This window comes from Agelaius tricolor, unplaced genomic scaffold, assembly GCF_023055355.1.
Source record: "Agelaius tricolor isolate 1412-34295 unplaced genomic scaffold, bAgeTri1.0.p SCAF_38, whole genome shotgun sequence".
Classification (NCBI taxonomy): Eukaryota; Metazoa; Chordata; class Aves; order Passeriformes; family Icteridae; genus Agelaius; species Agelaius tricolor.
In genome coordinates this window covers 2,384,653-2,453,118 of record NW_027269298.1, presented here as the reverse complement: position 1 = coordinate 2,453,118, position 68,466 = coordinate 2,384,653, and the positions used below count along the sequence as shown (strand labels likewise).

Here is a 68,466-nt window from a genome sequence, read left to right as displayed (position 1 = left end):
CAGGGGCAGATCCGCCTCCCCCAGCCCTGGCTAAGGAGAGGAAATGGATTCAGCTCGGCGTTCTAATGAGTCATCAATGCGAGCATCTCCACGTTAAACCCGAGGAGGTTTCACTGTCCTAAGACACAACCATTACTCAGGAATGCGTCAATTGATCCCGGCCGTCTCTCTCTCCTTGCCGGGTGACCTGCTGCTCGCAGGGTTTGCTCTCTCGGTCAGCCCCACCGGGCAAAAGGCCAAGCACAGGGAGGGATGGAGAGCTGAGCTGTCCCAGAGGAGCGCCCCTCAGCCCCATCCCTCCTCCAGTGCACAGCCCAGTCCCCACCGGCCCTCCCACTGCTGCTAAAAAACCTTAAAAGCACGCCTGGATAGCGGGAGGAGCTGCCTGGGGATGCTCCCAGCGTGGCATCCCTGGGGTTCTGCTCACTGGAGCTGCTCCTGGATCTGCACCTCACCCCAACCACAGCTCTCTTAAACCTTCCTGAAGGAGGATGCAGCATTTTCCCCTTTTCCTGAGGCTGCTGGACACACTGAAGGCATCAGATGGATGTCCCTCATCCTCCAGCCCTGGTGCTCAAGCGTTACACAAGCCTGGCTGCCTCACAAAAGCCCCATAGAACAGATTTCTGTCCTTGCCTATCCCTGATCTCCTCCAAGCAGATTCACCCACTTGTCCTCATCTCTTGGCTCCGTTTCCTCATTGTAAAGAGAAGATGCTGAGCTGCCAAGCACGGCAGGAAGGCAAAGTGATCCTCACCGGGGGCAGGAGGGGGTCCTCAGCTAACAAGTTCTGCCTCCCTCCATCAGAGATGAAACCCCAGGTTGCTGGCGTGTGCAAGTGGAGCTCCTGAGCTCTCCTGTACAGGAGGAATTTGCAGTGGAACAGCAGAACACGGGCAGGTCAGCTTGAAAACAGCTGAACTTTGCAGATAAGCGCTGAGAATTTATTTGAAGACAGAAAAAAAAAATTATGTACATCTCTCTCTCTGCCCCCCTCCTTCAGTTTCTCCTGAGTCGTGGCTCATAAATCCAGGCGAGGAGTGAGGATCCAGCTTTCCACTCATTGCTGGGAGTGTTTATTTTAAGACTTCAAGGAGATGTAGAAACGCCAGAGTTCCCTGACTGGGAAACTCATTTGGGAGCAGCGTCCCACGGGAGGGCTGTGGGGTGGGAGCCGTGGGTCCTGCCCTGTCCTCCAGGGCAGAGCAGCCACTTTGTGCCCGTGTGGGAGCTCCTGAGGAAGGGAATGCCGGCAGGACTGTGCTGGAGATGGGACTGGGGTGTCCCCACACCCCTCATGCCCCTCTCCAGGCAGAAAAGCAGAAAAGATGCCCAGGAACACCTGGAGCGGGCTGTGAGCCCCAGGGCAGGGCTGGATGCTGAACCCGCACCGGGAGTCGCTGAGCCCACACCCAAACCCTCCTGGTGACAAAAATCCGCGGTTTTCCCTCCCCACTCAGCAGCCTGGTGGCCAGCGGTGGCTTCCAGAGCCCGGCAGTGCCGAGGAGCAGCGGAGCTGCCCGCCTGGAACAAAGGCTGCTCACAGGTACAGCTTTAAACACAATTGATGCTCTGAATTAGGGGCTGGAGCCGGCAGAGCCCCCCGAGCTATAATCCATTGCCTCGCTAACAGAAATGGAAATTCGATTTGGGCAAGGGCAGGGAGGGGAGGGGAAGGGATGGGAGGGAAGCTCTCTGTCTGCTCCCACTCTCCGTGCCTCGGGGCTCTGCTCTCCACAGCCCTGCCCAGCCCCAGGATGGAATTTTTCTGGGTGCTGATGAGGTTTGGCAGTGCCTGACTCAGGCTGGAGCCGTGTGTGAGCAGGGCAAAGCTGGGCTGGCACACGGGGGGGATGCTCACACCTTGGTGACCTGCAGGGGCCAATGTGGGCCGTTCCTCTGGCCAAATCCAGCCCTCAGCCAGCAGATCAGAGCTGTGGAGCAGCCCCATGGCCCACAGGATCTGTTCCATCACACCCCAAGGTGAGGAGGATTGTTTATCATCCTTCCCAAAGGATCTCTTTCCCCAGTCCTGTTGCCATAAGGAATCAGAAGGGATCTGCAGGCTGCTCATGGGGTTTTTTTGTGCCCTGCCAGTCTGAGTTTCAATTGCCCAGCAGGGATACAGGTGAGTGTCTGCCCTCTCTAAAGCAGCTTAGTGTCCCTGTGTCACCTGGGCCACAGCGAGCTCTGAGGTTTTGCAGGGAACTCCCACATGTGCCAGCAGCCTGGGCTGGTTTAACTCACAGATGTGCCTTGTGCCAGCCAGGACAGGACCCTTGGAGGTGACTGATCCAGCAGGGATGGGTGGGAATGGCCCTGGACACTTGGAGGTGACTGTGATCCAGGGATGATGGGATGTGGATCATCCCTGATCCAACAGGGATGGGTGGGAAGAGCCATTCCTCCCTTCTTGCACTGAGTTTGTGCCTTACAGCCCAAATGCTGTAACATCCCCCTTGCCAAGCCTCTGCTTGTTCCAGTTTCTTGCTTTCTCCTAACCTGGTTTGCCTTCCTCAGGACCAGGTTGTTTTTTTGTTGTTTTACACCATGGAAAAAATTTTTTGCCTCACATCCAAAGGGGAACTAGACCCAGACCTCCCCACTGAGTCACTTGCCCCAAATTAGGGACAGAACTGGACCTGAGCTGCTCTTTACAGCTCAGACTCTGCTCCTGCTCTGGCACTGAAGGTGAGGACAGCACTGCCCTGAGAAGCTTCATCCCTTCTGCCTCTCCCTCTGCTCCAGCCATGCACCCACAGATCTGCAGAGCCAAAGGTGAGTGTCTGGGCTAAGCCACGGTGAGCTGGTGATGGGACAGCAGGAGAATGGCCAAAATTACCCAAAAACTTCCATTATTTGCTCTTTGGGAAGTGATACTGCCCAGCCAGGTGCTCCAGGCTGGGTGAGCAGCCAGGCCCCTTCCCAGCAGAGCATCCCAGAGAAATTCCCTCCCCAGTGCTGCCGCAGCTGAGGCACCTAATGAGATCTCCTCGCCTGTGCATGCTATATTAGGGTTTCCATGGATATGGTGTCACAAACACTGGGCTGTGGCTTTGTTATATAAACAGGAGAGATTGCCACAAATACCCAAAATATCTGAAAAGGACAGGAAGAGACAAAAGCGTTCTCTGGGTGTGTTTATGAAGCGTTGTGTGATCCAGGGGATCACACCAGTGCCAGTGGGAGGTGGGAGAGGTCTGAGAGAGCTTTGGGAAGTGGAGTTTATCTGAGGGGTGGGCTCCGACTCAGCAGCTCTGGACACTCACCCTGATCTTCAGTGGGATGGTTTTAAATGAACAAAAAGGTGCTGCTGGCTGGGCTGCTCCTGCTCTGCTCGTGCCTGAGGGCTGGGCTGGGCTCCTGGTGTGACTGGAATCCTTCTCCAGGAGCAAGTTCATCCTCACTGAGCCTCACACAGATCTTGGTCATCCCCTGTTCCTGCCATATGCAAGGAAATCCTGCTTCCTGCTGGGACCAGGAGTGCTGATGGTGGTGGGGACATACAGCCATCAACTCTCTCAGGACTGCCCACTCCTGACCCTGCTCTGCAGGACCAGCTCATTTTTTACCATTTCAGGTGCAAAAAAGTCCCTTTTGTACAGTCGAAAGGATCGTGTAATGTGAGGAAAAAGCTGCTCTAGAATGGAGGTGGGATGTAAGGGACACAGAGACATCAGGGTGGCTAAAATTGTATTGCACTCCCACTCCCCTGCCAATAACAACACCAGAAATAAAGTGGCTTTGCAATAACCATCTCCACGCATTGGAACACAGATTCACGTGTCCCCGCAAAAGATGCTCCAGGCAGGATCAACTCGGCTCCAGCCTCGCTCTGCAGGAGAGCCATGGGAAGCTTGGCCCAGTCCTCCCAGTGGTGATGACTCTTCCCCCAGCAGGTGCAACCCCAAGCTCTCAGTATCCACCAATGCCTCCCTTTTCCCACCCTCCATGCTCACCTTTGGTGACATTCCCAGCCTGTGGCTCTGTCAGCTCATTCCTGGACTTCCAGATGCCTTCCACCATGGGAAGAGCATCCATCCATCCATCCATCCATCCATCCATCCATCCATCCATCATCCCTCCATCCATCCATCATCCATCCATCCATCCATCCATCCATCCATCATCCATCCATCCATCATCCATCCATCCATCCATCCATCCATCCATCCATCATCCATCCATCCATCCATCCGTCCATCCATCATCCATCCATCCATCCATCCATCCGTCCATCTATCCATCCATTCATGATCCATCCATCCATGATCCATCCATCATCCATCCATCCATCCGTCCATCCATCCATCATCCCTCCATCCATCCATCCATCATCCATCCATCCATCCATCCATCCGTCCATCTATCCATCCATTCATGATCCATCCATCCATGATCCATCCATGATCCATCCATCCATCCATTTGTTTTCTCTCCTCTCGCTCTCCCTGTGAATCCAAGCTGACACCTTTCCAAGCTTCATCACCTGGCCTGTGGTGAAGAATCCCAAATTCCATGAGGAAAGATCTGTTTTATCCTTTAAAAACCACACCAAACCCTGTTTTTCCCTCTTCAGACACAGAACACCCTGCACTCCTCCATTACCAGCCATCCCTGATTTTACAGGATCACTCTTAATTTCCCTGAAGAGTTCTCTCCCACCTCTGCAGTGGCAGGGGAGAATTTTTCTCCACTTTGGTTGGGGACACCAAGCAAGGTCCCAGTTTGGAGCAGTTGTTGGGGCTGTGTTAAAAACCAGGTGGTTCTGACATCGTGGGGGGGCTAAAACAGATGCAGAGATGTGGCTGTGGAAGAGCACAAAGCTGAGAATCACTGCTGTTCTCAGCAATATAAAATTCTGCAATTAAATCCAGTGAAGGTGACTGAGGTGCTGCAGACAAGAGGAAGAGGCAGTGGGGACTTTTCAGGCTGCTGCCATGAATATTTGGGATCAGCTTGGAGACCATCCAAGAGAGGGAACCTCCATGATCGTGGGGAAGAGGCAGAGAAAAGCAGAATTGGATTAGAGAGCCCTAACTCTGTGTTTCCCCCGTGGAACAGAGCCCTGCACAAGCAGTGGGATCCTTTAGCAATATCAAGAGCCCTTTTGCTGCTGTATCTCAGGTGAGTGTGTATTTTACTGCATCTCTGCAAGGCCACATGCTTGGTGTGTGTCACATCCACCCAAGTGCAGTTGCCAAAGGAGTTTTGAGGATAAAAACATCACCAGCATCCCCCAGGCTGGTGTGTTCCCCTGGGAATACACACAGGGAGCTGGGCAGAGCTCCAGCAGTGCTCCCAGCAGTGCCCAGGTTTGGCTGTGGGTTGTGCTCACAGATCAGCCTCAGGTGGAAGATTCCTCCAGAGTTGGGAAAACCAAAGGGAAACCTGCCCTGGGGATGGAGCAAGCTGGAGGTAAGGGGAAAAAAAAACCAAAAAAACAAACCTAGAGAGCAGCCTTGGATGCTGAATGATGGGAAGATCATAAAATATTCCTGGTTAGTCTGATGCCAAGTTGTGAGTCAAAGGAGAAAACCAAGAATTTGGGGTTGGAGGAGTGGGAGGGCACAAAATCACTGAAGTATTGATACTGGGAATAACCCAGGGGTGGAGGTGGAGGGAAGAGGTGAGCACAACCTGAGCACTGCACTTCAAACCCACAGATGATTTGGCTCCTGGCTGCTGCTGGGTCTGTTTATCCCACAGACTTGGCAGGCACAGGACACTTCCCAAATGTTGGGGTTGATGAAAGTTGTGGCTGGCCAGCTGCCAGGTCTCGAGGCTATCAACTGGCTCCCAAACTGTGGATGCTAATTAGCACTTCCCTTCTGTAAAAATTTCTGTTGCAAAGTCTAGGGAATCTGTGTTTGTACAGCCCAGACCGTGCTCACCATGGAGGTTTTGTACATCAGTGCAAGAAATACATTATAAAAACCATTTTTCTCTTTCACAGAATTCTGATTTCCCAGAATTGCTCTTAGGGTAAGCAAACCTCATGTTAAAGTCCAAAAAAACAAGCTCTGTGCTCTCTCAAGGCAGCCCAAGCATTTGCTAAGTCCTTGTTATAACATTGCTTTTCCTTGCTTCTTATCCTGGGCTCAGCTCCGTGAGAATTGCTTTGACATCTCCCTGGGAAGCAAGGAGGATGTTTACTGCAGTACCTGAGGCCAGGCATTGAAACCAAAATGAATGGGCCAAGCAGAGAAGCTCCATAGTTCATATTTCTGAGCAAGGATACAGTGACAAATTGCCAGACGGTGACGTTTGACCTGCACAAGTAATAAAAAGCTAAAATTGGTTGGGTTTTTTTTTTAAAGCTCAGCCCTTCAATGTCTTCTGCACGTGGTTCAAGCAACCTTGAAGAAAAACTCAACAGCAACCACAACACAGTTCAGTATTAAGTGATTTGATAGAATAATTAAATAATAATTGTCTTAAGTAGACTCTTTAAAGACAAATTGTGTTTTTTTTCCTTCACCTTCATTTCTTGTCATCACAATGAGTGCTTTTCCTTTCAGATCTCTGCACAGGCTTTTGAACTGCGTGTAAAGTGTGCTGGAATTGCTGGAGGTGATCAGTTTATTTGGGGAGCAATTAATTAAATACAACTGTTTCCCTCTGTATAGATTAAAGGAGTGCTACGAGCGATACCATCTCAAAAAGAGCAGATGTGCTATAAAACCACTGATTATTCTCATCAGCTGAGAGGGACAGAAAAGTATCGATGGGCTGGAACTGCTGATGAGAAAAATTGAGTTAGTTCTTGGGAATGAGTTTCACTGCCAGGGAAATGAATGCTGCAGGACAGAAGTCACACATCCCGATGGACAGAGACCATCCAGGGGCCTGCAGAAGGGTCCCTGCTGCACCAGGAGTTTGACAGCTTGGGTGGCAAGAGCCAAGGGTGGTGGCAGAGCCTCCTGAGACACACTGAGCATCCCCTGTGCCCAGGGGAGCTCTGCAGGGAGCTCAGGGACCAGGGACTGCAGAGCTCAGGGAGAGCTGGGGCAGTCTGTGCTCCCCTGTCACACCAGCTTGGGGCTGGGGACAACCCCCACACCTCCTGTGGTGGTGCTTCTGCAGGTTGCCCACCTGCTAGAGGGGTAATGCACCTCTAGGATTCAGGTTTTGTCCTAAATTTTGCTTTTTACAGCTCTGAAGAGTCATCACTACCCCAAGCATTAAGGAAACCTTGTGAATCACCGCTGCTGAAAATCACCACTTTGGGAAAAAGCTGTGGATGTGGGCTCTAAGCTGAGGTTGTGCTGGAATGGGCATGGATCTGGGGAGAGGAGAAACATTCCCTATTCTATTCATGAAGCCAAAACCAGCTGAAACCTCAGCACAGCCCCTGAAAAACAGAGCAGGGAACAAACTCACACCACCTAGAAAGTGCCCTGGGGGCCGTGTGGGATCAAACAGGGGGTGCTGCAGGGTTTGCCTTGGCTTTGTCCCTGCCCTGGGGAGGGGGATTCTTTTCCTGTGCCAGCACTGGGGGTGAAGCTCTCTGGTCCAAACCAGCATCCCCTGGCTCCGTGGTGGGTGACACAGCTCTGTAAGGGGGTGATGCAGATACAGACAGGGTGACCCCATTCTGTTGAGGGGTGATCCGGGTGTAAAGGGAGTGACCCCACTCTGCTGGGGGGTGGTTGGGTTATACAGGGGCTGACCCGGCTCTGTAGGGGGGTGGTCCGGGTCCATAGCAGGAGGCCCCGTGTCTCTTTGGGGCTAACCCAGCTCTGGGGTGAGTCCCCCATCTCCCAGCACTGCTCTGCCCCTCCTGCACACCCAGCACATCCCCGCATGCCGGGGCTGGGACCCTGCGGCCGCACCCCGGGCTGGGAATGGGGAGAACAGCCCCGCATCCTGGGATGGGAATGGGGAGAACAGCCCCGCACCCCAGGCTGGGAATGGGGAGCATCCCCACAGCCCTGCACCCTGGGATGGGAATGGGGAGCATTCCCGCACCCCGGGCTGGGAACTGGGAGCATCCCCGCACCCCGAGATGGGAATGGGGAGCATCCCCACAGCCCGGGCTGGGAATGGGGAGCATCCCCGCACCCTGGGCTGGGAATGGGGAGCATCCCCGCATCCTGGGATGGGAATGGGGAGCATCCCCGCACCCCGAGATGGGAATGGGGAGCATCCCCGCACCCCGGGATGGGAATAAGGAGCATCCCCACAGCCCGGGCTGGGAATGGGGAGCATCCCCACAGCCCGGGATGGGAATGGGGAGCATCCCCGCACCCCGAGATGGGAATGGGGAGCATCCCCGCACCCCGGGCTGGGAATGGGGAGCATCCCTGCATCCTGGGCTGGGAATGGGGAGCAGCCCCGCAGCCCGGGCTGGGGCGGGGGGCGGCGGGCGCGGCGCTGCCCGTGCGGGGCCGCTGCGGGGCTCGGCGGGCGCCGCTCGGTTCGGCCCCGCTCCCGGGCCGTCATTGGCGGCCCCGCGGCGCTGGGAGCGGGGAGGGGAGGCGGGAGCGGCCCCCGCAGAGCCGCCGGCCCGGCCATGTGCCGACAGGGGTGGCTGCTGCCGGCTGCCTGCTCCGCTGCCGCCCGCCTCCTCCTCAGCCTCCTTCCTGACGCTTATTTTTAATATATAGATTTTTTTAAATCGTTATTTCATTTTTAAGATTTTTTTTTAATTTTTTTTTTTTTTTTTAGAAACGTTTATTTTGGTATTGATGCTCTCCGAGCGGGAGACTTCGGGAGACGCGGTCCTCACCTGAGCGAGCCGGCCCCATTCATTCCCCCGTGTGAAGGTAAGCGGAGCGGGAGAAGGCACCGGCGCGGGGGCTCCGCGGGACCCCCCCGGCTCTGCCGGGCTCTGCCGGGCCCCTTCTCCCCGCATCTCCCGGCGCTGGGGTCTCTCGCGGTGTTTTTTCCCTGTTCGCTTCGCTCCCGCCCCCGCCGCCCGCTTGCCGGTGCATCCGAAACTGCCTGGGATGGCTGCTCCGGGGAAGCGGCAGCGAACCCCGCAGCCCGGGCACGCCTGCGAGGAGGGCAGCGGGCACAGGATAGCCCCGCTGCCGGGAGCGGGCTGGGAAGGGATCTGGAGGGGGAGACGGTGAGGAGGGACATGGAGAACAGCGCGGCATCGGCTCCCGCACAGCCCGGGAATGGGGCAGGTCCCGCCGCCTCAGACCTGCCTGGAAACCCTGCGGTGCTCCAGGCTCGGCTTTCCCTCATCCTGCAGCAGCCCCAGCTCCAAAGCCTCTGAGGGATGTCATAAAAGCACCTTTCAGGGATGAAGTGGGAAAGCTGCCCCCATGCCATGGCTGTCCTGGGTGTGCAGGTCGTGTCCTCCTCTGCCCCAGGGACACCTCGGTCCCCTCTGCACGCTCAGGGTGGGACTGGAACTGGCCTCTCTTCATTGGCTGGACATGCCACCTGGAGCCATGTGATTCACTTTGTTTCCATCTCATGTGCTGGCCCCAAAGGACATCAGAACCCCCCTCTCCACCCCAATGAGTTTGTAGGACACCCCAGTACTGGGGTGGGTAGGAGATCATCCCATCAGCTCACACTCAGCGATGGAGAGGGATCCAGGGCAGGATGAGAGGAAGGTGATGGCACTGTCACCTGTGCATTGTTTTTTGTCACTCTGCATCCAGCAGCCATCAAGGTCTGTGCTCTCAGAGCCACATGGATGCTGCTCAGCACATTAAAGGTAGCCTGAGGGCTCAGGGGGGCTGTGGGAGGGAGAGAGAAATCCCCCAAGGGAAGATGGCTTTTCATTTCCCCATATCGACCGCTTTCAGACAGGATTATTTATATTTGACATAACAGATCACCAAACTTGGGAGGTAGTGGGGGTGTGCTCATACTCATTAAGGTAGACAGTTCCCTGGCAGAATAAATTCAAGGTAAGAGAAGACAGCACTTTGAGGTTCAACAGATTGTATTCCAGCCTGAAACGAGCAGCGGAATCAGCATAAAACCTAGAAGGGAAAACTCTGCACTTGACTCTGTCGTGATGTATGGCTGTCATTTTTGGGAACCTGGCGGGTTATCCCGATTTTTAGAGTGCAGATGGTGCTCCTGGGTGACTTCATTTGAGCAAAAGTACCCAGTAGGATGGGATTTTTAGTCATCACATCTTGTCTTCGCTGAGGAAGCATCTAAATTACAGCGCTGTGAGGGAAAGCAGTTGACATGAATTGTGCATGAAGTGAGTGCCTCAACTATCCCACACCTGTGCTGAGGCTCCTGTCCCACTGCAATGGCTTGTGAATAACTGGAGTTGTTTGCAGTCTCTGTGGTTGATTTTCTTCTTGCCTGAAACGAGCAGAAAGGTGCATTAGGGGCTGTCAGTTGGTGAAAAGAGATTTTAAACACCTTAAAGACTGTGCAGCTGTAATTAGAAGTGTAACCTCCTTCCCTCTGCATGTCAGGATTTCTGTGCAGAGTGATGACAGGACCTCTTAAGGAATGGTGCTGGTGCTGAGGAGAGATAAAGAACTTCAACCAAATCCCCTGCAAAGCTACTGATGTTGATTTATCACCCCGCAGTACATTGGTTCTCGTTCAGAAAGGATGTGGGGATTTGAGGGGAAGGAAGGAAACAGCATTTGTTCCTTTCTGGTTTATTGCCAGTGGGCACAGGTTTCAAACACTGAAATACCTGTGCCTACCTGGGCACAAGGAGTGGCAGAACATCAGCAGTGGCTCCTGGTTGTGTCCAAGCTGTGTTCCAGCAGAGCCTGGCAGAGGGTCTGCCTCTCACATCTCCTCACCCTTTTCCACTGAATCTCTGGCAGTCCCTAAACCCTTGTGGAGGTGACACGAGAGTCAAGCCTGAGCCCTTTTCTCTCTGAGTTCAGCAGTGGGTAAGGGACAGACTCACTGCCCATGGTTTATTGACCCAAACCTTTCTAATGTCTGACCCTACAGCCATTCCTCAGCACCCCTTTAGGATCTTTAAAAGTTTTGCTGGGTGCCAGATTCAAAGAGATAAAGGTGCTCAGTTCCCTCAGGCATTTAAGTGCAGCCCAGAGAGCTTTGCTGCACGCTCACAGCCTGGCACAGTCTGTGCCACTGACCTCTGGGATGGCAGGATGTGTCCTCAGCGCCCAGCACGTGGGGCAAGGAGGGGTTTTGCAGCTGGCCAAGCTCCAAGGGATTTGCCTGACTCAGACTTTTCCCTCTGGCTGTGCAGTGCTGGTGGAAGCAGCAGGGATGGCTGGTCCCTTGTCACTCGGGCTGTTCCTGTACCTGGCTGTGGTGTTGTCATGGATATGGAGAAGGACATGGCCAGGAAAGAGGTGCTGCATGCTGGCAGGGCTCCTGCAGCCACGGCTGGTGGTGCAGCTTGTGACATTGAAGAGGTGCAGGGAAGGATGGAGCAGAGGTGGCAGCTGTTGGGGTTGAACTTGCAGCTCCTTCCCTGTCTAAATGCGTTTTCTCCCAGGTCATTGTGTGTTGTCTCCTTCTCTCCTTGTGATCTCTTCTGGTAGGATTGGTTCCCCCTTGGCCTGAGCAAACAGCCTTTATCCCAGCAGTGCAGATGGGCAGAGGGGTGACAGACAGGTGGGTGGTGGACTCTGACCCTCTCCAGACCTTTCAGCCACATTCAGCTCACAGCCAGCACCAGCCCAGACAGGGCTGGGACCTCAGGAACCTGCTGGAGCAGCCCTGGGCAGAGGGCAGCTGGAAAGGTTGGGGAGCAAAATCAAAGGTCAGAATCATATTTGGAAATATCCCTGGACCTCTTTGTCCTGGAAAGGTTAATAACAGCCCTGACCCTCTAACAGCAGTGCAGGGCAGCAGCAGGAGGAGCAGGCTCCATGGAGATGTGATTCTCAGAGGCATCACTGAGGGGGGGACAGGACTGGATTTAGGCCAGAACCACCACAATGATGATTTTACCCCATCCTCTGTGTCCAAGAGTGCAGATTTCTCTCTGGAGAAATCTCAGCAGGGACAATGTTGGGTGCAGCACCTCCCTCAGCGTGAGCTCCCCTTGGCAGGACGAGGAGTGGAGACAGGACAGGAGCCAGGGGCTGCCCAGCTCTGCCACCCTCTCACTTCACACAGAGTTTTCTCCTGCTCATTGAACAGCTCAGAGCTGGCATTTAACTCATTTAACTCCACTGCCAACAATGGCACAAGAGGAGCTGAGGCATCACCAGGGCAGCTCAGCCCCTGCTCACCATCCAGTGCTTCACCCCATCTCCCTCTTGCTGGACAAAAGCCACCTGCAGCCCCAGCCATGGATGTTGTGAGTGTGCTGAGCTTCTCTGGACAGCAACACTGATGTTTTCCTGAGCTGGAAGCTGGAAAACACGTGCCAGGTTCCACCTGCCCATGAGCTGAAGGAGGAGGGGATGCAGCTCCTCCACGGGGCTGAGTGGAAGGTACACACGGCTCTGCTGCCCTGGGAAATAACTCTCTGCTCCACAGCTTTTATCAAGGAGATGGAAACTTGTCATATTCTTTTTGCAACCATATCTGACATTATCCAAGCAATTTGCCTTTGGTGTGTTTCCAGAAATAGTTAGGCCTACGGTAGGCAGGGGTGACATCTGGATGCATTACTGTTGAGTTCAGGAACATTCAGTAAACAAGACAGGATCTATTGTTTAAAGGTTATTTCAAAAAGCTCCCAGCGACTTATCAGGCTGTGCAGTGGGGAAAGCTTTAATGGCACTGTGGTAATTGCCTTTTCTGAAGGATGCTTTAGAGGGAACTTCCCAAAAACCCAAAAGTAAGGCTCAGTCTGTCCCAGCCAGGTGGGGGACCTGGTCCAGGCTGAAAATGTAAGGGGGTTTGCTCTTTGCTTCAGTGCTGGTGGGATCAAAGCTGGGAAATGAAGGAAGAGCAGGCTGGGGGGTACAGATGGGGGATGCAGGGGAGCTCACCAGCACTTCAACAGCAAAAAAAGGTCTCAGATCAGCATAATAGGGCAGCAGGATTCACATCAGCAGGGAGGGCGAGAGAAAGAGCCCTCCCCGAGGCACTGAGGAGAAAATAAATGTCATTATCCAGGGATAAAGCAGCTGCTCTGAGCACCTGAGCCGAGGGTAGGAGGCTCTGCAGGGAGAGGGGGCTGGGGGGCCACAGCAGGAGCCACTTGGAGCCCACCCCTCCATTCAGCCCATTCCAGAGCACTGAATTAATCCCTATTAAAAAAAGGAAAAGTGAATTCCTGGCAGGAGCGAGGGGCCAGCTGCCCTCCCTCCCCTGGCCCAGGTGTCAGGGATGCTGCTCACAGGGAGGGAGGGAGGGATGAGCCTCACTGCACTCACACTGCAGGAGCCACTGCTGCCTGCTCTGCTCGACCCCAGGGCAGGCAGAATTCCTGCTCACTGATGATTTCCTGCCCCTCAGGGAGGAAACCGTGTCGTGGGCTCACATATCTTCCTGTTTCACCAGTGTTTTGTTCTGAGGGGCAGTGGGGTTGAGTGAGTTCCGCTCAGTGGAGCCCTGGGGCTGGGCAGAGGGCTCTGCCTGCAGCAGGGCCGTGCTGTCCCACTGCCTCCAGCTCTGCTCTGCCTCACCTGCTGCTGCTCTGAGGCTCTGAGAGTGCTGGGGGAGCCCTTGGGAGCTGCTCAGATCCCACACACCCAGCCCATCCCTCCCTTCTCCCTTCTCTTCACCCACTGCTGCTCCAGCCCTGCCCTCCTGCTCCACAGCCCCATCCTCTTCCTCTTCCTCCCTTTCCAAGATAAAAACCACAAAACCCTTAGGTGGTGAGACAACCATGGAAAACTGGCTTTGGTGAAAAAAAACCATTTTTTTCCATTTTTTTTTCCCCTCTGAATTGCTGCTGAAGTCCAGCTGAGGCTCTGTCAAGGCTGAGCTGGCTGGCCTCTCCTGGGGAGGGGATAAAGGAGATGATCTTGCTCAGCAGGGGACAGAGCCCTGGGCACCACCAGCTTTAGGTCTGGCTCTGAGGCTTTGCTCTAGGAACGAGTTCATGTGAGCTGCAGAAGCTCATAAGCTCATTACACTGGGGGAGTTGCAAGTGCTGAGCAGGCCACACATCTGGGATTTCCTCCCCTTCCTTCCCTTCTCAGCAAACCAGCAGGAAAAGTCCTGTGTGGTTGTATTTTTTCCCAGTGCAGAGCTGGTCCCTGGACCACAATGGACCAGGGTGGCCTCTGGTAGCAGCACTGCCTGGTCCCCACAGAGCTGGCACCAGGCAAAGCCTGCTCCTCTCTTTACTCACAGAGTATTTGAGATTAAAGGGGGAAATCCATCACTATAAATGCCAGAAAAGTGGCTGCCAGGGCGAGAGAGAAACCCCCAGATTGCTGGGTGATGTGGCTGCTTTGAAATCCCCCGGGGATCTCCTCATCCCTGTGATGGATTCCTCCTCTCCCAACCTCTCCCCAGCTGGGTTCACTTCGGATGAACGGGATCAAAATGCCTGGAGGTTCAAAGATTCGCCGACCGGCACTGATCCCAGCAGAGAGATGTGGACTTTGATGTAAAAGATGCCACAGAGGCTGCGTTGGGGCTGGAATTTGCTGCGATGCTGCGGGAGCGTGCCGGGAGCGGGGGGGATTTCACAGGGAAGCGTCAGACGCGTCCCCGGAGCGGCTGCAAAAATCACAGTTCAGCTGAAGCATCACTGCCAGGCACGGCTCCCTGCGAGAAAAATCACTCACCTACAGAGAGCTTTGCTCGCTTCTCTTCCAAATATTCCACCTTCGCTTCTCTCTGGGGTGTTTGGGTGTTTCTGCCGGGGAGATGCTGTGGTATTTCCGAGGGGACCGGCAGGGACAGCGCGATCCCGGCACAGAGCTCCTGTTTGGAAACCCGTGTCTGCTGCTGGTGCAGGCAGAGGGTGCTGCTCGGGCTCTGCCATGCCACTTACAGCTGCATTCCCTGCTCTCCCTGCCTGGTCTTGGGGTTTCCATCTGCATTCCCTGCTCTCCCTGCCTGAATTTGAGGTTTCCATCTGGATTCCCTGCTCTCCCTGCCTGAATTTGAGGTTTCCATCTGGATTCCCTGCTCTCCCTGCCTGCATTTGGGATTTGCATCTGCTCTCTCTGCCTGCATTTGTGGTTTCCATCTGCATTCCCTGACTGCATCTGGGGTTTGCATCTGGATTCCCTGCTCTCCCTGAATTTGGGTTTAGATCCATCATGGATCTTCCTGCCTGAGCTTTGGCAAACCATCAACTCTCTCCTTTACCTGCTTTTGGGGTGTGCATCTGGAGTCCCTGCTCTCTCTGCTTGTGTCTGGGGTTTGCATCTGGATTCCCTGCTCTCCCTCTCTGAATTTGGGGTTTCCATCTGAATTCCCTGTGCTCCCTCCCTGAATCTGGGTTTAGATCCATCCTAGATCTTCCTGCCTGAGCTTTGGCCGACCATTAACTCTCCTCTTTACCTTAACCTGCATTTGGGGTTTCCATCTGGATTCCCTGCTCTCCCTGCCTGAATTTGGGTTTCGATCCATCCTGGATCTTCCTGCCTGAGCTTTAGCAAGCCATTAACTCTCTCCTTTACCTGCTGCCTGCCTTCCCGGCGAGGTGCCAGCGTGTGCAGGGAGGCTCTCCCTGCCGGACAGTCCCTGCATCACCCCTGCGGGCAGGGATGCTCCCCCTGCCACCACTCCACACACTTAACACACCGTGGAGTGACAGAGGAAAACTGAGTTTTCCTCTAAATAGGAGGCATTTTGTGGCAAAAGGAATTCGAGCTCGGTTTGGGGGTGTCCCAGCTGTGAGAGGGTGGCTGAGGAGATGCTGGTGGGGATCTGTGCCCATCTTCTCCAGGAGTGCAAGCAGGGATTTGCAGGGATGCAGGCTCTCCTGTGGAGGGGAAGGAGGTGTCTTGGTCTGATTGGTGTTGCCTGCTGGGGAGCTAAGCCCTGGGAAGATTAGCAGTGGGATCTGGGGGAAAATAGCTCTGCTGAGAGAGTGGGAGTGGAGCTGGGAGGGGAAGGATAATGAGCGCTGATTTGCGTTTGTTGTTAGGAAAATTTAGTGGGTTTATTGTTATGTTACACAAAGGAGCAACTGGGGTAATAATTCCAACTTATGGCTGTCCCATGGGCTTCTTGTGTGGCTTTTTCCTTGTGCAAACAGTGACAGGCACCAAGCTGCCACTGCCTGTGCCAGCAGAGCAGAGCCAGCCCCGCTTCCACATCCAAATGCATAAAAATGCTTGAACGGTGTTTCTCAAAGCCCCCCAGGTGATGTCTCCCACCCAGCTGTCACCAAAGCCATTTTCTGAGTGACTGTGCCAGAGTTAAGGCCCACCCAGAGCAGGGAATGTGCTCCTGGCTGGGGCCTGGGCTTGGTGCCCTTTGAAGGCCCCAAACCCGTCTGTGATGCCCAGGGCAGCTCCGGTCTCCAGCACTGGCATCCCTGAGCTTTCAGGTCTCTCCTCTTTGCAGGGCAGACCTGGTGGGCACCAGAGAGCCCCTGCATCCCTGGAAGGGCCCAAGGCCAGGCTGGACAGGGCTTGGAGCACCCTGGGATGGTGGAAGGTGTCCCTGCCCATGGCAGGGGGTGGACTGAGAGGGGCTTTAGAATCCCTCCCAACCCAGACCAGTCTGAGATTCTGGGATTCTGTGATCCCAGCACTGGATGTGAAATCCCATGGGCAGGCCCAGCCCCCTGAGATAAAGACAAGCACAATGAATATTAGACAGTTCTAGATGATTTTTTTTCTGATTTGCAACACTTCAGCTTTGCTGTTTTTCTCGAGAGTTATTCCTGATTCTCACAGAAGCTCGTGGGAGCAGATTCAGCCCACAGAAAGTGGAGTTTTCTTAGTTGCACCTATTTTCCCTTGTGTTTCTGGCACCACATTTTTGTTTATGTTGTATTTTCAAAGAAAACAATGCAGGTTACAGAAAACACAAAACAGTGGCACCAGTTTCTGAGAAAACAAGCACTGATCTTACCTGGTTTCTAGGTACCATTATAAATACAATATACAGTTGAATGTTCAGATTGGCAGGCAAAGGGTTAGTCTGTAAAACACTGTCTGACTTGATGGGTAGTAAATATAAAGTGTGAAGATTGCTGGGCTGTGGCAGAACTGTTGACTGCAGAGGATTAGAGCTGCTCAGCCCCAGGGATGCATAAAACTGACACATGCTGCTGCTGGAGTTTTGCTCAAAAAGAGAAGGGTCCCAAAAATTCATTTCAGGTTTTCAGGACTTGGAATGAAAAAGGTTTTGTTTGATTGGGCTGTTAGCATCACCCTGTAACCCAAATATCAGGCTTGTGTGATTCCATGATAATCCAAATTAAACCAACCAGAAGCAGCAGTGAAGCATCCTGGGCTCCCAGCAGAAATTCCTGGGCTCCCACACTCCCCATTCTCTGCTCTGTCAAGCCCAGGAGCAGTGGCAGCCAGGTTGGAAGGTGTTTTTTACCCAGGCCATCAGCAGTGAATGTATTCCTGATTCCCAGAGGAGATTTCTGTTCTGTTGCACTTTCCTAAGGGGCATCTCAGGGGCTCTTCTGTGCCAAGGGGCACTCCCAGGCACTGGGCACTGGGAGGATGCTCACATTTTCATATCTCTGGGTTTTCTCAAACTCAGACTTCAGCTCTCTGTCTGGTTCACACTGAGGCAGAATGGTAATGAAGGGCTCCACCAGGGAGGTGGTGTCTGCAGAGCTCAGAGAATCAGTGAAGGTTTTGCTGATTTGGTTCTGGGCTCCCAGTCCGTCCTAGTCCATCCCAGCTCAGCTCAGACAATCAGCAGCTTTGCTGATTTGGTTCTGGGCTCCTAAAACTGACACATGCTGCTGCTGGAGTCTTGCTCAAAAAGAGAAGGATCCCAAAAATTAATACAGGTTTTCCAGGAGCTGAAATGACAAAGGTTTTGTTTGATTGGGCTGCTAACACCACCTCGTAACCCACTTCCCAAGGAGTCCCAACAAGTGTGCTCACACAAAGAGAGCTCCCAGTGCAAGGGAGGACAGCTGGAATCCAGCTGGGATTTGGGGGTGCTGGCTGAGCCCCCCCTGCTTCCCAGGATGGATGAAACCATTTCTGTGAGCGCATCCTTGAGGGGTTCAGGGCTCTGACCCCTGCCAGGGCTGCTGTGGGTGCCTCAAGGTGGGATTCAGAGCCCTGCTCTGAGGCTTGGCTGGCTCAGAGAAGACCCCTGGCACTTTCTGCTCCTCAGCCAAGCAGGGCAGGGAGGAGCTGCAGCCTGCTCAGGATGTGCCAGCATCCCCAGGAGCAGGAGGCAGCCCCAGCTCCCAGCCAGGGCTGTCACCAGCTGGGAGCTCACCTGGGGGCTCTGTGTGAGTGTTTGCCATCCCCATGGGCCAGCAGCCCTGTCTGAGCCATGAAACCTCGTCCTTGAGGCATTTCCTGGGAGATGGGGCAGCAGGAATGCTGGAGTGAGCCATTGGTGTCAGACAGCAGCTCCCACAGAGCTCTTGGAGCTCCTGGTGTTCTGGGGAGGAGCTTTCAAAACCCAGGTGGAAAAAAATCCTTTCAAAGTCCAGGTGGATGGAGCAATTCTGGAAAGAGTCACTCCTTCAGAAGAACAAATTCTGAGCAGAACCTTCTGATGCCATCCATCCTTCTCCCTCAGCTGCCTCAGTTTCCCACCTTTGGGTGCCTGTGGCAGCATTTCTGTGGCTGGGCACAGCAAGGGGGTGGCAGAGGAGGATCAGGAGCCACTGCCTCACTCTCAGGGCCTCTCCAGCTCCAAGGAGTCATTTCAAAGGCAGGGCTGGTGTCATCCCCATGCTGACAAGAGGCAAGAAGATCCCTCACACGTGTTCTGCTTTTGGAAAGATGCTGTCCCTGGGAACTGTCAATATCTCAAACATTTGATCCTGGCAGTTCCCAGCCCACGTGGGCTTGAGCAGAGCAATTTTTGTGAAGGTTTTTCTCTGTTTCTTTATTCTTCTAATGAGGGTTTTCAGCTGAGCTGTGAGAGCTCCTTTATGTTTTTCACTCTTTCACTTACGGTTCTGTTGTTGTGGGGTTGTCATTTTGGGTTTTTTTTCCCTCTGAGTTAAATCTTTCCCTCTCTCATCTCCCAGGAAAAGCTGTAACAAAATTAAGGTGAGGAAAAAAGGGAAAATTTACTGGAACTGGTTCATGGTAAGTTGCCAAGAATCTGAAAATTACCCTCTCAGACGGTCTGTATTAATTCCCTAATGCAGCAATGATAAATCCTTATTAAAGAGGATAACATAAGGAGATTTTACTGCCTATAGGAAAACTCCAGGGTGCAAACAATGAGGAAACCCATCTCCCTCTTCTCCATGATCCCTGGAAGTGTCCAAGGGGAGGTTGGACAGGGCTTGGAGCAACCTGGGATAGTGAAAGGTGCTCCCCCCATGGGAGGGGCTGGAATGAGATGAAATTTTAGGTCCCTCCAACCCAAACCAGTCTGGAATTCTGTGATTCTGTGATCACTTTGTGATGCACGTGTGACAGTGCTGACACCAGCCCTGAGGGGTGACATTGTATTGATGAGAGGACATGGAGGGGAAGCCAGGCAAGGCCCAGAGTCTCTGCCCTAAACCTCTGCACTCCCCTGCTTGCAGCAGGCACACAGGAGCTGAAATGCAGCAGTTTTTGCCCTGTGGAGCAGCCTGAAGGTTCCTGTCCCTCACTCAGTGAGGGGCTCCTTCCCTCCCACCCCAGGTGCAGCACCAGGGCAGGGAACATGTGCCAAACTCCAGTCCTTTAGCATTTCTGTGTGATTTCCAAGATCCCTGAGCTCCCCCTCTCTTCTGCTCTCCTTTATTCATGCACCACGCTGCCTTGCTGGGCTGGAGTGGGGAAAAAACCACTCTGCTTGTGCCTCATTACAGGGCTTGAGCCAGAGCCATGGAAAGCTGTAGCTATGGAAACTCCCAACCCTTTTTCCTGGTGGTTTTGTTTTTTTGGGTTTTTTTTTGTGTGTGTCTCTTTGGAGATCCCAGGCAGGGCTGGCTGCAGCACCCAGGGAGTCCCCTGGTGTCACACAGGAGCTGCAAGCACAGAGCCAGCTCTGTGTCCCCAGGGCAGAGGAGCAGGGAAAAGTGGGTTCCATGGAAAGCCAGAGCCCAGGAGAGCTCAGGAGATGTCACCAGCTGCCACAGAGCCACCCACAGCTGGCAGGGGTGGGCAGGGACAGAGGGTGCTGTCTGAGCAGAGGTGGGATGAGCACAGCCCTGGGGGATGCAAGTGGGAATTTGGGATCTCTGAGCCATCTCCAGCACCCAGGAGGACCCATCTGCTGTGGATGAGCCTGGGAATTTGTGAGTAGCACTCTCCCAACAGGGCACAGCAGAGAGCCAAGTGCCCTCTGCTCATAAAATATGACAGGGTTGGTGGAGGGTGTCCCTGCACCCCCCAGGTTGGATTTTATTTTAAAAGAGCTCCCTGGTTGCCAGCCTGGATCTGTGACTCCTGAGCAAAGGGAAGCAGGATGTGCAGCTCACAAAGACTTTAATCTGCTCAGGATCTTCCCATCCCACAGAGATGTGCTCACAGCCCCTGGAAGTGCAGAGCTGTTGGATTTAGTGCTGACTAAATGGAAATGGGCTGGAATTTGGTGGATTTCAGGCAATTTGGCTTCAAAAGCAGAGCTGTGATTTATCAGACAACTTCCCTGTCTGAAAAATGGGTGTTGGAGTAGCAGCACTTTCCCTGCCAGGCATGGCACTGCCAGAGCCAGAGAGGGAGAACTGCTGGGCTGAATCAGAACTGCTGGGCTGAACCAGAACTGCTGGGATGAGCCAGAGGTGTGCAGGGATGAGCCAGAGGTGTGCAGGGATGAACCAGAGGTGTGCAGGGATGAACCAGAGGTGCTGGGATGAGCCAGAGGTGCTGGGATGAGCCAGAGCTCCTGGGATGAGCCAGAGCTCCTGGGATGAACCAGAGGTGCTGGGATGAGCCAGAGGTGCTGGGATGAGCCAGATGTGCTGGGATGGACCAGAGGTGCTGGGATGAGCCAGAGTTCCTGGGATAAACCAGGGCTATGTCCCAGCTGTGCAGGGAGGCTGAAGCTGCAGCTGGGGCAGTGTGGCCAGGCCGGGTTTTGTGTGACTGGGCCTGCCTGAAGCAGAAGCTAAAAAGTGCAAGCAGGAGCTCTGAAGCACTCAGGGCTCTTCCATAGGCACAGCTGGATGGCAGCAGAGGTGCCTCAGTCCATGATTCCCATAGGGATGATTCTCCATGCAGAGGCTGTGGCATGTGCAGAGCCACAAATCCCAGGGGCTAAAGCAGCCACAGGGAGAGTTTCTGCTTCTGCTGCTCTGTGTGGCCATCAGAGGGTACCAGGACCTTGCTGTCCCTCTGTGCAGTGTCCCTGGCCTGTAAGTCCTTGTTCCCAGGGTCATTTTGGATGGCAGTGCTGCTCCCATCCCATCCCAGAGCTGATGCCCAGGAGCAGGAGGCAGCTCCAGCTCCCAGCCAGGGCTGTCACCAGCTGGGAGCTCACCTGGGGGCTCTGTGTGAGTGTTTGCCATCCCCATGGGCCAGCAGCCCTGTCTGAAACCTCGTTCTTGAGGCATTTCCTGGGAGATGGGGCAGCAGGAATGCTGGAGTGAGCCACTGGTGTCAGACAGCCTGGAGATGGGGTTTCATCCCCCAGTTGGAGAGATCCCAGGGGAATGCCCCATGGCCTCTCCCTTTATTGGAATAAAGCCAGAAAGGACTCCTCTGCCTCCTTTTTGGACATAAATTTGTAGATAAATTTTCCCAACACTCTCGATGTCACCCAATGCCCCTGTGGATGCTTTCAGGAGATGTGGCCGTTCATTTTCACAGAGGGACAGAGCAGGGTGGGCACTTCACCGGTGCAGAAATGTCCACAGTCACCTTCCCCAGTCCCTTTGGAGTGGGGACAGCAGCACCTCCAGAAGGGGACATTCCCAAGGGCAGCATCCAGGTGATTCAGCGATTCCCCCAGCAGCGCAGCCTCTCCCCACGGAGCATCTGCAGTCATTGAAATTCCTGCCTGCCGTGGTGCTTAGTAAGCCTTCACGGCACTTTGATGAGCTGTGCAAATATTGTTTCTGTGAGGCTGATTTGCTTCTGCTCAGAGCCATTAGTGCCTCATTAGTGCCGAGCACACATTGCCGGGATGGGCAACCCCTGCATCCAAGGAAACCTTCTGAAGAGCGCTGGAAACTCAGCCTGAGAGCGAATCTCTGCTGTAAAACCCGTGTGAGAGGATCCCTGACTCTGCCGCCAACTTCTGCTTTTTTTAAAAGCAGGAAACCCCACGGCTGGAGTGGCTCTTGCTGTAGGATGTGTCTCTGCATCAGCCCAAGCCTCCTCTGCTGGGTTTTGTTGTCAGTGCTGTCAAACAGGTTGTGGGGGTCACACCTGATGACCTTTAAAGGTCGCTTTAACCCAAAAATTCAGTTCTGTGACAGGGACCCCTGCAGGTGCATGCACAGAATGTCCCTGGTATTTGGAAAAAGCTTATACAACAAGGAGTTGTTGGACTGACACGTGATATTTAACAAAACACTTTTCATTATAAAATCCGGGGGGTTAATTATGTGTAATGTGGTTTTTATAAGCGGTTATATTGAATTATAACAGGAGCAGGCAGAAGGAGCAGCTCAGTGTGACCCATTCCCCACCTCAGCACTGCTCTGGGAGCACTGGGGGAGATTTGCTGGCTGCAAAGGGCTGAGCTGAGAATGGGCAGAGAGGAGAGGAACAGTCCCTGCTCCTTCCAGCCCTCTGGAGGAGTTTATTGTGTGTTCTGATAGATGCAGACATGGGGGATACATCCCTAAATCACCTGTGTGATCCTGCTGTACCTCCAGCCTTGGTTTGCAGTGCCAGGGCAGTAAAACCTTTCCTGAGCAGGGTTTGTCCTGCCCTCAACCATCCCCAGGTGTCCCCTGAGCCCTGCCCGAGCCTGGGGGTGGCCGGGATCCTGTTCTGCAGAGCTGAGCACTATTCCAGCAAGGTCCTGGCTGATAAATAATCGATCAGGGGAGAATTTCCCTTTCCAATGTGTGGTTTGTGCTCTGGACATCGACGGGAGCTGAAACATCCCAGCTGCAGGAGGGCTGGGGGACTCTCCCAGGGGTCTGGGCTGTGGGCTACCCCTGTGACAGTGACAGTGACCTCTGTAGCTGGTTTTAGGTCTCCAAGGCCACCAGAAGGGGACAGGTGGATGTGGAATGTTCTGTTCTCTGTTGTGTTTGCAGTTAAAAGCCCAGGAGAGTGTTACAGGCATCTCCCAGCTGGTGGAGCCCTCTCTGATGTGCCACGGGCTCACAGGATTCCTCTCATTCCAGGGATCATCAATGGTGGGACCCTTCAGGGTGGGGAAAGCCCCTCCTGAGTGCAGGAGCTGCTCTGCCAAGGGTGGTGTCTGAGCAGAGATGGGCTGAGCACAGTCCTGGGGGATGCAGGTGGGAAATTTGGGATCTCTGCTGGCATCTCTGAGCCATCTCCAGCACCCAGGAGGACCCATCTGCTGTGGATGAGCCTGGGAATTTGTGAGTAGCACTCTCCCAAAAGGGAACAGCAGAGAGCCAAGTGCCCTCTGCTCATAAAATATTCACAAACCCCTTGGAGTGCCTGGAGATGGGGCTTCCCATGGGGACAGCACTGCTGGGCAAGCAGAGAATGGTGAGATGTGACTCCTTGTGTTGGGGAGTGCCCAGGTGGCCTTGTCAAAGCCAGGGGTCTGCAGTGACCCAGCCTGGCTGGGTGAATCCCTGCAGGAACATCAGCCCCAGGCCAGGAATGGTGGCCCCAGGCCAGGAATGCTCTCCCCAGGCCAGAAATGGTGTCCCCAGGCCAGGAATGCTCTCCCCAGGCCAGGAATGGTGTGCCCAGGTAAGGAATACTGTCCCCAGGCCAGGAATGGTGGCCCCAGGCCAGGAATGCTGTCCCCAGGCCAGGAATGCTCTCCCCAGGCCAGGAATGGTGTCCCTAGGCCAGGAATGCTGTCCCCAGGCCAGGAATGGTGTCCCCAGAACAGGAATGGTGTCCCCAGGCCAGGAATGGTGTCCCCAGACCAGGAATACTGTCCCCAGGCTAGGAATGCTGTCCCCAAACCAGGAATGGTGTCCCCAGGCAAGGAATGGTGCCCTCAGGAGGGGACATGGAGCACACAGGACTGGTGCAGGGCCTCTGGTTGAAGTGTTTTTCATCTGGAAAGCCACGTTCCTGCCTTTCTGTGTTTCTGGCAGCTGCCCTGCCCTCTGGCTCTGGTGATGCAAAGGCTCCTGCTGGCACCTTGCCTGGCTGTTCCCAGAGCCCAGCTCTCATTCATTGACTGGGTAGGATTACAGGAACTGGGGGAAATGCACGAGGAAGGCTGGATTTGCCACCAAACTGGTGCTGGCTCGTGCTTTATTTGCTGCTTTCCCCCCTCCCAGGCTGGTGGCAGCTCCTTCACACCAATGCTCTCTGGTGTTTGCCCTTGTGGCACTTACAGAGCTCCAGGGTGGCAACAGAGGAGTGTAAACCAGGCTTATCCTGAATTTACAGCACCAAGGGCTCAGATCCAGCCTGCTCTGCCCTGGACACTTTTTTACAGTGGGATTTCTTGTTCTGATTAAAGATCCTGGATGCTGTCTGCACCCAGCTCTGGGACAGAAAGCAGCAAGGTCCAGTGGCATCTGGGGCAGCCAGCATTGCTCACATTTTCCCCTGGCATCACACTGAGCTCTTTTTCTTCCTTCTGAGGCAGGGCCTGACCAGCAGTGTCAGTGTCAGCATTGGTGGCAGGTGGATGAGCTGGGAAGTGGCTGCATTGCCCACGCAGGGCAGGACCTGCAGTGCTGCTCTCCCTGCAGCGCACAGGCTCAGGCCCATCTGCCCTCACACAGCTGCTCAACACCCACCTTCCACACAGAATTCAATCTCCCCAGCCCCATCACCCCCCCATTGAGGTCCTTCCCCTGGATCTTTGCCAGTGAGCTGCCTGGATGAGGGTCAGCCTGGGGGCTGTGCTGGGCTCAGTCCCCCCTCAGAGGCCCTTCCCTGGTGCTGGAGGACACCCAGGCCCTCGGTGCTCAAGCAGCTTGTCCAAACCCAGAGCAGAGCCAGGGATGTGCTCGTGCACAGCACAGCCAGGACAGGCAGGGTGGTGTCACTCCAGGACACAGTGCTGGCCTCCCCTGCTCCCTGCTGAGGGTGGGATGGCTGTTTTCCTTTTTTTTTTTTTCTCCTTTCTTTTCTCCATCTTGGCTGTTTGGAAGCACAGGGCAGAGCTGAGCCCTGTTCCCCTGCACAAACCGTGAGCCAGGGGCAGGGTCTCACACTGAGGGTCCCTGGAGCAGGGGGGTTTCTGTGTCTGTTTGTCCCTGTGTGTTCACCACGGGGAGCAGGAGGTGTTTCTGTTCCCTGTTCCCTGGAGCAGGAGGTGTTTCTGTTCCCTGTTCCCTGGAGCAAGAGGGGTTTCTGCCTCTGTTTGTCCCTGTGTGTTCATCAAGGTGGGCTCTCAGCTCCCTGCTGTTCCCTGGAGCAGGGGGTGGTTCTGTGTCTGTTTGTCCAAGGTGGGGTCTCACCTCCCTGTAGTTCCTTGAGCAGGGGGTGTTTCTGTGTTTGTGCTCACCAGGGTGGGCTCTCAGCTCCTGCCTGCTCCAGCACCAGGCAGGATCAATCCTGCCAGCACTCCTGTCTGTGCTGCCAGCTGCAATTTTGTACCCAGTCTGGCTGTTTTGTCTGAATGTCAAGCTCCTGGAGACAGGTGGATGGGGGCAATTCCCACATTTTGTGGTGAATAGAGGGCTGTGCTGCCTCTGGCTCCCAGGGCTGCTGGGGGATGCAGTGGCAATACAGAGGGACACTTTTTTTTTAACAACTTGCCATGGCAGCACTTCCAGCTGATGCAAAACTCTTTGGAATGACTTTATGAGCCTGCAGATGGGAGCTGGCTTGGGATGGGACAGCTGAAAGCCTCGTTTATTTAATTGCCCAGAAGATTATCCTTAATCCCTACAAGTTGGCTTAACTAGGTGCTCAGAGGAATCTGGGAGCAGTTTCCTTTTCCATGCCCAGGTCTCCTTCCCCCTCCAGCTTCAGCAGCAGGATCAGACCAGTCCACACGAGCCTCTGGACCTGGAGCTCAGCTTTCCAGAGCCAGGTATTTGTTGGAGCCTTGGTTTGGGCTGAGCTCAGCCCCCCCAGCTGCTCGGAAGCCTTCCTCCCACGCAGCCCTCCCCAGAGGCTGCACAGAGCCAGGCACAGCTGTGAGCAGCCTCTCCCCACACTGGGCACCCCTGGTGGTCCAGGGGCCGTGTTCAAGGTGCTGGGGAGGTGGAAAGAGGATGGTTTCTCACCCCAACCCTTCCTCTCCCATTCAGTGTTGCTCAGGAGGAGTTTCCCCCGGCCCCTGGGTTGGGCAGTTCCTCGTGGCAGTGCCCAAGGGAAGGCAGGAATCACAGAGTCACAGAATCACAGAATTACAGAATCACACAGTCACAGAATCACAGAATCACTGAGTCACAGAATCACACAGTCACAGAATCACAGAGTCACAGATTCACAGAATCACAGAATCCCAGAATCACAGATTCACAGAATCACAGGATCACAGAGTCACAGATTGACAGAATCACAGAATCACTGAGTCACAGAATCCCAGAATCACAGAATCACTGAGTCACAGAATCCCAGAATCACAAAATCACAGAATAATGAGGTTGCAAGAGACCTCTAAGATCATTGAGTCCAACCTGTGCCCTAACACCTCCACCAGACTGTAGCACCAAGTGCCATGTCCACTCTTTTTTTTAAAACACATCAGAGGGTGAGGCAGATCCAGCCCTTAGTGAACAGCTCAACCTCAAAATCCACATCCTCAGCCATGGCAGGGATGTGCAAAGCAGGCAGGTGGCACAGGGCTGTGTCTAAAACCAAACAGCTTCTGCAGGACCTGCACTTCCACAATCTGGGACTTGTGAAATGGTTTTGGTTTGTAGCTGCACAGCCTGTCCTTTTCACTCTATGGAAGGAGAAGTCTTGCATCAAGCCCTGTGTGCTCCCAGTACCCCCAGGGCCACCATCACCCCATGGCCCTGGGGACCCCCTTCCTGCAGCAAAGGGCTGCTGGGCTGGGGGCAAACAGCCTGTGTGGGGTTACAGCCCCCCTGCAGCCCTTCCTGCTCTCTGCCAGGGATGGATGATGTGCTGGGGGCTGAGTTTGGATGGGTTCAGGCATCCTTGGGAGCTGGAGGGCTCCTAAAGCTGGAGGAAGGAGCTGAGCTCTCCTGGGATTGAGTCTCTGCCTGTGCTCCTCAGAGCAGGGCTCCTGCATACCTTCTCCAAGACCACAGCAGAGCTGCAAAGCACTTCCTTTTACCAGGATATTTATTGCTAAATATATGAATCTGGGAGCCTGTGGAGCGTGAAATTAGGAACAAATGTAAAAAGGAGGTCTAGACAGGAATTGTTCAGCTTATGGGCCTCCACATGCTCTGCTTTCCTCCCCCTTTGCACGCTGGAGGGTTTAAAGCTTCCAGGTATGCAGCTTTAATCAGAGAAGTATGTTTGGGGAGGGGAAAAGGCAGAAATGCAAATGGTCCAGCTCCGGAGGGAGCAGTGACTGCGATGCCACGTCTGGCTGGGCTCGGCTGGACAGGAACCAGGGAAATCGGCTCCTGCAGCCCTGGCTTGTGCCCCGGGGCTTTAATTAATGGGTGGAAGAGCCAGAGAGCCCTCCCTGGCAGAGCTCTGCCTGCCACCTCCCATCTCAGGCCAGCAGGGAGATGCTGATGCTCTCTGATGGATGCAGCTCCCATCCTCCAGGTCCTGCAGGGTTGAGTGGCCACCCCAGAGCCAGGTTCCTGTCCCAGCCCTGCTCCCCCTGCCCTTGACTCCAGAGGATTGCAAATGGGAGCAGCAAAGGGCCCAGGGATGGGCATTTCCAGCTGGCACCTGGCCCAGCCAGGCGCCTCCATCCCTCTTTAAACAGCAGCCAGAGTTTCTAAATCACTGGTGCATCATTTGCAAACCCTTCTCGTGGCTGTGCTGCTCCCCCTGAGCCTCCTCAGAGTGTTTTCCCGAGGAATGAGGGCAGGATTTGGCCCTGCTCTTGCCCCATGGCCGTGGGGTGTGAGAGGGGTGTGAATTCCCTTCCCTCCTCCCGAGCTGCTCAGCAGCACCATAAAACGTGATGCTGCTTTATCCATTCAGCACTCACCCAACTTTAGCAGGACATTAAGTGCCTGAAAATATGGCCCAGGTTTGTTTGCTTTGGAAGCAGGTTAAATCCCTGACAGATACAGTTGCTTTTCCTCGGGTGCTGAAGTAATTTGGGGCTGGGGTGGCTGGTTTTTGGTTTAACCTGATAGCACGAGCTGGGAGCCAGCTTTGTTAAAGCACTTGGAGAGTAGGTGGTCAGGGTAGCATTTCTCCCTTAATTTATGTCTCTCCAGTTCCCAGCCTGAACTAAAATGTTGCTGGAGCTTTATTTGTGCCAGTTTTAGCGCCACTGTCTCGTGGCTGCTGGCAGGTGTGAGCAGGCTGGTGCCCTGTCACCCCAGCATCCTTCCTGGGGCAAAACCTGTGTCTGATCCTGGGGTGGAGAGGAACTCGAGGCCTCTGCTGAGCATTCAAGGCAGGGATGCTGAGAGCAAACGCCTGCTGGTGTCACAGGGCTCGTGCTGTGCATGATACACAGCATCTGGAGAGGGACAAGGACCTTCTGCTGCTCCCTGTGCTGTCCCAGCTCCCAAGGGGTGTTCCAGGGGGAGAAGAGTGCTGGTGGTACCCCAAAACACAAGCTGAGCCACAGCATCTCTGTGATGTCCACTGACAGCTCACCTAGGGCTGTCAAACATCATCCTGGGGTGCCCCCAGAGCCCCCCAACACTGTGGCATGGCCGTGGTGAAGTGGAGGATCCTGGTGCCTCAGACAGGTCCTGCTCTCAGGGAGGGCAGCACCCCACTCCCTGCAGTCATTAAAGGCTCACTTAGCAGCTGAGGTTATTCCAAATTAAAATACCACATTGTTTTCATGGGGAAAATGGATTAGAGGCTCAGAGAAAAATGAGTGCAGATCAGAAATCCTTATGGCAAAGCTCCTTCTCCCATCACTGGAGCTTTCTGCCACCAGGTAGGAGCTGGGAGAGTGCCCTTGGTGCCTGGTGTTATTTTCCTTGGCTCTCCCTCCTGATGTGACCCCAGAGCTGCTTCTCACTCAGCATGAAGTTTTTCTAACCTTTACACCTGCAAGGTGGCATTTTTGGGGACTCCTTGGTGACTTCCCACGGGTACCCCTGGATCCTGATTCTGCCCTTCAGAGCCCTCCTGCTTTTTAACCCGCCTCAAAGTGGGGTAAGCAGAGAGTTTGGAGCTCTGCAGCTCATCCCCTCACCCCTTGCACTCCATTTTGCAGGCTGTTAATGGAGAAGAGGGCGGATGACAGCCGGGACCGTGGTGATCACAGGTGGAATTTTAGCGACTGTCATTTTACTCTGTATCATCGCCGTCCTCTGCTACTGTAGGCTCCAGGTAAGGCTTGGGGGTGCCTCAGCGGGGAGGGCTGATGGTGTGGGAGCTTTGGGGGTGCCAGCTGAGCCCCTGCCGTTTCAGTACTACTGCTGCAAGAAGGATGAATCCGAGGAGGACGAGGAGGAGCCCGACTTTGCCGTGCACTCGCACATCCCTCCGCTGCACTGCAACCGCAACGTAGTGCTGACCAACGGCCCCTCGCTCTACTCCTCATCCCCCTTCGCCAAAAAACCAGCCCAGAGCCGGCCCAGCTGCCCCAGCTGCACTCCCTACGAGCCCCCCACCTCCTTCCTCCAAGAACCCCCCACCTCCTTCCTCCAGGAGCCCCCCACATCCTTCCTCCAAGAGCCCCCAACCTCCTTCCTCCAAGAGTCCCCAACCTCCTTCCTCCAAGAGCCCCCAACCTCCTTCCTCCAGGAGCCCCCAACCTCCTTCCTCCAGGAGCCCAGCACATCTTTCCTCCAGGAGCCCCCCACCTCCTTCCTGCAGGAGCCCCCCACCTTCTTCCTGCAGGAGCCCCCCGAGGATCTGCACAACGGGGGGGACAGGGTGAGCTACAAGACGGTGAGCCAGGAGGATCTGGCGCTGCCCGTGTCCAACCTGCAGGCGCTCAACCCCAACCGGCTCTCGGCCATGCGGGAGGCGTTCTCTCGCAGCCGCAGCATCAGCACCGATGTCTGAGGTGCCGCCCGCCCACCCAGCCCCGGGGCATTTGGACAGCAGCGGGGAGGACTGGTTGGAGTTCGTGGAGGAGTTTTGAACAGGGAAAAAACAAAAAAATGAAGTGAATGTATTTTGACGGCCTGGCGGTATAAAGGGGGAGCAGAGCAAACTCAAGTGAGGAGTGTGGGGGTGCGGCTGGAATGAGAGGTTTCCCAGCTCTGCAGAGTTTGCTTTTTTCTTTTATAAAGAGGATTTTGATATTGAGCATCCTTTTCTATGGAGGAGTTGCCCCTCCTCACCGTTTGGCCAGGGGTGATGAGCAAATGATGGGGCTCATGGGTGGCTGAAAACGGCTGAAAACGTGCTGCAGGTCAGCAGCAGCTGCTGGCGTGACCTGAGGGCCCCAGGATACACTCAGCCACCCCAAAATGTCACTGCCCACCCTTCTGCCAGCCTGTGCTGTGCTGCTCCCTGCTGCAGCCATGGGGGTGGCTGTGGGTGTGAGCCCTGCGCCATCCCCAGCCCATCCCACTGCCCCAGCCAGGCACTAATCCCAGGTGCCAGGCACTAATCCCAGGTGCCAGGCACAATCCCAGGTGCCAGGCACAATCCCCTCAGGGTTAGGATGGTGACTGGGCCTGTCCCTGGAGCCCCCCAGAGTGGCCTCATGGACCCCATGAAGGAGCTGGGCTGGGGATGTAAAACTTCTGCATTGCTCAGTGATGGAAATCACACACAGCACACCTTGGGATGGAGGAAAATCCCTGTGGATAATCAGCATCCCTGCTCCAAGTGATGCCACACACAACTCCTGGCTGAGGGTTCCTGGCACAGGGGTCACCGTGTGTGTGCCCACCCCTTGCATGCACATTTTTACATTTATTTGTTTGGGAGAGGTTTTTTAAACAAAAATTTTAAAAAAAGACACCTTTCCCCCATCCAGGACAGTGTCAAAACACTTTTAAATTTAATCAAAACCTGCAATTTGCATTTTCCATTGAGCCATTTGCCATGGCTGGGCAGCCTGGCTGTGGCACCAGCTCTGTCCCATCTGGATGCAGCAGGGACAGCCCTGGGGGAGCAGCAGGCTCAGAGCTGGTCCCTCTGCACCAGATGTGCTGCAAGGGAGCCCTTGGGCTTACTCAGAGATTTAGGAGAGGAATTGAAGCACTGAGGGGCCTCCTGCTCTGGTTTCTCCTGGCTGTCTCCATTCCTCCCCTCCATGTGACAGAGCTCCCTGTTTCTCCTGGACTGGGCATTATTCAGGTTAAAAGCATCACCTGGGGATGGCTGGTGAGGATGGACTGGCTGCACAGAGACTCAGATGGCCTCAGGGCTGTGCTCCAGATAGATTTTCCTTTTTAAAGATGTTCTGGGAAGAAGCAGCCATGGCTGCAGCCCCCAGGGCTCATGGACACTGTTTGCAGCCTGGCTGGGTATTTTACTTCAAACCACTGAGGGCTTTTAATTCCACAGGAAATCTTTTGAAGTACAAGTCAGTCTTTGCAAATGAGTATCTTTGACTTTCTGGGGGGGTTCTGTTCGGGGAGGGCTGGGGTTGGTTTCCTACGTGTTTAATATTCTGGGCTTGGTCCCTGTGGCCCAGCACATCCCAGAGGGATGCAGCCACTCAGGCCATGCCCCCATGTACAGTTCTCAGTGGGGTTTGTTCCCATGCCTTGAGCCCTTCTCTTCCTGGTTTTTGTGATTTCTCCTACCAGCCTTCCTTTCCTCCTTTTTTTCCTCGTTTCTTTCCCTTGTAGCTTGGAAATTCAGCAAGTGGTTGGTTTTCACTAACCCTCACCTGGTGATCTGTTGTACAGGACTTTGGGAATCTCAGATTTGGGGAGGGAAAAAGTCAAAAAATGAAAAAAAAAATTAAAAAGAAATAAATTACTTTGACATGGGTTTTACGGGTTTTGTTGTTTGTTTGGGGTGTTTTTTGCTCCTGCATCTGCAAATTTGGGGTGGTGTTTGCAAAGGGCTCAGGAGCTCCCTGCTGCTGAGGGAGGGTTGCAGCAGACTTGGGGTGCACAGAGAAGTTTGGGGGATGCTAAAGAGCCTTTGGCTCAGTGTCTGGGGGTCACACAGTAAAAACACAGAGCAATAACCCCTTGGGAGCTCAGAAAGGCCCTTTTCTTACTGGCACCATGTGAAGTCTCTCTGTTCCCAAACCCCTGAGGAGCTTCAGGGCTGCAGCTTCTAAAGCCACAGAACCCCAAAGGGCCCCCAAAAGTCCCAAAATCCCCCCACTGTTGGGACTTTTCCTCCCATCTCTGTCCAAGTAGCTGTGATTCTCCTGATTTAAAGCTTCTCTGCCTCCCCTGGGCACCAGCAAATCCCCAGCCCCAATTCCAGTGTTCCCAGCACTCTACTACAAACTGAAGAATAAAACAAAATACCACCATAAATATGACAACTTTATTAAAATATACATATGAGTACAAATTAATGATTATGTGGATAAAGTTCACTGTCTGTAAACAAATATATTAAAAAAGGGCACGTCTTTTTTGTGATATAAAGTGCAGTTATGTTTCCATATTATATACAATATGTCAGCATCAGGGAGGGGTTGTAAGGACTATGAAACTAACATTTGATTATAAGATAAAATTCTCTGAAAAAGTATACACCTACATATTACAAAAAAGGGCTTGAGTTTATTTAACAAACAGCTTCCCACCATGTTAATTCAGCTAAGGAGAGCCTGCAGGCCCTGGGATAAATCAGGAGAGAGGCACCAAGACCATTTTGGGAAGGGAAACTTGCACTTCCCAGAGTTCACACCTTCCCCTCACCAACCCCAACCTTGCACTGAGGGAAGAAACAGGACAGGACCTTGGGTGTAGCTGGATTTTGGGGGGGGAATCAAATATACAAGATTTCTGTACAGCTCTGACCCCGGGGGGCTCCCAACGTCCAGCGGCCAGGAGAGGAGTTCTGCCTCGGTGGGGACACACAAAGCAGGCCAAGAGCATCCTTGTCAGCAGTGTTTGGGGTGTGAGGGCAGGGGGAAGGGGGAGCCCAGGCTCAGGCAGCCCTGCCCTAGGAGTGGGGGGCACGGCAGGAGCGGCAGCAGGCTTTGCTGTAGTACCAGTGGCTGCACAGGTTCACCTTGATGGCCAAGGCACAGTTGGTTCCTGCCTGGTCCTGGCAGCTGTCATCTGCAGGGAGACAAAACACACTTTAGCAGGACATGAAGTGCCTGGAAATATGGCCCAGGTTTGTTTTCTCTGGAAGCAGGTTAAATCCCTGACAGATAAAGTTGATTTCCCTCGGGTGCTGAGGTAATTTGGGGTTGGGGTGGCAGCTTTTTGGTTTAACCTTTGTTAAAGCACTTGGAGAGTAGGTGGTCAGGATAGGATTTCTCCCTTAATTTATGTCACTCCTGCTGTTCCCAGCCTGAGCTAAAATGTTGCTGGAGCTTTATTTGTGCCAGTTTTAGTGCCACTGTCTCATAGCTGCTGGCAGGTGTGAGCAGGCTGGTACCTTGTCTCCCAGGGTACTATGTCTCAAAGCATGCCATGGAAAAGAAGAAGAAAATAAACAATTGTGAGCTCATGAGGTCATTTCCCACCTTACCCAGCTCTAAACACCATGGGATGAGCAACAAAATCAGCCCAGCTGTGGCTGCCACCTCCCTGACATCCCCTGGAAAGCACCATGGAGCTTTTCCAGAAATGTCATTGTCAGCCTGGGCAAAGGCATGTGCAGGTTGATCTGTTCCTTCACACCTGGCAAGGCCTGGGAGTCTCACTTGGTCCCAGCCCTGAAGCTCAATGTCTCTGCTGTAAAACAGAGCTGCCCAGGAGCTGCTGGAGCCACCAAGGCACTGAGTTGTCCCCAAGTCAAGGGCTTCCCCTGGTAGGGATTCACAATTTCTATCCCAAGGAGGCTTCCTGAGAAAGAGAATGGGAATTCAGCAGGGCTACATCCAGAGTTAGGGGCAAGTGAGATGCTGGAGAAAGGGATTAGGCTGCTTCAGCACTCTCCCAGCTCCTTTCAGTGCAATATTTTGCTTTAAACACATAGGATTTATACTTTTTTATACATATTTTTTGCTTCAAATCCATAGGATGCATGAAACCAGGTTGCTCCCAGGGCAAGGTGGCCATGAGGCAACTCCCAAGCTCCACGGATCCCAAGGGAATGGGCAGCTGAGAGCACCCAGAGCTGAGCCAGGAGCTGGCCCCAAATCTGTCACCCATTTTCATGCTTTTCTCCCACACTGTCCTTATTCCCAAATCCTATTAAAGGATTAGAACTGTGTGTTTGCTAAAGATCACAGGGACTCTGAGCCAGCAGACGAGCCAGATAACGAGATAGTTACAAATCCCACAGGACACCCGAAGACCAAAAATCATTAAAATAATGGCACAGACAGAACTTCCTCAGCTCTAGCTGGAATCTTACAGAAGCAGCACCCAAATCAGCTCTCCAAAGGCCCCTTTTATCTTCAGGTCAGAGCATGATTCTTCTGAGCTCTCCTCTTAATTTATCTCCAGAAGGAGCCTGTGCATTACTTGGGCACCGAGGGAGAGCTGTCCCTGGCGTCCTCCCTGGGATCATTATCCAAATGGGGCAGTGCTGCTGGAGGGATCCATGGAAAACCAAGGCTGTGGGGCTCACCTGGGGGCTCTGTGGGGCAGGGCTGCAGGTCACAGGTCTGTTTGCCCACTGGCTTCACCAGCGGGTCGCAGCCCCGCACGATGTCCTTGCCCTGGTAGCACTTCACATCCCGCATCCTCACGCCAATCCCGCAGGTTTTTGTGCACTGGAGGGAGAAAGAGAGAGAGAAAGGGTGAGGCAAGACCCTGCCATGCCAGGGGACTGTTCTGAGCCAGAACCTGCTCACTGGAGATGTTAGGGCAGGAGGAAAATGTCACATCCCAGTGCCCTCGCTCTGTCTTTGCTGCCAGCACCATCAGCTTCTGCCCAGGGTGGGTGGATGTGGTCCCACCCCCTGGCTCTAATACCCTCCCTCCTCCTGCTGCCCTTCACAATGGACCACAAACCAGCTGGCCCTGTCCAGGTGATGCTCTGTAGGACACGGGTGGCCATGGAATCCCCAGAGCACCAAGAGTGGGGTTGTGGGGTCTCTGTGCATCCCTGGGGGGTGTGGAGCCACTGCTGGGCCCAGCACTCACTGCCTGCTGCCCTTTGGATGCCTCGTGGAGCTGGGAAGGCAGCAGGGTTGCTTTGCTTAATTATAGGGTTTGCAAGACTAAAAATGAGGCTCCTGGAGCTCAGATCAGGGAGGCTGCATCCAGGAGGGCTTGCAGGAAGCAAGGCTTGGACCCTTGGCCACTGAACCCTGGCTGCCTTTTGGGTTGTGCGGGGTGATGGAGCATCCCCAAATTCTGCATCCCTGGGGCAGCCACCCTGTGGGCTTCATGCACACCCCCATCCACACTCCCAGGCAAAAAATAAAGAAAAAAAAAATAAAGCTACAGCTGGTCCCAAACAGCCCCTCTCAGTCCTGTTCTCCCTGAGCACAGACAGCCCCAGCTGCACCATGTAGCAAAAACACCCTCAGGGACCACATCCTGCAGGGACTCACCCATCTCCTGGGGGTTCTGCAGGCAGAGGGACCCTTGGTGCAAAGGGATGGGGCAGCACAGCCCTGGGGCCCCCTCTCTGCTCACCTCAGACCAGGGGGTTGTGTACCACTTGAAGCAGGGCCTCTCGAAGCACGTGCTCTCCTCCACGGGCTTCTTGGCCACGTCACAGTCAGAGGGGCTGCGGGTCTTGATCTTGCCATTGACAATCTCCAGGCAGAGCACGATCCTCTTCTTCACACCCCGGCCACACGTCGTGTTGCACTGTGGGGTCATGAGCAGGGCCCCCTGAGAGCTGTAACCCCATCTTGAGACCTCTGAGGGCACCCCAAAGCACAACTGAGAGCTGTAATTCCATCCTGACTCCTCTAGGGCACCCCAAATCACAGGAGCCACCTGAGAGCTGCACACCCCATCCTGAGCCCTCTGAAGGCACCCCAAAGCACAGGAACCACCTGAGAGCTGTAACCCCATCCCAACCCCTCTAGGGCACCCCAAAGCACACCTGAGAGCTGCTACCCCATCCTAACCCCTCCAAGGGCACCCCAAAGCACAGCTGAGAGCTGCAAACCCCATCCCACCCCCTCCAGGGCACAGAATCTGCACTTACCCGCTCCCAGTCCTGTGCCAGCCAGTGTGAGGGGCAGTTCTTGTCCCCACAGGGGTGGATGGCCAGGGGCTTGGTGTCCAGGTTGCACTGGGACTCGGGCACCACGCGCCCGTCGCTGGTTTTGCAGTACACGTGCCGGATCATCCTGCCCTGCCCGCAGCCGCCACTGCACTGCAACCACAGTGGGCACTCAGTGCTAGGGATCCCCCCTGACCCAGCCCAGAGCAGGGACAGGGCCCTCACAGCAGGGACAGAGCCCCCACAGCAGGGACAGGGTTCCCACAGCAGGGACAGGGCCCCCACAGCAGGGACAGGGCTCCCACAGCAAGGACAGGGCCCTCACAGCAGGGACAGGGCTCCCACAGCAGGGACAGGGTTCCCACAGCAGGGATAGGGCCCCCACAGCAGGGACAGGGCTCCCACAGCAGGGATAGGGCCCCCACAGCAGGGACAGGGCTCCCACAGCAAGGACAGGGCTCTCACAGCAGGGACAGAGCCCCCACAGCAGGGACAGAGCCCCCATTGCAAGGACACAGCCCCCATGGCAGGGACAGGGCCCTCACAGCAGGGACAGGGCCCCCACAGCAGGGACAGGGCCCACACAGCAAGGGACAGAGCCCCCAGAGCAGGGACAGGGCCCCCATGGCAGGGACAGGGCCCTCACAGCAGGGACAGGGTCCCCACAGCAGGGACAGGGCCCCCACAGCAGGGACAGGGCCCTCACGGCAGGAACAGGACCCCCACAGCAGGGACAGGGCCCCCACGGCAGGGACAGGGCCCCCACAGCAAGGGACAGAGCCCCCATGGCAGGGACAGGGCCCTCAGAGCAGGGACAGGGCCCCCACGGCAGGGACAGGGCCCCCAGAGCAGGGACAGGGCCCTCACAGCAGGGACAGGGCCCCCACGGCAGGGACAGGGCCCTCACAGCAGGGACAGGGCTCCCACAGCAAGGACAGGGCCCTCACAGCAGGGACAGAGCCCCCACAGCAGGGAGAGAGCCCTCACAGCAGGGACAGGGCCCCCACGGCAGGGACAGGGCCCCCAGAGCAGGGACAGGGCCCTCACAGCAGGGACAGGGCCCCCACAGGGCCCAGCTGCCTCCCCACACCCGCCTCCCCCAAATTTCACAGGGGTTTTGGGACTTTAAACAGCCACAGGGATGCTCAGCGGATCCTCCAACAGAGATTCCATCATCATGGAATCCCAGACTGGTTTGGGTTGGGAGAGACCTTAAAAACCATCTTGTTCCAACCCCCTGTCACAGGCAGGGACATCTGCTATCCCAGGTTTTTCCAAACTCTGTGCAGGGGTTTGGAAAAGGAGAGGTTTATCCTTGGACACTTCCAGGGATGGATGGGACATCTACAATCTTTCTGGACAACCTGTGCCACAGCCCCAGCACCCAGCATGTCTCAGGGCAGGCAAAAGGGGAAGCACCATGAGCAGGGAACCCCAAAGTGGCTCCCAAAGTGGCAAAGGGGACCAAGAAAGTGGCTGCAAAAATCCAGCCCTCAGTGCCCAGAGCAGCCGGTGCTCCCCGTGCTTCCGTGGTTGCTCTTGCAGAGGCTCTCGGTGTTTCCTAGCACTGCTGCTGCCATGGAAACTACTTATTTTTAGCTGATGTGAATGTATCAAAACCTGGGTAAAAATAGCTTGGGATGGAGGGGGTCTCTGGAGCAGAATTGTGCAGGAAGGGAAAAAGCCAGGGGGGGAGGAAAAAAGAAAAGAGAGAGTGAAAGAGAATAGAAAATAAGGAGGAAAGAAAAATAGGGAAAGGGAGGAAAGGAGGAAAGAGGAAAGGTAAAGGGGAGAAAGGGAAAAGAGAAAGGGGGAAACAGAAAATTAAAAAAAGGAAAAGAAGTTAAAAGGTTCAATTTCTGGGCATGAAGCATCAGCATTGCCAAGGAATGCTGTGCAGCAGACAGACAAGAGGATTTTGACACCCACTAAGGCCCTCAGCCAGGTCTCTCAGGGTTTAACCCCTGCTGTACCACATCCCCCACAAGGCAGGAGCCCAGGGGGAAGGAAAAGGATCCACTGGGATGCTGGATCACCCCCAGTGCCAGGGCCAGGGTGGCACAAGGCAGGAGCCCAGGGGATGGAACAGGATCCACTGGGATACTGGATCACCCCCAGTGCCCGAGCCAGGAGCCCAGGAGATGGAACAGGATCCACTGGGATGCTGGATCACCCCCAGTGCCCGAGCCAGCATGGCTCAGGGTGACAGTGCTGGCAGAGGTGACCCGAGAGACCCAAAACAGTGGAATTATTTGAGGCCAGCTCCCAGCACAGGCTGCAGGTTTGTTGGGACCCAAGTGCAGGTTTTTTTGATGAACCCAACCCCAAAACCCCGAGGAGCAGCAGGGACAAGCCAGCCTGGGGTGGGACACGACGGCCACTCAGGCGGCCACGGCGGGGTCTCACCGGTCCCCAGTCGGACACTGTCCACTGCCGGTCACACGGTGGGCCCGTGCAGTTCTTCTCGGCCAGGGGCCGGGCGCTGGCATCGCAGAGCTTCTCCTCCTCCGAGCAGCGGATGTCCCTTGTCACCACGCTCCGCTCCCCGCAGCGCGCCGGGCACTGCCGGAGGGGACAGCGACATCACCGGGGCTGCCGGCACCACGGCAGCCGCCGGGCTCGGGGTTGGGTTTTCCCCCATATTTGAACATAAAAGTTTAAAAGCACACGATGGAAATGCACAAATGACTCGCCCAAGCCCCCTCCACAGCCCCAGCTGCGTCCTGCCCATGCTCTCCAACAGGTGATGGCAGAGGGGGGAAAAGGCTCCCGGAGGGTCTGCTCAGAGCTGAGCAGCTTTAGCTGTCACTTGGAGACAGGGTGAGATCTCCCTCGCCTCCTTCCCAGGAACAGCCAGCTCCTTTCCACCTCTTTGGAGAATGTTTTCTCCCCCTGACTGCACAACTGAGATTTTTATGCTGTGGATAAATTTGGCACCGTGCAGCCCAGTGACATTATTTAGAACTGGATTTGAGTTACTACAGTCTCACATACACATTACATTTGCTCCATGCATAACGTAAAGCAGGGAAAAGTGTCAACAGCACAGGGCCCAGACACACCGTGCCGAGATGCTAATCCTCAGAGCCCTGAAATGTGCTTTTTTTAATGCCTATTTCCCCAGCCAACTTGGCACCCCACCTCTGATGGGATCCAAAGGAGATTAGCTTTGCTGCTGGCTAAGAACAATCTACTCCAGCACTGTCTCAAGCAATCTGTCCCTGACAAATGCTGGAGGAGAATACACATTTCTGTAAAATAAACCACTCATTTGCTATGCTGGACAAAATAACGCTCCAGCACGTGCTCAGGGAGCTCCTCTCTACCAGCTGGGAAAGTCAAAACATCCTGCACCACCAGGGAATGCACCAGCCCCTCTGTCAGCTCCAGGGAAATGATGCACACCAGCTTGCAGGGGAGTGGAGACGTTTAAATTATGACTAAGACGAGTTTTTGGGAGCTTCCCAGGAGGAAGAGTCATATTCCTCGTGATGCAAACCATGGGGCAGGTTGGCACCCACGGACAGCTTGGCTCAGAGCTCATCTGCTCCTGCTTAGATCAGGTCTGTGCTTGATTTGGGAAGAGGCACCCCGAGGAAGCAGCACTGGTTTGGTTGTTTCCATGGGTTTGTGTTTGTAAGGGATGTGGTGGAGCATTGTCTGTGCCTGGGAAGGGATTCAGGGGCACAAACCCTCTCCACAGGTTTTCCCAAGGAACCCAGTGAGCTGGAACCATCCCCAAACAGTCTCCCAGAGGCTCTGGGGACTGGCTTAAGGCATAGCTAGAGAAAGGTTTCATTCTGCATGTGGTGCAGAGGAGGTGAGGAAGGGACATTTATAGGGATGTAATTCATGTGGGAGTCGGGATCACCTTCCTGGCATCCTGGCATGTTGGGTTTGAAGAGGCTGCCAAGGAAATCCTGATGGGGAGATCTGAGCCCTGGGCTCCTGCCCTACCTGTGAGTGACCAATGGTAGTGGCCTCCCATCCTAAACAGGAGCCAGGCCTTCATTTTAGGGGGAAAAATATTGATGCACATTGATCCACATCATTACTGCAGGCAGTGTATCCTAAGAGGCCAATGTCTGTGGATGGTTATGGATGAGCATTGATGCCTCAGCTTTAGCTTTTCTATTTTTCAGATTCTGTGCTGTTTTGGTGTGTAGTTCTGAGCTTCATATTAGGGGATGGTGAGCTCTCTGCATAGAGTGGGGAGACAAAACAATTCCTTCTCTAGCTGGGCACCAAGGACAAATGATCCAAATCTCAGGCCCAAGAGCACAAACAATGTGGGCTGGAGAGAGAAAAACAAGAAGGATGGGACTGCACAACCTAAAGCTGTAATTGGACAATGAACTGCAAGATGCAAATGGAGCAGAACTGATAAAAGTGACAGACCCCATGGGCGGTTGTGCATTTTGTGACCATTTTGGTTCATCTTGGATGTAGCCCTGGCTGGGCTCTTGAGCTGCCCAAGGTGAATCCATTGAGAAGATCCTTTTAATAAAACCCTACTTTATTTTTTAACTCCATCTAGCCTCTTTTTTAGGTCACGTGGTGACCTAAAAAGCATCAGGAATCACAAGGCATCACAATTAACTCCAAGATGCAAATGGAGCAGAACTTATCAAAGTGAGAGGCCCCATGAGCGATTGTGCATTTTGAGACCATTTTGGTTCATCTTGGATTCATTTTGTGACCATTTGGGTTCATCTTGGGTGCAGCCCTGACTGGGCTCTTGTGCTGTCCAAGATGGATCCAATGAGGAGATCCTTTTAATAAATCCCTACTTTAACTCCATCTAGCCTCTGCTCTAGGTCATGTGGTGACCTAAAAAAGCATCAGGAACCACAAAGCATCAGGATAAATTGGAAAAGGGAGCAAAGGCCGGGCTCAGGCGCTGCCCTGGCCAGCAGGACTCACCTCTGACCACTCGGACATCTCCCACTGGGGCCCGCAGGCCGGGTTCTTGCAGACCTTGCGCTCGTCGGGCCGGGCGATGTCGGCCGCCTCGCACAGGTCGCTGTAGACAGAGCTGTCGAAGCCTGGTGAGATCATCTTCCAGCAGCGCACGATGCGGAACTGGTACCCCTCGCCGCACGTCCGCGAGCACTCGCTCCAGCTGCTCGTCTCCCACCTGCGGGGGAAAGCAGGGAAATGCATGGGAAAGCATGGGAAAGCATGGGAAAGCATGGGAAAGCATGGAAATGCATGGGAAAGTGTGGGAGAGCATGGGAAAGCATGGGAAAGCATGGGAGAGCACAGGAAGGCATGGGAAGGCATGGGAAAGCAAGGCGACCCCCGTGGCAGGAAGGAATGACGAGGAGGACTCCATGGATATCAGAATTACTAATTAATTACTTTTTTTTATATAGTGGCAGTTATATTTTCTGGAAAAAATCCCTTTGCCCATTATTTTGCTCCTGGGAAGCTGGGAAGTCTCAGAGAAAAAAGAAAGAAATAATTATCTCATTGCTTCGCCTGTGTTTTGCTGCTTTGGAATGTGTTTGGACATTGTTTACCCACGGGTGGTTGTTTCATTGGTTTCATGTGAATTGTTTTGACTTAATGACCAGTCAGGACTCTGGAAGGAGTAATGAGTTTTCATTATTATCTTTTTAGCCTTCTGTAAGTATCTTTTCTGTATTCGTTAGTATAATTTAGTATAGTATTCTTTAATATAATATAGTATCATAAAATAATAAGTTAGCCTTCAAGAACATGGGGTCAGATTCATCATTCCTTCCTTCCTTCCTTTGTCTGGGAACCCCACAAATACAATATTGTACTATATCATTCTATACTGTATTACACCATATAACATTACATCTAAACTGAATCTGCACAAAGCACTCAACTCAACTCAACTGCCCAGAATTTCCTGTCTCCTGACTGACAGTCTGCACACATGCTTGGCCCTGATAGGCCAAGGAAACAAAGCACCATCACACTGGGTAAACAGTCTCCATATTGCATTCTACTTTGGCACAACACAGGAGCAGTGAATGAGATAAGAATTGTTTTGAGCATTCTTTTCTCTGCTTCTCTCACCACTTCTCTCTGGTTCAGAAAATGTGAATCCCACACACTTGGGCAGGGAACAGAGCCCATCACCCCATGGAGCAGCCCACAGGAAAGCCCTGGCTGCAGGGAGTGTGTAATCACATATCCTCTGAGCAGAGAGAAACATAGACCCAGGAAAATCCTGGGAAGCTGTGAGAAGCTGTGGGAAACTTAGAGAAAAGAATTAAAACATTCTTTTCTCTCTTTCTGTAACCATTGTTTATAGATGTGGTTCTCCAGTGTGCTGTTTATAGCTCACCAATAGTGTGAGAGGTTTTCACTTTGAGACCAATCAAGTCTCACCTTAGCAAGTCACATTATAAAAGTTGCACTACTTTTCATTAATCAGCCTTCTGATTCACCTTCTAAAGACTGGAGTCTTTCATTCCATCCCTGACTCAACAGCATCAAGGGGGGAGTGAGCTGCAGCCAGGCTGCCAACTCCTGAGAGCTGTTCCCAAGGGATGGGAAGCATCAACATATGTTGGGCTCACCCCACAGCCCCCAGCTCATGCCTGAAGCTGAAACCAGCTTGTCAGGAGGCAGGGTGGCACAGCAGAGCCTGGCCTAGTGTCCTCAGTGACAAGTGAGTGTTTGTCACCAGGGGCTCTGCCAGCACATTTCTCTGTCAGGCTTTTTGCCCGTGTTTGACCTCTCCTTTTTGCCTGCTCAGCTGAAGTACGGGGAGGACATGGCATCCATCACCCTGCAGATGCCAGCAGTAATGTCACACAGAGCTGCCTGAGCCCCAGTGGGACACAATTCATGTCCCACCATCAGTCTGACTCTGCTGAGCACAAGTGACAGGCTGGAGGAGCTGGGATCTGCTCCAAGCACTGCCTGTCCTTTACTGTCCCCTGCCACCTCTGTCCTGACAAGACAGGAGCAGCTTGCAATCCAAGGAAAAAACATAAAAGGTCAAGTTTGTAGAGTACAGGACTATTACAGCAATTAAAAAATGAGCTAAATCAGAATGGATCAGAATTCCCAGCTCCTCTGGAGGTGGGCAGCCCCCAGGTCCCCATTGCTGCTGTTCTCTGTGCAGGAGAGCCCCAGCTGCCCCCAGGCCTCACACCTTCATCTGGGGCTCCAGGCACAACAAACAGCCCTAGGGAGATGTCACAAATTTGGAGATGTCATTTAGAGGTGGCACCTAACTTCAGAAGGGAAATGAAACACAGGTTTTCCCCATCCAGATCACACAAAATTAATGTTTTTTTCTTTGAAAAATACTGCCAGCCCAAGCATCTTCCTGTCTGCCCAAGTGCTGGTGGCTGCCCCATGAGCTCCCAGTGCTCCCCAGCTGAAGTCACTGGTAAATCACAGAGCAGCTCTTCTCCCTCATAGTGCAAGCCCCTGCAGCTGGAACAGCACAGACATAAGGAGGGACAACTTTAGGAAAGAGTAGTGGGAGAATCTAAGCACAAAAGGTACCTTAATGCTTGTTTTAAAAAATGAAACAGAGATTCCAGTCCCCGCGGTGCCCTCAGGGTGGGTGCATTCTGCAGCAGCACCATTCACCTCCCCACATTTTTTCTTGGCTCAGCTGCAGACTGCCTTGGCTCTCAGCCCTAGCATGAGAGTTTCCAGATCTTCTGCTCCATGTCCTACCTGTCCTCCTTCACAGTCACCTGAGGGCTCTCCAGGAGCCAGCCCTGGTCCCTGGCATCACTGGGCTCTTGCTTTGCCCTGTTCTCACCTCCACTCAGGAGGAAACTCTTGAGTGGAATTAAGGGAGGAGGGATGGGGGTGCTGTGGGCCATCCCTGCTGCCCCCCAAATCCACACCAACCCTCCCCCAAAATGACATCCAGGTCAGAGGAAGCCCAGAGAGTGCAGGAGTGCCCTGTGCAGGCAGTACCTTGGCTGGCACTCTCTCCCAGCACAGAACTCATGGATGGGCTCGGGCCGGGTCATGGCATCACAGTAGGCATCGTCCACCTCGATCCCATCATAGCGAACACACATGGCATAAGTGGACATCACTCCTGGGCTCAGAGAGAACACACACACACAGCAGGGTGCTTGGTGAGCTGTACATCCAAGCTATTTTGTTGTTGTTGTTTTTGTGGTTTTAGCTGCATTTCTCAAAACTTCCTCCCTGTGAAAAGCAGGAAGCTTCCAGTCCCGTGGGATGGGTGCTGCTGGGAGGGAATGTCACAGTGGCCACCCCACCAATTTGAGCAGTGTGGTTGAGTTTGGCCAGCTCAGAGGAGGGCATGGCTACCCCTTCCAGGGCTTGCCACCAAAACCAATGTATGACTAACACATTTTTATAGGAAATACTCAGGACCACGAGTCTGCTCGGCAGACAGGGTGGTGGGTGGAGGTGACAGCAAACAGTCCCCAACCCACTCCATCCCTCATTATCCCTGTGCACTACACCCCTCCCTTTGCACCAGGTGCTCCCCAGGTGCATCCAGAGCTCCAGGCCAAGGCAGGGATGCTGGGGATTTGGCAAGGAAGGTCCTGCCCCTCCTGCTCCCCCTCCAAGGCAGCGGCAGCCGATGCCGTCAGAACGAGACCTTTTCCCCCACAGCCTCCCGTGCCAGAGTAAATGTTGGGAAGTCCATTCTGGGACCTGGCTGGGGACCAGGAGGCTGCTCTGGCTACAGGTAACAAGAATTGCAGCTCTGGGAAACATATGGTTTACATGAAACTAAAAAAAGATCTACAGCTCTTGACATGGCCTTGCCTCTCTGCGATATGTCAGTGAGAAAAGGCAGCAAGGAAAGAGAAATTTGAGTTAAACCTCTCTCGGCTTGCTGTAAACCAGGGCAGAGCAGGCTGGCTCAGCCAAGGGAGAAATTTGTTCAGAGAGGATCAAAGAAGTCAAAAATGTCCCAGAACATGTGGATGACAGGATCCTGGGGAAAGGGAAGGCTTGCAAAGCTCCTGCTGCAGGCATGAGGCTGCTGGACCGGAGCAAATGCTTAAAATGTAAAATCCTTGCATTTGATCTTTTAAGAAATGTCCCTGAGATTGTAAACTCCTCTCTCCCACTCCTTTCCCTCTTTTTAATTCCAGAAGCACTGCAGGCTCTGGATAATTTCAGGGGCAGCACAGACAAGTGCCCAACCCACGCGCCTGATTCATCCCAAGGGATCGACAGGACCCCCTAACCAAGGGGTGAGGGAGGAGATCAGGTGCCTTGAAGCCTTTCAGGGGGCAAAAAGGGAGGAATTAATACAAAAAGAGGGAATTTCTGCCTGAAGAATAGAGGCTCAGTTTCAATATCCCTGGCATTTCTGTCACTGTTCCAGATTTACACCCTCGCAGCCGAGCTCAGGCTCCAGGGTAGGAGGAGTGGGAGAAACAAAACATAATCAAAAAGCCAAATGCTATTGTGTTTCCTGCCAGAGCTGAACAATCTTTAAAATTTCTCTCTGCAGGGAAGCAGCTGAGCTTTTCAAACCCCTTGAAGCTGTCAAAAAGGTGAGGAGGGGGGGGGGGGGGAAAGAGGAGGCTCAGGACAGGTTTGGGGATCCTGCTGAGCCCCAGGGGGGACACAAAGTGATGGGAAGTGAAGGCAGTGCTCAGAGCTTCCCAGAGGGAGAGTTTGGAGGGGTGATGGACATATTGGGCACTACCTCCTGGTCCCCAACACACCTGAGAGCTCAGTGGGCTTTGCATGCCCCCAGCTCCTCTCCCCACCTTTGCACCCAGGCACAGCAGAGCTGGGGTCGTGCTAAAGCAGAGCTCATGAGATCCCCTCAACACCACCAGCTCCTTCCCATCCCTAACAGACATAAAATGGACTCACACACCCGGTGATTTCAGCAGGCTGTGCAGAATTTGGCTGCTTCTTATAACTACCTGTGGTGCATGTAGAGCTGCAGGGTTCGTGGGAGGAAAGCTTCCACCTGTACATGTCAGCAGCACTCACACCTTGGCCCTTTCTTAACTTCAATCTGTTTCTAGCAATAAGCAAACAAAACAAAACAAAACAAAACAAAACAAAAAAAAGAAAAGAAAAGAAAGAAACAAAAAAAAAACAAAACAAAAAAAAGGCATTTACAAGGCAAGCAGTGACAGCCCACAACAGATACACACATCTGGCTGCAGTTCGGTTGGGTTTGGGTTTGGGAGGGGATGTGCTTGGTTTGGCTTTGGTTGGGTTTGGTTGTTCTGATTTTTTGGGAGGTTCGTTTGTTTGAATCAATTTTTAATTTTTTTTAGTTTCACAACATACCTGTCCTGAGCCCCAAGTAGAATCCCCAGCCCGGTTAGAGGCAGAGCTTCCACTGTCTAGAAATAGAGAGAATGGGATAAAAATACCCACAAGTAGAAACAGTTCAGAATTTAACAAAAGTTTGCATTTTCTGCTCAAATACACCTGGCCCTCGGCACACAGTGACTAAAGGTGCAGTATCTCCTCCCCTGTGTCTCCAGGGCTGGGCAAACCCACTCGTGCTGCTCAGTGCAGCAGAGATTTTGGCTGCTCCAATCTCCAAAAGCCAGCACAGGAGTTTCTGAGCTCTCCCCTCAAAGCCCACTGATTTTGCCACTCTGGTTTTTGGTCTGATTTATTTTGCTGGATGTCAAGTGGGGAATTTGCATCTCTCAGCTCCAAGCTGTGCTCAAACACAAAATGCCACGGGGAGAGGAGTAACAGAGTCAGCCTGGTGTGAGAAAAAACATTTATCCAAGCAAGAATTGCAGCTGCTCCCCGTGCTGGGAGGGGGGAACACCTCAGGGATACTGCACCTTTACAACAAAAGGCTTCGGTTCTGTTCTCATACCTTTGTCCAAACCCTTGGAACAGCTACACTGGAATAGTGTACAAGGTTGTATCCTCACATCCAGTTGTCTCTGGCCTGGCAGGATATGCAGCTTGTATGATTTCTAGGCAGCAGAAGCTCTGAAATTGCCTTATTTAGTTGTTTGTAAGAAAAAGTTGAGGTCCAGCCTATCAAATCAACCTTTCAAAGGACACTGTTGAGAATCCAGCCGTTTCCTTTCCGACCCACCCTCCTTCCACCGCCAGCACTGAGCCTCCAGAAGGATTAAAAACAACAACAATCTCATTTTCCCTGTTGATTTTGCCTCTGTCAGTTTGGCAAATGGTTGCTTCCTGCACTTGAAATGGAACTGAAATGAATGTGACTATTTTTTTATATTTTTTTTAGTGGAAAAATAACAACCTCAGCTCACTATAAATAGTGTTTTATCTGCCACAGCAGCTCTGCCTGGGGACCCACACCAGCTCCTGATCCCTGCCCTGTGCCACCAACTGCCACCCAGCCAGGAGAGGGCTCACAAATGTCATTAAAACATAGTCCAACATCTGCTTTTTGTACTTTAATTTGCCTGGAAATATTACCCAGATCCTCCAGTCTATCCCCTGATCTCCGAGGCACCAAAGTAAACACCAAGTTATCCTATGACCAGGACTCCTCTGTCTTTAAAAGGATAAAATCTTCAAAATAAGCTTTATCCCACATCAGGACAGTAAATCTTTCAACAGTGTCCCTTTAGTGTATGTGATCCTAAATAAAGAGCTTCTATGCATGACAAGGTCCCAGGGACAAGATCTTTCCAGAGGAATCAGACATTTGGGCACAGGGCAGCTCATTTCCAGCAAAGACAAAACTGTCACTTTGTTCTCCTCTCAATGCAGACAGCAGCCCATTGTTTAACAAAACTGGGGGCATTTTCTCTTTTCTTTCAATTTTCCTCTTGATTATGAGCTAAATAATAAAGTCACACATTTGCTTCTCAAGCTTTTAATCAGCTTTTCAAGCAAGATACAGCACCAAAAATTAGCACTATTCCCTCACCCTTAACTGAGTTCTGGGCTGCCCCTTTTCCCAAAACAGTTCCCACAGCAGAGGAATAACCCTGACAAATGCACACAAAACCACCACAGATCAATATCCACAGCCCCTGGCTCTCATTTCTGTGTTTTATTTTGGTTTTTGTTTCTAAGCAAAGGGGCAAACTCGTGGCTGCTGTTGCAGGCCCAGCCTGAAAGGACCTGAGCATCCCTCAGCCTTTTGGCTGGTGCAAAACTAGTCTGGATATCAATGTTTTGATCTGAAAAGTTTGTATTTTGTTCCAGAGAGAGAAGAGGGGACACTGTGGAACAAAACCAAGGGAAGAACAGGTGGAAAACGTTGTCAGTGCTGGGTGCCATTCCTGAAGGGGTTTAAATCACTGTTATCAATAGCTGGGCAGCCAGGGACAGTGCAAGGAGCTTTTTAGCACCCAAAAAGCTGCACTGGAGCCCCAGTGTTCTGTGATTGTCCTAGAAAAGCCAAGCTCCCTGTACTCCCAGGAGGCAGGGAAGCACTGCCCCCATTTCAAAGCTGCTGGGGCAGAGTTTTGGGGTGCAGGGTGGCAGCTGAGGGAACACAGGGAGTGTGATGGGGAGCCCCAAGGGGCAGGGCAGTCCCCAGGGCAGGGTAAGGGGAGTTGAGGGCTCTGCCCTCTCTGTCAGAGAGGATGAAATTCTTGCTTTGGCAGCTGAAGGCAGCACTCCCAAGCCAAGGCACGAGGAGAGATGATAGATTCAAGCCCTTGGCAAGGTTTTCATGTTCCTATCATTAAGAAGTTTGCTGATCCATTTGGCTGCATGGCCATTTTCTTTAGCACGAGTGTCTTTAGCATAACGTAGTGGAAGCTGTGGGTAAATCCAGCTAACTCTAACCAGAGGGAGCATCTGCTCAGGGCTTTGCATCTCCTCCAGCTCAGCATCTTATCCTGTGCTTTACAGGTCCAGGAGGAGGCTGGGGTGCCATGGGGATGCACAGTGGGACCCAAATCCACACCTGACTCTGGGACCTGGATACTCCCAAAGCCCCAGTGCCAGCTCAAGCTGCCCAGGGAGTGCTTTTGTGGGTGGCTGACCATGAAGGAGGGCTGATGGGAGGGCTAATTGCTGCTGTGAGCAGTGGGCCCATCTCAGACCCCGTGTGGCCACACCAGGAATGAGTTCTGGGCTGGGAATCAAGGCTACTCCCCAGAGAGCCCTGGGACATCTCAAAAGCTGACAGATACAGGCTTGGGGATCAGCACCTACCCCAACACTTCCTTCCACCCTTCCCCAGAGCAAAACCTGCTGCTAAAGTTAAATCAGGCCTTTCTTTACCTCCCCACTTCTACTCAAACCAGCCATCTAAAGGATTCTGAGGTGATGGTCCCAGTATCAACCAATGAGCTGCTACTGCAGAGCTTTGGATATTCCTGTCCAAGCTGTGACTCCCTGAGCTGAGGCAACAAATCCAAGCTGTTCCTGGACCTACAGTGGAGGTCCCAGTGTCAGGGCCATGCCTGGGAGCTGCTGGAAGCATATTCCTGCCATCCCAAGTGAGGAGGATCGTGGGTGGCACTCAACAGGGTGGGTGAAAAGGGGCCAGGACCAACTTCTGCTGCATCAGAACTTGGAGGAAGGGGCTGGGGAATGGGAGCAGGATGTCAAAAGAAGGCAAAAGGAAGAGGCTTCTTCATGGCTGTGGCTCTGACAAGAAGCTGTGACAGCAGAGAGCAAGGGAGCTGACAAACATCAGCACGGACTTCAGCATGGCCACTGAGGGGGACATCAAGATTTCCTCTTGTTAAACGCTCTCGTGCCTTCCTGCTCCCAAACCTCTGGCCCTTCCTTGCAGATGAACTCCCAACAGAACATTTCCACCATCCCACCCCCACTTACCTCCTGCTTCCAAAGGGATGGAAACCATGCATTGAGCACAGGGCTTTTACGAGTCAAGAACAGCAACAAATTTGATTTATTAACTAAAGACACGTCTCCTACCTTGCTTTGTGGGTTCTGTTCCCCTGAGGGCTGCTCATGGTGACGGTGGCATTGGAGAAGGGCGTCTCTGCAGAGGTGTTGGTGGCTTTGCCATTGCTCAGCTCCATGAAGGTGCCGTTCACTGAGTAGGTGACGAGGCCATCGCTGTCCTCGTAGTCCACATAGAGGCTGTCAAGGGGTGACCCCACCGAGTTGGTTGGGTCTCCCTGGGCGAAGATGCTGTTCACGGTGACGTTGAGCAGCAGCTCCTTGGAGTCCGAGGTCTTGCCCAGCAGCTTGTCCGTGATGGCGTTCTCCAGAAGGAACTCCCTGGAGCTGAGCCTGGCCTCGGGCTCTCTGTCGTCATGGTCTGTCTGGTAAGTAGACCTGGTTACGTTTGAATCTAGATTGGAGCCAACAGGGGGGAAACCACAGTGACAACCACAAAATGCATCGAGGCTGGGAGGGAGAAGCAGCCCGGAGCAGCGGGGACGCGCCGGAGCCTGAGCAGCCACACGGGGGGCCAGAGGCAGGGCAGGGGGGGTCTCATGGGGTTCTCAAGGGTGTGAAGCTTTGGGGGGGCTTATCCTGCTATGGTGTGGCCAGAGGGGAGCTCAGCACCCGCCAGCACTGCCCAAAGCAATAGCAGAGGTGAAAGGAAGGTGCTCCCCTGGCCCCACAGCCCATGCAGCCATGCTGGGAAGGCACTCCAGGCAATTTGGGGGTGGGATGCCCAAGGGACTCAAATGGGGGCTTTGGAGGGGTGGGAGGTGATGGGAGATGTTGTGATGGGGAGTTTTGTGCACCCAGGGCTCCCTCCTGTCCTTGGCATGAGGCAAAGCACAGCAGGGCACCAGCAGGGAGGTCTCACCCGGTGTCCACCCCCCGCACGCCCCCACCAGAAACCAGAATCTGAAGGGCAAAGAGGATTTGTGAGCAGAGATGTTTTAAAGAACTTTCCGAGGTTTCCAAAACACAAACCAGCAGAACCACCAGAGGTAGAAACAGAGCATTTCTCAACAAGAGCTCTGAGAAGCAGAACAGTGAGGCCCAAGTCTCCTCCTTACCTTGGGGTTGTTTGCCCTTCAGTTTTGGCTCACAGTCAATTGTTTCTGCTCTTTCATAGACCTCATTGGTTTCCTGACCTTTGCTCAAGTTTAAATCTTCCTCCGTGTCCTGCCTTCCAAACACCTGGTTCTCCAAGTCTATCCTTTCCCTGGAGATTCTCCCAAAATAGGTTGCATTGTGCTGGATAAAGCCCAGTGGCACGTCCCCGTCGAACTCGCGGCTCTCCTCGCTCTCCGACTCAGAGAAGGTGTAGTAGATGGGCTGCAGATTCTTGGAGTGTGGCTTCCTCAGCAGAGTGTATTCAAACGTGATGGATGGGTTCTTGCCATTTTGATTCCAGACCTAGCAAAGAAATCGAGTTATTAGAGGGTGCAGGGAATTTGTGGCAGGCAAAGCATGGGATTCATCTTGGACCTGACACTTGGAGAGCATCAGTTTTGCTGTTTCCAGTCTGTTTTCCTTCACAGTGCCAGCTTCTCCCTGCTGGAGCCCTGCACGATTTTCCAAAGGTTATTTGGCTGTGTGCCATGGGGATTAATCCCAGGAGCCACAGCTTACACTTCCTCCTTGGCCACTGAGTGGCCAGAGGCTTGGGGCAGCCACTTCACAAGACCATCACTTGCAAAGCCACTTTTGTGACTTTTTATAAAGAGCACACCCCCTCCTACAGCTACTACACCCCACTGGGGCTGGGGTCTCCCAGCTGAGACAGCCTCATAGTGGTCTGATGCTTTTTAAGCACCCAAGCAATCATCCCTTCCCCTTCCAGAGGAGCCTGGGGCTACATGGAAGATATCAGGAGTTGGGCTCTGGCTGCCTGCCCAGAAGAAAATTAAGGGACTTTTCTGCAAATACCTGGTTTTACATGGTTTGCTTTCGAGAGAGAATTGGGGTTTAAGGTTTAGGCACTTGTCTAAGCTCTCTGGCCCAGTTTCTTATTTTTGCTTTTCCTGCCAGGTAACTTGGATAAAAATGCCAAGGAGCAGAGGAGAAATCCCCTCACAGTGCCTGAGGCATCTTCTCCCTGCAGAGAGGAGTTACCAAGCCCACATTCACCACTGACAGCCCTGCCTGAATCCAAGAGCACTGACACAAAAAAAATAGGGTTGGGTAAGGAACTGGCCAGAATCACTGCTCCCATCCCCTCCTCATGTAAAACCATGCCAGGACTCTGCTCCCAAGCTCACCCCTTCCTCAATCCAAGGTGGATTTTCTCTTTCCCACCATGAGAAGAGGAGAAATCAAAGCTCACCATTATGTTCAGCCCTTGATTTGTGGGTCCCTGGGCAACAATGTACTCGATGCCAGTCTCGTACACGTCCATGGGCCGGCGGTACTTGAACACCGTGCCTGCAATGTTGAAGTTCTTTGGGCTGTCCACTTTATAGTTCCCATTGAAGAAATAGTACCCAGCTTCATCAGCCACAGCTTCAAAGGAGAGAGAACAGTCAGTGCTGTCACGTGCAAAGCTCTGGATGCAGCCCCTGGTGTGTTCAGGGGGTAAAATCAGTGCCACAGCAATAAAAAAAAAAGAGATTCTCCTACATGGCAATGCATTGGTCACCTGTTTGCAGCACTCATTATGCGAGGGCGTGCTCAGAGTTCTGGGCCACGTGTCCCTCCACATTGCAAACCCCTGGGAATGTGGTTCACACTCGCCCTGGCTCCTGTCACCCCTTTGGCACCAGCCCAGCAGGAACATTGAACAGCCCCAGCTCTGCACAGAGCACTGGCAGGTGGCCAAGGGCAGGAGCTGATGTCCCCTGAGCCAGCAGTGGCCCAAGATGCCATTGTTGATGCCCCCTGAGCTAGCCCAGGAAGTGGTAACCACATCAAGCCTTTTTCATCCATAGCATCATCCCAGAATGGTTTGCATTGGAAGGGAGCTTGGAGCTCATCTCATCCTGCCATGGGCCAGGACACCTTCCACTGGACCAAGCTGCTCAAAATCCCATCCAGCCTGGCCTTGAACACTTCCAGGGAAGTGACAGCCACGTTCCAGAGGCCACAAGCCTCTGAGGCAGCAAATGTGCTTCTCTTTGGCAAGTCTGGATTTTTCCACACTGCTCCTGAGCAGCTCTGTGAGATGGGTGTGTGGTCCCCAACACTTCAGCAAGGCCACATGTAGGTCACATCCCCTTGGTGCTGCTGTCATTGCACATTCCCCAGGCAGGGGAAGGCTGGGGGGATCACCAGAGAGGTGAAGTCACTTGGCCATCTGTGATCCAGCACCAGGGCATCTGTCACACCCTGCTGAAATAATATTCACCAACATTTTCTGCTTTAAAGCAATCAGAGTGTTGACAAACACAGCCCAGGTGCTCAGACTGCAGAGAGGAGCAACACCCTGGCTTGGACAACACAGATGGATTTACATTGCCTACGGATTTAACTCATGTCTGCAGCAAACAGACTCACTGATCCCTGTGGGTCCCTTCCAACTCAGGATATTCTGTGATTCTATGACAAAACTGCATCCAGCTCTGCATTGGAAAAAGCATTAACCAGCATAGGCATGCATCCTAGGGAAGTACCAAGAGGTTATACACACCCAGAACATCTGCAGACTTTTTCCGTTCCACTATCTGGATATCCCTCGCTCCGGCGGGAATGTGCGTGACCAGGGAATAGCCTACGGATTAACCAGAGGATCTTTGTGACCAGTGATCTGAACCAAACCCTCCTCAGACAGAGCTGCAAGCTGGCCAACACCCTAGCCTGGACCCACATTTCTAATGGACTTAAAAGTCCTAGCCCTTCATGTTTTAGGCTGCAAACAGGAGTTTATCGGTGATAGAAAAATGTGCGAATTGTGTCCTGGTTTATGGAGGAAAAATACATCCAGAGGGGGAAAGGATTCAGTTCTTACGTGCACAAATATCATGTTTATCTAAACTGGTGTAAGAAAATACATCTGCAGATGGTTTTATTAGCTAGAGAAGCTTTTGTGTGGTTCAGTATTGCTCCCTGTGTTAGCCAGCATTCCCAAAACTCCAGCAGGAGATGGGAGCTGGTTTCTCCTCTGCCTCCCCTTTACCTGGCACCAGACAAAAGATGGGACAGGACAAGTCTTCACACAGCACTGAAGTTCCTGCAGTTTGCTCCATCTCAGAGAGCATTAATCATAATTCCTGAATTAGATTGTTATATTTAGGACATGTAGGTTCGGCTGCTTTACATCACACTGATTTTTGAAATCCTGGTCTTTCAAGATATTGTTGCTTCCTGTTATTACAAGTCGTTTATTTCTAGTCTTACTGGGTCATGAGTGTCCTGTTTTTGGCTAAATGACTAAAAAAGACTAAAATAGATACCAGACTCTTGCATAACCCTTTTGCACCACTCATCATCAGAGATCTCTGGTTTCTGACAAACACCATGCAAATTTCCTGTTTTGTTTTGGTTTTTTTTAAAGAAGGTTTTCTCTGCCCAAACAAGCGCCATTAACACACATAGAACATGTGGGAAAAACTTGAATTGGGCAGTTGGTAAGACCCAAAAGCAATTTACCAAAAAAAATATTCCATTTTAAACCCAGCCCTCTCAACTCAAGCCCTCAATCCCCAAAGCCTTACCAAGATGAGAATTTCCTTTCCGGTAACTGCCGGTTACGTGGGTGCAGCTGCTCCCATCTCCTTGGCAAACTCCACATTTATCCAAGGTGTGGGTGGAAAAGAGAATGCCATCACAGCCAATGGGCTAAAAAATGCACAGACAGAGCACTGAGGGTCAGGCAAACGTCGCACCCACTGCGATTCTCTGAATGCTACTAACGAGATTTTTGCTATAATGTTTAACAACCTCACATTTTCCAGACACGCAAACCCCTCGGAAATCCGTGTATTTGCAGGATGTTCCATCCCTGGCCTGAACCATTAACTGTCTCTGACCATCCACAGTGGTGCAATGAAGGTCACAGGGCTTGCTAGAAATGTGAACATAGTCATCTAAGGGGAAAGGATATAAAGAGAGATTCAAAAACAGCAGAAACACCACAACTTTCATCCTACCCAAGCCAGCAAATCTCTGCCAAGCTAAACAACAGCAGCACAACTGCAGAGCAGTGAGAGTTCACAAGTGGCCATCTCTTGTGTTTGAGGACAGGCAGGAGATGGCACTTGGACAGTGTGGCAGCCTTTGCTGGAAGAGATGCCCCAGGGATGCCAGGGGCATCACCAGCACCAGCCCAGGGCAGGCACTGAGGCAGCAGCACTGCTTTGTGCAAGTACATTTCACAAAAACGTGCATGTGCACTTGGCAACACTTGATATACGAGTTAAATTTACACATGTATTGTTGGAAATTCACCTGTAAGACTATATTCAAACCACAGCAACTCAGAGCATTTTTTGATCTATAACTTTTCCATAAACATTCACCCAAGATGGACTCAATTCACCCTTTGCTTTCTGCAGACAACAACTGGCTGGCAGCACCCACCAGCACAGTAATCCCACATTTTATAATATCCACAGGAAGCAGATGAAAAAATCATATTTGCATCAGAACCCCAAGTGTTTGTCTCCACCAACTCCTGAGCAATCAGAGACCCACTGGCCTGCACACCCAAGCAAGGCAGCATCAGTGTCAAAATATTCTCTGCAAATCCCCCAGGAGCCACATGAACGCCTGCTCAAGCACAAAACAACTCCTGAATCATCTCTGGTGAGTCAGCTTGAGCAGCAAACGTGTTTAAGGAAATTGTCACCTTCAAGGGACAAAAGCCACCAAGAAGAAATAGCTCATAGACCAAGTTCTACCTTGCTGATCCTGCAAAGGCTGGAGAGCCAGGGGCCTGGTACACAGGGAAATTGATTTGATGAAGATAATTGTTCTTGGGTATGTACAGAACCCCAAAACAAAGTTTGCAGGAGATCCTATCGTTATTTTTAGGCACTCAAATGAATCTGATGTGAAGATGGATCTGATCCCCTCTCTATTTTTAGGTATCCAAGTGAATCTGAGGAACCTGAGCTCAGGAGCTTCCTCAGGAGAAGGGTCCTGGCTTCCCAGCAGCTCTAAAGCTCATCCATGGCTTGTGTTTAATGATTGATTTTGATGGGAGTTCAGTGTTCAATAAAAGTTCAATAAAAGCTCAGTTTCTGAGTCCCAAGTAGTTTCTGCAGTTCTTGCTCACCCCAGATGACCAGAGTGACCAGCTGCACCTCGGTGACATTTCACAGAGCACACAGAGGGCATGGGAGAGACCAAATGTCACTGAAACAGCACAGCCAGCAATGGCCCTGGCTCAAAGGACACTTGTCAGGGTGAGCCTGACTGTCCCTGCCAGCACAGCCCTCACATCTCCTGCTCCCACATCCTCCTGCAGCCTCTGGTCCCTGGGAGCTGTGACCAACACAGGCTACAGACATGAATTCATGTTGTTATTTAATTTTCAGGCTACCCTGCAGCTGCCAAACAAGCCTTTGAACTCGGGAGACAGCTGATTGTGCCTCTGAAAAACCACTTTAAAACAGCAGAGGAGGAGCCTTCCTGCGGGCTGTAGCATCATAACTATCAAAATATTTGGCTGAGCATTATGAAACACACAAAGAATGTCTTGTTACCAGGATATAAAGGTTTCCATTGATAGGTTCTGCCATTGTACACATGGGAGTTAAACGATGAACACTGCTCCTCTCGGAAGCTCCTTCCGTTCACAGGGCACTCCTAGAATGGGATACATTAACATCCTGACGGAAACAAAGTGCAGGAAAGGTTTCTGGCACATCACCACCAGCTGCAAGGAGTGTTTCCATCACCTTCCCCAGCCAGGCCACATCCTCCTCCTCCTCCTCTTCCTCCCCCCACTGCAGGAACCCCCTGGGAATTGTTGCCAGAACCAGTCTCTGGTTTTTATGGCAAAATGCCCAGAGCCCAGACACTGGAGGTTGGCACCAAAGAAGGGAACCCCCAGCTGCTTGGAGGGGCAAGAGAGTGACAGGTACAGGACAAAGGTGTCCCCTCTCCAAGGGACCCAGAAATGCCATACATGACTTTCCCAACAAGACAAAGGATATCCTTACTTGGACTTTGCAGAGCTGGTATCTTTTGGATGTTCCAGTGCAAGTTTTATTAGCCAGCCCACTCACTGACTTCCTTCTGAATAAGGAAATGGTAGTTAGATGGAGGGCAGAAATCATTTTCCCTTGTTTAAATATATTCGCTCTCTGTAAGGTCAGTGTGCACACAGCAGAGCCACACAGAGATCTGTCCCTGGAGCAGGTAGCAAAGGTCTCTGTGGCTTTGTCACCTGCATCACCAACTATTCCAGGAGCTATCATGGGGTGAGGGCCTGGGGACAAGATTTACAAAGTGTTTTTTGGGAACCACACTGCCCAGAGAGGGCAGAGCCGGGCACAAAGCAGATGGAACCAGTGTGTCCCCAGCCAGCCCTGCACCAGGGGCTGCTGTGCCCCAGAGCCTGGAGAGCAGGCTCAGTCTGTGCCCCCTCTGCACCAAGCCCTGCTGCAGAAACTGCAGGGCCAGCCCAGGACTCACTCAGCTGCTGGCAGGGATGCCCAAAGCTCAGGAAATCCCCTCCTGGCCCAGCAGGGTTTGCCCAGACACATTTCCATCGGTGCTTCTGTCTGAGTGGTGACCTTTGGGGTCAGGCAGCTGCTGCAGAGCCCCTCCCCAGCCCGTGGGGCTGTACCTCTGCCTCAGGCAGTGCCTCTCCTGGGATTTCACACCTCCCCCACAGGTCCTGGTGCACGCTGTCCACTTGGTCCACTCTCCCCACCAGTAGGCAGTGACGTCTGACCCCTCCTCCAGGCTGTTGGACGTCTGTGTCAGGTCCTGCTCGGAGCACAGGGGAAGGAGGAGAAGCAGGAGTCACATCCAAACCTCAGAGCCTGTGTGGGGACACTGAGGGCAGCCCTCCCCTCCCAGCCTGCCCCACTCGACCCAGGCATTGCCTTCTCCAGCTGAGGTCAAGCCTGAGGTTTCCATCCCTGCATTCTTGCAATTGTGTTTTCATTACAAAATTGGAATGAAGTGGCAATATTTGGGATTCCTCAGGAAAGGAAATTCTCATTGTTTCGCTCAGTTGGCAAAACCGAGCTCCCAAACAGCCCTAAACTCTGTGAGACTCTTGGTGCTCTCTGACTCTTGCTCCACAGAGAATTCAGGGAGCTGCAGAGCCAGCTGCAGCTGGAAGCTCCACTGGAAGCTCCAACAAACCCTTGCAAAACCCTTCTGCAGCAGCAGAGCAGGTCAGTGGGTGCCAGGGGGTGCCAGCAGGGTGCAGGAACCTGTGTGCTCTCTCTGCAAGCTCAGGTTTGTCACTTCAGGAGGGTCCCAACACCCCCAGCTCCCACCCCCTGTCATAACCACACATCAGAGGGCAGAGGAACTGCAAATATTGCATGGAAAGTAAATGAAAGCTCAGGCAGTGCAGGGAGCAAGGAGTGATGCTCACCCAAGAGCAGGGCATGGCCCTTCAGAGTCCTTGAAATGCTCTGTGAATGCTCCTGGCCATGGTAGGCACAACTTAGGTTAAGCCCAGACTAAAGAGTGAAGGCAAGCCACAAGTCCTCACAATTTTTGGAGACCTGGTGCATGCACAGAGCAGCTCTGCCAGCCCAGGGGGTTCCCATCCCAGACACCAGAGCATTTTAAAGCCCAGAGAGCCCCCCAAAACCTGACAGCCTTACCTGAGCTATGACAAAGACAACATGGCCCACAAGAAGAAGGGCCAGGGTGCCCTTCAGCTGCAACTGAGCACTGGTGGAGATGCTGCTCCACTTCCACTTGGATATCTTCATCCTAGAAAGCAACCAAACACTGCACTAAGCACAGCTCCCAGCAGGCCCCATGCCCAGCAGCAGGACCTGCTTTGCCTGGTTCCAGAGCTCTGCTCCAGCATTCCTGCTCAGCTTGATGGCACCGACCAGCAGGGACTGCAGGGACCTGAGCCTGGAGTTTTATTTCATTAATAGCAGCATGAACATGGTACAGGTTCACTTCCCAGCTCGGTTTTTATCTGTCAAACCACAACTTTGCACTGGTTTCCAGTGGCTGCACCTGACACTGCTCCAAGGCTGCCTTGGAATAGAGCCTGGCTTACACCGAAGCACAGTGAGTAGCCAGAAGTGTTCCTGGATCTATAAAAGCAGTGCATTTAAATATCCCCATTTACAGGACTGCTCCTGGAAGAATGAGATGAAAAGCTTCAAAAACAAAAAAATGCAATTAACAGGCATCATTCCTCCTTTTTCATTTATTCCACTCCAATTCCCCTCGGTTCCCAGGGAAGATGCCTTTTCTTATAGAAAAGACACAACCCACAATTAAAGAGCAGAAATGAACTATCCCAAGTGTCAGCCTTTCATCTCTTTCTCCATCTGCCTCATGAAAGAGAGTAACCCAGAATGGCATTTTCTTAAATAAAACCCAGCTCAAAACCACAATACGTTTTATTGTGAACCTCCCTGCAAGAGCCAGAAAGGAGCAGGTTTCAGGAAATCATGCTTCCAGGCAATCAAAGCAGCTCATGTCTGTGAGGAAAAAGAAAAAAAGATATCCTCCCCTAAGCTAATTTCCCTTGAAAAGCAGTTAGGCAGTGTCTTTGGGAAGCAGGGGGGTGGGAGAGGTGCTGCTCCTGGGGAGAAAGGGCAGAACTGCAGACCTGCAATATAAAGAGCTTCTTTCCTACTCATTTTTGTTTGTTGTTTTTTTTTTTCCTCCTTGCAAAGGTTTTTGTAGCGGTTTTGAAATCGCTGAATTGCCGGCAACACCAGCCCCGCTTTGCTGTCTGGCTTAGAAAAAAATTACCAGAGGGCTTCCAGGTCCCCAAATCCGCTCTGCAATCGCCCTGGGGGAGAGGTGCAGCACGCTAAAGAGACTTTCCAAGAGGCAGATCCATTGATTAATGGGAGCCCAGAGCGCTTGGCCGGGGATCCCGCGGACAGGTGGCTGAGCCTTGCCTTACACTTGGTTCTCATTAAGGCTCCCAGACACTCCTGACTCCAAGCCAATACCAGAGCGCGCTCGGAGTTTATCCTACAGGCTGCGGGGCTGCGTGCTTCAATGAAGGCAAAATTAAGAAAGGGGGGAGGGATGCCGCCGAGATGAGCAGCACCGCGGAGCCGGGAGCGGGGCAGCCCCGCTCGGGCGGCCGCAGGGCGATGCGGGGCGGGGATGCGGAGCCGGGATGCGGAGCCGCATCTGCGCCGGCGAGGGATGGGACGGACGGGACGGGACGGGACGGGATGGGACAGGACGGGACAGGACAGGATGGGACAGGACGGGACGGGCCGTACCTGGCGGCGGAGGGGCCGGGCAGGACGATGCTCCGGGGCCGGGCGGGAGCGGCGGCGGCGGCGGCGCGGAGCGGAGCAGCGGCGGCCCCAGACGCTCCCTCCCTCCTTCTCCCTCTCCGACTTCAAAGGGCAGCCAAAAGCGCCGGGGCTTCCAGCGAGGAGGAGCCGCCGCAGTGGCTCCCCCCAGCCCGCGCCGGCCGCTCTTATAGCGGCGGCGGGGGGGAGGCAGGGGGGAGAGCGGGCGGAATTCACACCTCTCGGCCCGGGATGCCCCCACCCCGGTTAACCCCTCGCCTCCCCCGGCGCCGGCCCGCGGCCGCCAGCCGGTTTCCTGAGGCGAGACCGGGGGGGCACCGGCGGGGAGAGCCCGCACCGCACGCATGCGTTCCCGCTGGTCACGCAGAGCCGGGGAGCCCCGGGAGGATGCTGCGCTTTCCCCCCTCCCCGGGGACCCTCCGGAGGATGCTCCGCTTCCCCCCCAACCCCGGAGGATGCTCCGCTTTCCCCCCTCCCCGGGCACTCCCTGGGAGGATGCGCCGCTCCTCGCCCCGGCACCCCCGGAGGATGCTGCACTCCCCCACCCCCGGCACCCCCCCGGGGGATGCTGCACTCCCCTACCCCCGGCACCCCCGGAGGATGCTGCACTCCCCTACCCCCGGCACCTCCCCGGGGGATGCTGCACTCCCCTCCTCGGGCGGCAGAACGGGACCTGCTGCCCCCACCCCATCATCAGATCACCAAAGATCTCCCGGTACCTCCACGGGCATTGTGCAGCCACGTGCTGCCTCTGGGATGGCCGGGGGAATGGTTGGATTCGGTCTGCCAGGCTTTTCATTTCAGTTGGTGCTGGAAAAGGAACCAAATCTTCAAGGTCCCATGCTTATGGTGCTGTTTGGTCAAGCTCAGTGCCAGTCTTGCTGCTTGAAATAGTTTTGTGCCACGCAGAAAATGGGGTCAGAAAATTGGTTTGGGGCACATCAAGAGCCATTTTTGATGGGGACAAATCCCCTGGCTCAGCAACAGCCACGCACAGGTCATGTCTGATCTGTGTTTGTGTGTCTGGGAGAAAAGCCTGTGGGGAAGAAGGCCACAGCTACAGTGTGTGCAACCTATATTTGATACATGATCCATCTGTCTGTGTTCTGAGCTGTGTATGTGTCAAATGTGGTGACACCCATTCCTGTGCATTCCTCAGCACATCCCAGTAGCTCTGAGCAGCCCACCTGAACAATTCCTACATCCCTCCAGACATGCTTCAGCTCCAGCCTTTCCTCCTTCCCTCCCTGCACAGGGCAAAGCCAGTGCTCCCAGCAGAGCACTGCACTGCAGGTTGTCCCTCTGGCTGCTCCTGGACTTTGAGGGCAGCATTCAGCCCTGTCACCGTTTGCCACTGGCCAGGAGCACCCATCTGCAGGGCCCTGAGGTCATTGTCCCCCCACCATGGGCACATTTTCCCTCCCAGCTGCCAGTACCCTGCAGAAATCACAGCGTTGTTAATTTGGACCCAGTCCTCGCAGGGATGTCTGTGTGACAGAGAATCCGTCCCAAAAAAATTACATGGGAAATGAAGTCTCCTTTTCTGTTTGGCTAAATGTCTGCCAGCCTGTTCTAATTTACCCAGCCAGGTTGATTTGCAACTTTCAATTTTCCATCGGTTGGCTGTGACCAGGACACTGGGAAAATTTAGCACTTGAGTTCACCCAACTCCTGCATTTCAAAATATCCCAGCCCGAGACATGCAGGAGAAAACCCTTTCCGTTTTGGAACAACCAGGAGGGAAAAGTCTGAACACGAGAGGTTTTAAAAGCATCGAATTATTTCACATTGAAAACTCCAGAGCAGCCTGGGTCCCTGAGAGCCCCAGCATCCCCCAGCCCTGGGCATGGGCAGGAGGTGGCACCCCAGGAGATGCCATCCCTGGGTGACCTCACACCCTGTCCCAGGCTGGAGGAGGAATGCCAGAGGGTGGGAATGCTGATCTGGGGGAGCCAGCAGCAGGCGAGACACATTCAGTCTGTGCTTCACCAAAAGTTCATCAAAGCCAAAAGATTTTTTTTTTTTTTAATATAGTATTTTTTTTTTTATGAAACAGTTGAGATGACTCAGCGGTTTCTGACGCAATCCCCGTTTCATCGGAAAATTCCTAACCAGCTCCTAGTGGCAACTGATTGCTCCCATAAATCACAGTGTTATCCCTGGCCGCGGCAGCGCGGCTCACACTGCCCCGCCCCGGCCCCGTGAAATCAGCAGGAGCGATGCCATCGCCTCGATGGGAGCCCAACCAGCCCCGAGAACAAACTGCAGCACAGAGCAGATCCAAAACACGAGTTTCACATCAGCCAAACCCCGCAGCTTCAACTGCTGCCACCCCAAAACCCCCGGGGACAGCAGTGTCCCCAAAGCCCCGGGGCTGCTGCTGCAGGTACCGCATTAATCACGGCTGGCCAGGCTCAGACAACAGCGGGTTTTATCTCCCGGTTTTTGGCAGGAGCGTTAGAAATGATTTGCAGATGTTATTTACTGCTTTTGGGCTCGCAGTAAATTGAGACAAGATGCACCTGCATGGACAGCGAGAGCATTTCCCACCCGGGACGGTCACTGAGGGCTCGTGTTGGACTTTCCCAGGGAAATTTAGGATTTGGATGAGAGTCCCTTATCCAGCTCTGCTCTCTGCATCCTGCACTTGGGCGAGCAGCAATCCTGTGCTGGGCATTCACCTCCTGCCACTGCCCCAGGACACGGTGGGTGCCTGCCCTGACAGCCACCACAGGGAACACAGAGCAGCCACCCTGAGGGACACAGAGCAGCCACCCCAAGGGACACAGAGCAGCCACTCTGAGGGACACAGAGCAGCCACCCCAAGGGACACAGAGCAGCCACTCTGAGGGACACAGAGCAGCCACCCTGAGGGACACAGAGCAGCCACCACAGGGGACACAGAGCAGCCACCTTGGGGGACACAGAGCAGCCACCCTGAGGGACACAGAGCAGCCACCCTGAGGGACACAGAGCAGCCACCCCAAGGGACACAGAGCAGCCACTCTGAGGGACACAGAGCAGCCACCCTGAGGGACACAGAGCAGCCACCACAGGGGACACAGAGCAGCCACCCTGGGGGACACAGAGCAGCCACCCTGAGGGACACAGAGCAGGTACCCTGAGGGACACAGAGCAGCCACCCTGAGGGACACAGAGCAGCCACCTCAGGGGACACAGAGCAGCCACCCCAGAGGACACAGAGCAGCCACTCTGGGGGACAGAGAGCAGCCACCACAGGAGACACAGAGCAGCCACCACAGGGGACACAGAGCAGCCACCACAGGGGACACGGAGCAGCCACCCTGAGGGACACAGAGCAGCCACCCTGAGGGACACAGGACAGCCCTGCCCCAGGAGGCTGCCAGGCTTTTCCCCCCAGAATTCAGAGTGCAAATAAAACCCAAAGCAGCTCCAAGATCACCTTCTCCAGCCGGGGAGCGCTGCTGGCGGCCGGCTGCTGGTTTGGCCAGAGAAGTGCCTGTGGAGGAAAGGAGTTTCCTTGGCTGAAAGGAGTTCAACAGAGAGCTGGGCTGGGCACGGGGCTGCTGGCAGGAGCCAGGGACGCTCAGCTGAGAGGACAAACTCAGGGTTCTGCAGGATCAGGAGCGAGGGAGGGCTGGGGGATCCCTTTGCTGGGGCAGAGGGACCTCACTCCTCAGCCTGGAGCAGAGAGTGACAGCCAGCTCTGATCCAGGCAGGACACACTGACCTCCTCCCTGTGCTTCCCATGGCAGGACACTTTTCCATCCTGACCCAAGCACCAGCCTTGGACCTGCTGGAGTGACACCCAGCACCTCTGAGTCCCAAGCACATCCCTGGAACGAGCCCTCCATGAACTCTGTATCACAGGATCTCTTCTTGGTGAGCCAGAGCCATGGATATGGAGCTCCAGCACCACTTTCCCAGCCAGATCAGCCCTTTCCTGGCTCAGCCCTTTCCTGGCACAGCAGATGTGAGGACTCTGCTGTAGCCAGGCCCCCCAAAATGCCTGCCCAGGTCCAGGAATGTGAGCATGGTCAGGAATCTGTTGGCCCAGGGGTCTCCAGCAGCTCCATCTTCCCTCAGGGATGAGACAACTGATTGGTTTTCTTCCTTTTTCATCCTGACTGCAGAACTGATGCATTTGTTTGGCATTTCTGCAGTTGTTTCCAGGCCAGACTGGTGTGGCATGGGCAGATTAAAGCTGTACCCTGAGCGTGTGAGGTCCCAGAACTTCACCAAGGGGATCAAAGCCCCCCAAAAAGCCCCTGGCAGCCAAGAGCTGCAGCTGTGGCCCACCACTGGGTAAGTAAAAGAAGCAAGAGGAGACCAAAAGAGGAGTTCTTTAGAGGCAGAAGTGTTCTTCAGCCCCTTGCAGAGTGACCTGCGGCGCAGTGTTGGGCAAGGCAGCTCATCCCTGCGTGTCCCCACACACTGGGCATGGGGCTGATTTATGGCGTGAGGGTTTGCAAAATGTTGAGTCAAACTGAACCAGCCAAAGCCACTGAGCTGCTCTCACCATCAGATTCCTGTGAAAAATATCTCTGGGCAGTTTGAAAGTCACAAGTGACCGCAGTGACCCCAGGTATGGTTGGGGCTGTGGAGTTTCAATCGTTTCATGAGCCTCTTTTTTCTGTGCAGACTTCAATCTTACCTGTCCCCAAAGGTTGCAAATTCCTGCAAGAACCTGGAGGAGATTCCAGGCAAGTCAAGCTCGGTTCAAAATTTTAGCTATTCAAAGATTGGAGAAAAAAAAGTACAAAGGCTTTTCTTTGAATGGAATGAGTCTGCCATGGAAGTTGAGCAGTATTGTGCTGAGGGCCATCAGCTATGCAGCCCTGCCAACCACAGGCATTCAAAATCCATGAGTCAGACTCCCCAAAAACCCTAAGACTGGTTTCATTCCCTTTTTGGATTTTGAGCCTTGAAGCATCACAGCTTCAAGCGTTTCTCTGCAGAAAATGACATTTTTGTGACCAACAGGGTGAGAGCTGAGACCCTCAACGTCGTTACTGGGCTCCAGGAGTTATGACTGTAAAAAAAACCCATTAAACACCATGAAATGAGCAATAAACCCCTGCACTGCCTCCATGAATTTGGCAGTGGGGGGCCACCCCAGGACATCCCAAAGATAGGAGCAATGGAAAACTGGTGACAAGAAATCAGCTGTCCTTATCATTAATGGTGACATGCTTGTCATGGGCCATGACAGGGCTGAGAGGAAAGGGAAGAGTGAAAAATCCCTAAGGAAAACAGCAGCAGGAATACCTGAGAGCAATATGCATAATAGGTTTATTCAACAGGGAGACAGGAAGGGGGATTTTTTTTTTAAGGGTAAGTATTCAGCTAAAGCTGCCTCAAATGGGGCCAGGCCTTAGGGAGAATGGATATTTTAAGTGGCAATTTATTCCACTAATAAAATGAGGAGGATGCAGGTGCTTTGGCAGGGCTGGGCCTGGGTGATCAGAGCTGGGGCTGCAGCAGTGGCTGAGCAGGGCTCCAGCCCAGCTGGTGGCTCTGCCTTTATGGGGCTCCTTTCCCTGGTGCCAGGGCTGTGTCTGGGCTCCAGCTGGCCAGAAAGCATTCCCCACATCAGGATCTCACCTCCAGCCCTGAGCAGAGGCAGAGGGGTTTTATCCAGGTTTCTGCTGCCATCTCTTCTCCAGCTGGGCAGGAAAGGGCTCGTGCCCATGGGCTGCTCCACTCCTGCACCAGGTGCTTCCACACCAGGAGGATGCTTGATCAGAAAAAGGCAGGAAATCTTCACAAACTGGATGGTGCCCTGCTGGTCAGATTGCTCAAGGCTCTGCCACATCAACCTGCTGAGACCAGGCCACCATCCAGCCTCTCACCATCAGAGTGCACCAGCTGAAGGGTTGTGGGGATGAAAGATTAAACTCTGAAGTAATGGGAGTGGTAAAAAACCACTTTGTAGCACCACAGCCCTTCAAAGTGCAACCCCAGGTAGAACTGCAGCTTCACTCTTTGTTTTTGGGTCATTATCACCAGGATTTCCAGCCTGACACTGACTGGTGACACTCAACTGAGCAGGTTTCAATTCTGACCCAGTCTACACCACAGGCAGATGAAAGATCATCCCATACTTACCCCAAGGAGAAAATACTCTCAATACTCTCAGCTGGCACAGCCCCCTCAGCCCCTGTTCCAACATACACTGCTTTCAAACCATCACCCTCCTATTAAAAATAAAACAAAACTCTCTGTGTCTCTTTCCTCCACTGCAACGTCTGAGTTGAAAGGGTAGAAGTGCTTGCAGCAAGCCATGGTTAATGTTACCCTGGAAGGATCCAGGACAGCATACCAGAACCTGGGTTTGGCATCTGGGAGCCACTTTTCAGCCATATATATCACCGTTCCTGCGTGCACGCCGATCCACACGAAATTAGCCCTGTGGAATGCAGATTTTAAAATTCCCTTTCCAGCAGCACTTAAACTCAGGAGCTAAAATTTGCTCTTTCTCCATTTCCTACCTGTTTAGGAAAGAAGGAACAAAGTCCTGGCCCTTTGTTTTTTGGGCTCCTTCCCGGGAAGGTTTGCCCAACCCACGTCTGCTCCGCGGTGTTCGCAGTGAACAAAGACCTTTTAAAGCAGCAGCAGCTCCTGCCAGGAGCTCACCACCTGCCTGCCCCTCTCCTCCCCATTCATTTTGGGGGCTCTTTTTCAATAATAGCTGAAACATGTGTGCAACCTGATGGGATATTTTTTTCCCCCCCATGCCTACAGTGCTGGCAGCAACCCAACCACCAGCCCAGGGTGTGCAGCTGGGAGAGAGAAAAAAAAAAAAAAAGTAGAATAAAACCCCAACAACCTGTGGAATGTTTTCTTGCTCCTGAGAGCTCCAACACTTCCCTGCTTGGGGAGTGCCTGCCATGGCTGGCACTTGCTGCATCCAGCAGCCAACGGGGTTTCCTTTCCAGTGGGAGCCAGCTGGATTTTGGGCAGAGGCTGGGGGTGAGGGGATGTGTTTAACAACTGCCTGATGGTATTTTCCACCTGATGTGTTTGCCTTGTGCACAACCACCACCCTTGCATGTCCTTGTTGCAAACTGCTGTGTCCCCACAAGGGCTGTGGGGGCTGCTTTGCACCCAGACGTGGAGGTTTGCCCTCAGCAGCAGGTTTGGAGCTGTGCTTTCACCTCTCTCACATCCATCTCAGGGCCACAAAAGCAGGGCAGATGATGTTTTCATAGCCAGGGATCCAGAGTAGTTTGTGCAACCTCTTAACCCCAAATCTGCTCAAAACCCCCATGAGGACAAGCCCTGCTGGGCCCCACGGCTGGTCCAAGCAGATCATGGACACAGAATAATGGATTTACCTGAGGATATGGCCCAAAAAAGGAGCAGGGTACTCTGGGCTGTGCTGGAGCTCTGCTTTCAGCTCAGGGCTGGACACCTGGGGAGCACCAGGGTATTTATGTGCTGGCTTGGAGGGATTCATTTTCACAGTAAATAGGGACACCAGGGTTTTTCAATATTTATTGGTCAAGATTCAGTTTTGCAGAGTTCTGTGGTAAGTTTATAGCCTGCCCAGGCAGGAGGGCGGCTGGAGATGTGGTGTGGGCAGCATCCCGCCGAGGGATGATGCCTGCAGCCAGCCAGGGAATGTGGATGGTTCCTGCAGTATCAGCTAAAAACGGGAGCCCTACCCAGCTCATCTGAGCCCTGGGGAAGGCTCTCGGCACAGAGTCAATGCTTTAATGCTCTGTGCCCTTCCCTGCACACACATACACACACACACACATCCCCAACTCCCCCTCCAACGTCCCGCAGTGGTTTAAAGAGGATTTCTTTTTATCCTTGCGTGCCTGTCTTTGCTCCAGACCCCCTCCCGGGGGAGAGGCGAGCCCGTCCTATCAGCCCTGGAGCTGGTGGCTGCTATCAGAGCTCCCACCCTCCTCCCCAAAGCCGCAGCCACAAAGGCGCTTGCTCAAGCGGAGCATTCCTGCTCTCCGTGTCCCGGGAACAGCTGTGCCGAAAGGATGCCGAGAATCCCTGCGAGGCTCCAAGGAAAAGATATTAACGCAGGGGGGGAGCAGCAGCGATATAATAAAAAGTCATAATAAAAGAGAGAACCACTGAGTGGA

The 68,466-nt window shown here is 53.4% G+C and overlaps 3 protein-coding genes across 13 annotated transcripts; 2 read left to right on the top strand and 1 right to left on the bottom strand.

Moving 5' to 3' along the window:
• Positions 1-8,396: 8,396 nt before the first annotated feature.
• Positions 8,397-31,936, top strand: FAM163B (family with sequence similarity 163 member B). Of its 2 annotated transcripts, XR_011683676.1 has the most exons (4): positions 8,397-8,768; positions 29,251-29,366; positions 29,448-30,573; positions 30,614-31,936. XR_011683676.1 is itself a non-coding variant. In XM_071454287.1 (3 exons), the coding sequence occupies exons 2-3, from the start codon at positions 29,274-29,276 to the stop codon at positions 30,045-30,047; spliced, it is 693 nt and encodes a 230-aa protein (XP_071310388.1). In that variant the 5' UTR covers positions 8,397-8,768; positions 29,251-29,273; the 3' UTR covers positions 30,048-31,936. The 2 variants fall into 2 exon arrangements, 1 of the variants encoding a protein (XP_071310388.1); XM_071454287.1 differs by having other exon boundaries at positions 29,448-31,936.
• Positions 31,937-32,436: 500 nt separating this feature from the next.
• Positions 32,437-60,535, bottom strand: ADAMTSL2 (ADAMTS like 2). 10 transcript variants are annotated; one of them, XM_071454278.1, is made up of 19 exons: positions 60,344-60,534; positions 58,736-58,847; positions 57,736-57,878; positions 57,107-57,182; positions 56,648-56,750; positions 54,882-55,027; positions 54,656-54,779; positions 53,632-53,712; positions 52,333-52,508; positions 51,080-51,422; positions 50,034-50,415; positions 46,097-46,191; positions 44,142-44,268; positions 41,142-41,355; positions 38,625-38,780; positions 36,201-36,371; positions 35,678-35,854; positions 34,662-34,806; positions 32,437-33,196 (listed from the first exon to the last, which is right to left on the bottom strand). In XM_071454278.1, exons 2-19 carry the CDS (start codon positions 58,844-58,846, stop codon positions 33,078-33,080), a joined length of 2,889 nt encoding a protein of 962 aa, XP_071310379.1. In that variant the 5' UTR covers position 58,847; positions 60,344-60,534; the 3' UTR covers positions 32,437-33,077. The 10 variants fall into 10 exon arrangements, 9 of the variants coding, with proteins under 9 accessions (XP_071310379.1, XP_071310377.1, XP_071310380.1 ...); XM_071454276.1 differs by having other exon boundaries at positions 46,097-46,197; positions 60,344-60,533; XM_071454279.1 differs by having other exon boundaries at positions 46,097-46,197; positions 50,034-50,382; positions 60,344-60,533.
• On the top strand, positions 60,152-65,393 carry LOC139603269 (collagen alpha-2(I) chain-like). Its single transcript, XM_071453937.1, has 4 exons — positions 60,152-61,094; positions 64,525-64,666; positions 65,003-65,064; positions 65,320-65,393. The coding sequence occupies exons 1-4, from the start codon at positions 60,152-60,154 to the stop codon at positions 65,391-65,393; spliced, it is 1,221 nt and encodes a 406-aa protein (XP_071310038.1).
• The last annotated feature ends 3,073 nt before the right edge of the window (positions 65,394-68,466 follow it).

Coding starts and splice junctions, on each gene's coding strand:
- FAM163B (XM_071454287.1), top strand. CDS start 29,274: ATGACAGCCGGGACCGTGGTGATCACAGGTGGAATTTTAGCGACTGTC. Junction 29,367..29,447: donor TCTGCTACTGTAGGCTCCAG/GTAAGGCTTGGG, acceptor CTGCCGTTTCAG/TACTACTGCTGCAAGAAGGA.
- LOC139603269 (XM_071453937.1), top strand. CDS start 60,152: ATGAGCAGCACCGCGGAGCCGGGAGCGGGGCAGCCCCGCTCGGGCGGC. Junction 61,095..64,524: donor AGATCACCAAAGATCTCCCG/GTACCTCCACGG, acceptor GCATTTCTGCAG/TTGTTTCCAGGCCAGACTGG. Junction 64,667..65,002: donor CAGCTGTGGCCCACCACTGG/GTAAGTAAAAGA, acceptor TTTTCTGTGCAG/ACTTCAATCTTACCTGTCCC.
- ADAMTSL2 (XM_071454276.1), bottom strand. CDS start 58,846: ATGAAGATATCCAAGTGGAAGTGGAGCAGCATCTCCACCAGTGCTCAG. Junction 57,183..57,735: donor AGGCACTGCCTGAGGCAGAG/GTACAGCCCCAC, acceptor TTCCTTATTCAG/AAGGAAGTCAGTGAGTGGGC. Junction 56,751..57,106: donor ACCAGCTCTGCAAAGTCCAA/GTAAGGATATCC, acceptor ATCCCATTCTAG/GAGTGCCCTGTGAACGGAAG.